The sequence below is a fragment of the Equus quagga genome, chromosome 17 (assembly GCF_021613505.1).
Source record: "Equus quagga isolate Etosha38 chromosome 17, UCLA_HA_Equagga_1.0, whole genome shotgun sequence".
NCBI classification, from domain to species: Eukaryota; Metazoa; Chordata; class Mammalia; order Perissodactyla; family Equidae; genus Equus; species Equus quagga.
Window position 1 is genome coordinate 26,161,315 of NC_060283.1, and position 70,760 is coordinate 26,232,074.

Here is a 70,760-nt window from a genome sequence, read left to right on the forward strand (position 1 = left end):
GGCCTGGCTGGCGGAGGGGGCCGGTCCAGGGGTGCAGCTACAGGATTCGAGATTGCAAGCCACCCCCTTGTAGGATCCGGTCTCCATCCTGACCTGCCTCCTCCCCCACCCCCACCCCCACCCCCACCCCCACCCCCACCCCCAGATCCCGGCCCCACCCTACCCGCCCCTCCATCTCTGCCCACCACCACCTTCCCCGCGCCCTCCTTCCACACTCCGTTCCCAGGCAGCCGTCCTCCCTGGTTCTGACCACAAACTCCCTGGAATTCAGTGACCTCCACCCAGATTCTCCCCAGGGCCACATCCAGGCAGACTTCCCGGAGGACAGCTGCTAATAAATATGTGTGAGATTTGCATGCGATTTGCATACACTTATAAGGACCTGGAAGGCAATTTTCAAGTGAAATATTATCGAGGCTGCTCCCCCTCCTTATCTCTCTACTTCTTCCTTTCCGTTGACCCCACCCCCAGGCACTGGCCTGCTTCCCCATTTCTGAATGTAATGTCTTAAAAAATAACAATTGCCATTTATGGACACCTACCACGTGTCTGCAGGGGCCCCTCACAGTGACCGCCAAAGGGACTAGAACTGGAGGGGATCTGAGGGGACCCAGGAAGAGCACCGCCTTCCCAGCAGGTGGAAACACGGGCTGCGTCTTTGAGACCTGGCTGGGAATTGGCACATTGTCTCTTCGACCCACATTCCATTGACCAGAGCGGGTGGGGTGTCTGAGGCCTTCATCCCCAGTGGAGAGGAAGATGCACCCCCAGCGAGCCCAGCAGGGGACGGAGGGAAGCAAGATTGTCACCAAATAATTTGATTGCAGCATTTCTTGCCTCCAAGAACTTGGCGCTGACTCACCGGCCTGGTTGGCGTCACTGCCCTTCCCTGAAGCGACCACGTGGCTGAGGAGTGGGAGTAGGGGGGCGGCTATGGGTCCCACCCAAACCTCACAGGCTGAGGCAGAGTTTGGGGGAGGGGGATGCTGTTACCACAATAAGGGGCAATGGATCCTATGTAGGTAAAAAAAGGTGCATGCAAACCAGCGCTCCGTGCTCCTCAACCACAACACGCACGCGCATCAGCTGGGGATCCTGTTACAAGGCAGGTTGCGATTCAGTGGGTCCAGGGTGGGGCCTGAGGTTCTAAAGGGTCCAGGTGATGCTGGTGAGGCCCAGCATCAATGATCTAGAATGAAACTGGGGGGCCGGCCCCGTGGCCGAGTGGTCAAGTTCACACGCTCCACTTCGGCGGCCCAGGGTTTCGCCAGTTGGGATCCTGGGCGCGGACATGGCACCACTCATCAAGCCACGCTGAGGCGGCATCCCACATGCCACAACTAGAAGGACCCACAACTAGAATATACAACTATGTACTGGGGGGCTTTGGGGAGAAGGAGGAAAAACAAAATCTTTAAAAAAAAAAAAACAGAATGAAGCTGGGACAGTCTCTCGGCCTTCCTATGCCACATTCTCTTTTATAGGATAACACTTCCACCCCCCGTGCAGACTTCTCTTGGCAAAGACGACGGGCCCTCCAGGAGCGAGGGGACGTGATGTTTGTGCCATGTCTCACCCCCCGCGGCCCCCCAGCCCCCAGGCCCGCCGGAGACAGGACGCAGCCGCCGGTGCAGCGGCCCGTTCCTGCACAACGCGGCGTCACCCCAGACCCAGTTAGGGTCACCAGGCAGTCAGGCGCACCGCAGCGAGCTTACTGCCCAATCAAGGCTCAGGCCCAGCCAGCCGCCTCCGAGAGTGGCGCAGGTACACGACTCGCCCACCCCACCCCCGGGAGGGGACAGGGCGCCCAGGATGGAGCGTCTCAGGGGGGATGTTCTTAGGAGACGAGCCCGAGGCTGGTGAGGGGACAGTGTGCAGCCGAAAGAGCTTGAGCCGGTGACCGCCAGGAGCCCTCAGCCGGGTCACTGCGCTCCAGCAGCTGGGCTTTAACTTCCGGGGCAGAGGTCCACCCCGCCTCTGCTGCTGGACAGCTGCAGGCACCGCCTGGTGTTACAGCCTCAGTTCCCTGTCTGTTACGGAAGGGCATTCTTAACAACCCCTGCGAGGGTGTTGTGCAAACTGGATACGACAGTCTGCACGTGGCTTCGTAGTTCCTGCACGGCGCTTTTTGCCGTCTCCCTGTCTGGGCCGCAGTGGTCCGCCTGTAAAATGGGGATAGTAAGTCCCGCCCTGCAGAAACTAGAAGGATCATCATGTAAGTCAAGCGAGATGCCACGTGTCCGGGGAGACTAGAGCATTTCGTTAAGATGCCCCGTGCCCGGCTTTCTGCTCCTCTCTCCAGGGCACAGCTGTGTTCCGGTCCCCAGGTCTCTGCGGCCCCACAACGGGCCGTGGGTGGTCAGCCCCGCTCAAGAGGTGTCATTCTGATGGTTTGGGTACATAAAATAGAGAAGAGGCATTTCTTGAGCCATGATCTGTGACATTCAAACGAGCCTCGAGTGACGACGCCAAAAGAGAAAAAATAGTCCAAGAAGGTGGTTGAAATAGTGCAGGTGAGACTCGAGAGGGGAGCGCGAGATCCCAGCGCAGGAGAACTCAGGCGGCGGTACCGACGCACGCCGGCGGGGCGGGAGGGGGCTGCACGGAGAGTGGTTAGTGTCTGCGGGAAAGACGGGGGCTTCTCGGATAGTCCTGTGTGCCCCAGCTGCCAAAGCACGCATCCACGTGGATGCACGCACATGCCGAGACACACAGACAGACGCGCAGATACACACGGACGCGCATACGCATGCGCGCCCCCGGAAACGCGCACAAGCAGACACACACCGGCACCTGCAGTTCGCACCCACAAATAAGCACACACACAGGCATGCACAGAGATACGTGCACACACAGACAACACACGCATGCGCACGCAAACAAAGCGCACCCAGACTGACACAGACGCGCGCACGTTCGCTCAGCGATACCTTAGGATCCACCAGGCCCTGGAAGTTGGCGCTGACGATTTTCCCACGATCCTTTCCAGCTGAGCCTGTGATCCCACAACCGTCCACAAGAGGGCGCGCAGGAGCCAGAATTCAGGAGGCCCTGGCGAGCGGGTACTGAGAAGTGATGGTCACAATGCGGAGGCCCAGAGAGGGAGCGGGCGCGCCCCAGCGCGCAGCCAGTGACCCCTGCCTGTCTCCCTGCGAGGATCAGGGTCAGGAATGGGGAGGTGCGGGAACTTGTCTTGTTACCCGCCTGGCTGGAGAGGAAGAGTCAACTAGGGAAGCGGAAGGTAAGTTCTGAGGTTTTGTCACACACTGTCCCTAACCGATTGTGACCCTGAGTAAGTGCCTTGGCTTCTCGGGCCCGCAGTTTTCTATGAGGAAGCTGCTCTCCCTCACCCACGCGTCTCCGGACCCTCGGGAGACCCGTAGCCACGCCTTCCTGCATCCACAGGCATCCAGATCTTTGGGTCTCTGCTGTTCCTCCCCATCCAGGGCGCATGCTGCCACCTCCCCAGACAGGCCTCCTCCGATGGCGCCCCACCCCATTACCATTTTATTTGCATCACCTTATTGCTTCTTGAAACTGCCTTGTCTATTAATGTGCTGCCATGTTCATTTTGTCTCCTCCAGGAGACGGTAAACCTCAGGAGAACAGGGACCTGGGTGTCCTGTTCCCCCAGCCTGGTACCGCTGCACCCAGAACGGTGCCTGGCACCCGCGGGCGACACTCAATGGGCTGAAGCGCCGGTGCGTGCTGCGTGCTGGTGCTGCCCTCTGGTGGCGCCGGGCTCCCATTGCACCTGGCTTTCTCCTGCTCAGCGGGGGGCCTTTTTTCTCCCACCCTCCCGTCGACAGGGCCATCTCTGTGGGACCCTGGGGGTGCAGATAAGCGGATCTTATCTCCAGGGTTCGTCGCAGCCGGATTCAGACGAGTGAGGGACCCTCTCTGGCACCTAGTATTTGAACAGTCAGCCTCAGAATTAATAAAGCTGAGTTTAGCGTATGCTGTGGACTGTGTCGGGAAAAGACACCTTCAGGGCAGAAATACGATGGTGCCTATATCTACAAAGTCTAACCGAGACAGCGAGACAAGCCAGTCCAACTGCCCCATTTTACAGACAAAGTCACTGAGGCCCGAGCCAGGACAGGAAGATAAAATTGCCTGCTTTAGAAAAACCTAGAGCGACTGTCACCCATTCCGCCACCCACCAATAACAGGGCAGTCACATTTGATGCAAAGCGTGTGCTCCTGAAGACCTTGCATAATTCAAAACGTGCATAATTCCAGACTAATTTTGCCACAGAAATGAATGCAAAGTCGAAAGGATGTGTTGCATAAATCCACCCCCATTGTGGGATATTTTGGCTTTAACGCTGCTCTTTATTTTCCCGGCATTCTCTCTAATATTTCACAGCGCCCTCTCTCCTAAATTAACAGTGCAGCGTTTCCTGCCGGGGGTCCGGCCTTCTTCATAACATTTTATTACATCTCTCTTCCTTCCCGACGTTATCGATTTTCAGGTGCGTTTTTCAACACCACCACTTAAAGGACACTTGGATGACATTGTTACCGGATACGGATAAAAGATTTAAAGTTATAATAACTGTGAATGTTGAGAAAGCGGCGCGATCATCTCCAAAATCCCCTGCAGAAATTAGAAATTCGGATGCATGCCAACAACAGTGCGTGCATATACAAGCCAGGTATTCCTAGTTAACGACCAAAGCGACGTGGCCACGTGGCAGGTTTCCAATCCCAGTTAACAACTCACTTAGCTCCTCCTACTAGGGAGCTGCAGTTCTTGACAGCTTTTTTAACTGAGGGGCTTTGCATTATTTTGAAGCTGACTGCATAAACATTTTTATGTGGCATTTTCCCAAAGCCACATAGGTAGTTGAATTTCTCCTAAATGGTGACCTCGCCCCGGATGATCTCCCTTGCTATGTCCTTTACTCCAGAATGGTGGAAATGTGTGACCGCACCCAACAATCACAGCTATGGACTTCGGAAATTCCAGCCACCTGCCCCATATCCACGCAGGGGCCGGTGTGGAGGCAGCCTCGGCAGAGGCCCACCCGCCCCGGAGGGCTGGCCCCACCCCTCCTCCAAGTCGACTCCTCTTGGGGAGTGGAGAAGGGGCTCCCCTCCGAGGAGTCCTCCTGTCTCCTCCTGCTCCCACTTCCCACGAGCACTGGGTGGAAGCTGTCTGCCACTCTGTTCCAGCTACCCCGCTCCTCAACATAGATCCATGCTGGGGGCAGGCGGGAGATGAGAGAAACTGGGTGTCAGTTTCAAGCATTCACAGGACCATCAGACTTTCCACGTTGCCAAGAAGAAGCTGTCAGTACAACTCCTGTGAGGTGTCTCCTTGGCCTTCCTCTGCCTGGAACTGCCTCCTGAAAGCTCCCTCAGAAGAGAAAGGGCCAGGCCCTAGGAAGGAGCACAAGAGGGCCACCAGCACAGGCTCTGACAGCCCCTGCTGGGATTCCGGGCCTGCTTCCACCTCCAGTGACCTCGAGCAAGCCCCTACCCAAGACACCGCCCCTCGCTGGGCCTCCATTTCCACCTCTGTAGGGTGGGGACATTAATAACCACCTGCTTCCCAGGGTCCCTGTGAGAATGAAATGCGCTCCCCCGGGTGACCGCGCCAAGCACCTGGTAATGAATGGGACACATGTTTGCTGACGGCCTGGGGTGTCTGCGGGCCAGGGTCAGCATCTGGGAAGTCCCACCCCTCAGAGAATTTGTGGTCCCACCTTAAAGAGTGACCCGGCCAGGAAGACTCTCCCACTAATTCAGATTCACCCGTGGGGATGCACGGGGAATCGCTCAGCGGAGGAGGGCCAGGGTCCCGGCTCTAGCTTTGCCCGAGTGTCTGTCACTCTCCTTCCACCTCTGGGCCGCCTCTAAGACTTGAGGAGCTTGGACAGGAGCCTGGGGGCCTCTTCGACCCCGGGTTATCCATTCAGACTTGCCCCTCCCAGCGGGCCGCCCCCTCCCTGGGCAGCCAGCGAATCTGCAAGTTTGCCCAGGGAGTACGTCTGGTGGTCTCAGAACCACACTCCTTCCAGCCCTCAGGAGTCAGCCGGGTGGCCAGGCCCAAAGGTGATGGCCGCAGCCCAGCCTTCATCTTCTGGACCCCCACCCACCTCCACCAAGCTCTGTTTTCCCCCTCGGAGCCCAGATTATACTTCGTGGACAATCCCTTGCTCTCTCTGGGCCTCAGCTTCCCCTCGCAAGAATGGGCAGCTGGATGTCTCCAGCGGTCCAGCTAAGCCTTCTCACAATGTAGGAACTCGGCCTCCATCCTCCACTCCCCACCCCCACTGCAGGTGCCTAAGGACCTCGCCCCCCTTGCCCCACCCCTCCCTGTTGCTCCCTCCCCTCTCTCCTCCTCTGCTGCTGCACTGGGGCCACTGCTGGCTGGGGTCCCAGGCACCAGAGGGGGACCCCACAGAACAGTAGAAGGAAGGGCGGTGGTCTTTAGGAGGAGAGAATGGGATGCCCTGGCTCCATCAAGCCAGCCCATTCCTGCCCCTCTCCTGTCATGTTTTAATGTCTCTTCACATTCTTATCTCCCACCAACGAGGAGGCTCCTGAGGGCGGGGCGGGGGCAGGGGAGGGTGGCATCCAGCCTTTCCCCTCTGTATCCCCAGCACCTGGATCCTGGGACCTGTTTCCTGACGGGACAGGGCAAGGTCTGGGGCAGGAGCCAGGACGATAACATGGTCCTGGCCTGTGGCCTGTTCAACATGCTCCAAGTGTCCCCACAGGGCCAAACCATGCCACCAAGACAGGGCTGCCCTGGACCCTCCCTCGGCTGTCTCCTCCCTCCCTTCTCAGCTCCTCTGCCTTTTAATCTCTCACTCCCGCTTCCCTGCCACCCAAGACCTCCTCCGCTTGTGTCCAGCCTTCCCCCTGGAGAGCCAGTCATTTCCAGCTCTTTCTGACTCCAACTGGAAGGGGGCTAGGGATGGGGGAGAAGGGGCTTTGGATCACGAGGGTAGAGGAAGGGAGGCAGGACCCTCACAGTGCTCTGGCTTCAGGACGAAATGTCGAAAAATCATTCAGAACTTCTTCCTACGGGAAATTCGCCTACTTGCGTAATTTTCATATCCAATTCTGCTACAAGAGCATCTGTGTCCTTCCCACCTTCAGTTCCGTTTCTAAACACTCTCTTTTATTACTTGAGTCATGGGAAGTGCCAGGTCCCAATGAGTGTGTGGGGGGGACGAGAGGTGGCAGAGGAGGAGAAATGCCTCAGTGACAGTGAAGAATCGCTAAGTGTGGTTTCGTTGAACCCAGATCCTGGTGTCAGCCCTGAAATTCCTCCTCCTCCAGGAAGCCCTTCTGGGCTGGGGGGAAAGCCCCTGATTTAAGAAACAGTATCAGATGTTTCCTAGATCTAACTGGTTGTTCTCCTGCCTCTGCCCCTCGCCGCCTGAGGAGCCCTTCCTCCATATGTGTCCAAGTGCCCCCATCTGTCACTGCCAGGTGTAAAGGGCACTACTTCCCAGGAGAAGAGCCTAACCCTCCCCAGGCACTTTCTACCCTGGGCTGCCGTGATCACAGGTCTGGGGACCAGCCTGGCTTCGCCCAAGTGTCTTTCAAGTCACTTTCAGCCCCTGGGGCTTCTCTTCAGAAACCTCAGCGGTGGATACAAGCTTACCGGCCAGTTAGGCCACCCTGCCCTGGGTGTCATCTCCTCGCTAGCCTGTGAGCAAGATCCCTGACCCAGATTCAGTGGACACCGAGGAATCCGTCCATTCATTGGGTGACTCAGTGGATGAATTCAGAGCTTGGGGACTCTGAGACCTAGAGCTGTCTCGACATTAAGCCTCTGAGCCACCTCAGCAACTGTCCTTCCTTTTCCGTCCCAGCCCAGTAACAAAATCACCTTCTAGGCCACCAGCCAGCCAGCCACACCCTCAGCATGACCTCAGGGGAAATGATCAAAAAGGGTGACAATGTGTCCTCTCGCTGTTTTTTTCTTCCAACATAATTATACACCATGGAGATAATAATACTAACTGCAAATATTTATTAAACGCCTATTGTATGCCTGGCACTCAGCTCTAGGCTTTCCTGTGCAATATCTCAGTTAATCTTCATGATCCTCCATGAGGTGGGGTCTCTACTAGCCCCCAATTTCCAGACCAGGAAACGAGGCTGGAAGAAATGAAACTTGCCAAGGTCACATAGCAAGCTGGTGACAGAACCTGGAGACTCTGTGAAATCATTTTTGATGCATTTGTGTGGCAATATTTTTGCATTTCTATAGTGCTCTTTCAGACTTCTCATTTTTATTATTTTAATTTAATGTCCTGATCTATTTTCAGTTCATTATGCCTGTTCTGTTCGTTTGGCAACGTTTCTGCGAACTGTCAATTTTGTCCTCCTCTTTAAGAGAGTAGCAATAGTCGGTGGAATTTGTGAGAATATGGGTAAATAGGTAAAGTGGACATGGATGACTGAAAATTAATTGTTAAAATGAAACAACCTAGAAAGCAGACAAAATTGCTTGCAAAAGGCATATGAAAATTGCAGAATCTCCCCAGGGTGCGAGGACCTTGTCACGACGTGAACGAATGGCTGTAAACATTCATTTCCAACCAAATTCCTTTCAGCTGATTCACTTGGAACTTAGGGGAAAAAACTTGAAATTTGTTATAACTTTGTCAGGCAAATGCATAATTGCTGGGAAATTATTTAGAAATTAAAAGCCCAGAAGTCTGGAGATGAAAATGGAGAGTAAAGAGATACCAATAAAAGCTAAAATACACTATTAAGGTTTTCAGGCCAACCCATGGGGCATAAAAATTAATAATACCTGAAAAAACGAGCCAGAAATACTGTTTCAACCAACTTTTTCTGTATCAGATTCACTGAAGTATAATTGTGTGCAATAAAATGCACAGATTTTTAAGTGTAGCGTTTAACTTCTGACAAATATATATACCCAAGTAACAATCATACAGTCAAGATATCCATTGACATTGACATTGATAAGAGACTGAACATTTACATCAGCCCAGAAAGTTCCTCTGTGCCTCTTGGTAATCAGTCCCTTCACCCCTAGTGAACCAATGATCTGCTCCCTATAATCAGAGTTTACGTCTGCCTGTTCTAGAAGTTTATAAAAATGGACTCATACATGCTGTATTTTTTCATGCTTGTCTTCTTGCACTCAGTAAAATGTTTTTGAGAATTATGTATTTTGTTGCTTGAACCAACTCCGGGTCAGTCAGTTCTTTCATTTTGATCCATTGTATGAAAACACCACACTGTGTTTATCCATTTGTCTCTTGATGGGCATTTGGGTCGTCTCCAATCTTTGCGATTATGAATAAAGCTTCTATGAAGATTGTTGCCTAGGTCTCAGTCTGGATATAGTTTTTCATTTCTCTTGGGTCAATACCTAACAATGAGACTGCTGGGTCACGTAGGAGATGGACATTTAACTATATAAGAAACCACGAAACGATTTTCCGAAGTGACGATGCCAGTTTACTTTCCCCCAGCGGTGTATGAGCATTCCAGTTGCTCCCCATTCTGGCAAACATTTTGTAGTTTCAGCTTTTTAACTTTGTACTGTACGAAGCAGGAAGTTGGGTCTCATTGTTCAACCAAATTGCTTTTTATCCAACAGTCTGCTTGCTTCTCAACATCAAATATGTGCGCACACTTGTATATTTGCATGCATGCGTGCACACACACCCACGCCACTCCTGCTGCCTCCTGTGTGGTGAAGAATGCACTGGATGAGGAAACAGGGGTGGAGCTTGGCTCCTGCACAGGCCTGACTGACCCAGAGCAGGTCACTTCAAACTTGTTTTTTCAAAATCTAATGTGGACAGGAATCTCTGCTCACCAAAAGCACAAGCCATGAAAGAAAAATTGATAATTTGGACCCCATTAAAATATCAAACTTCTGCTCTGCAAACGAGATTGTTAAGAGAATAAAAAAGTAAGCCATAGACTGTGAGGAAATATTTGCAAAACACACATCTGATAAAGGACTTGTGTCCAAAATATACAAAGAACTCTTAAAAGTCAACAACAAGAAAGCAAACAACCGAAATTAGAAATGGGTAAAAGATTTGAAAAGGCACGCCTCCAGAGAAGGCACACAGGTGGCAAGTAAGCATAAGAAAAGATACTTAGTATCGTATGTCATTGGAGGATTGCAAATTAAAACAACGAGGGATTGCTGGGAAGATGGCGGCACGACAGATTTACAACTACCCTTGGAACAATTACCCCTGAGAGAGAACCAGAAACTGGATAAAAAGACACAACAGGGGACGGTGCTGACTGAGGTGGAAGAGGCAGAAATCCCTTTCTGGAGAGAAAAAAAACACATTCCAGCCATGGTGCTTCATGGACGGGATTAATCTTAAACCACATAAGGGATTGGCCTCACCTTCCAAAGCCTGAAATAATTGGGTGCTGCCCACCTGAGGCCAGCCCCACCAAGGTGCTCGACTCAGAGAGCTGACAACAGCCTTGCAGGGCGGAGGGCTACAGCAATTGTAAGCCTCTGAGCCTAGCATCCAGCCATGCTGGGTGCCTACTCACTCAGCAGAAAAACTGCAGCAGGAATGTGCTATGAGACCATTAGACCTCGCAGCCAACTGTGCTGGGGCTGCACAGACCCAATAAAGTGACTGAAGGGACCGTAGCAGCCGCACGCAGCTGAGCATTACAACCAGCCGGCCAGGGGGACAGCCGAGGCTCCCTGGGCACCTGCAGCAAGACAACCCTGCTGCAACAGAAGGACACACGTAGCCCACATGGGAGACATTCCTGGAACATTCGGAACTGGTGGAGAGAGAAGAATACTGCTGGGCTTCATAAGGCATCCCTTACATAAGGCCACTTCTCCAAGATCAGGAGACGTAGCTGTCCTACCTAATACATAGATATAAACACAGAGAAAGAGGCAAAATGAGGAGACGAAGGAATATGTTCCAAATAAGGGGATGGGACAAATCCTCAGAAAAAGAACTAAATGAACCAGAGATAAAGTACCTGACAAAGAGCACAAACTAACAGTCATAAGGATGTTCACTGACCTTGGGAGAAGAATGGATGAATTCAGTGAGAGCTTCAACAAAGAATTGGAAGGTATAAAAAAGAACCAATCAGGGGCCAGCTCAGTGGCGCAGCAGTTAAGTTTGCACGTTCCACTTCAGCAGCCCAGGGTTCGCCAGTTTGAATCCTGGGTATGAACTTACACACCCGCTTGTCAGGCCATGCTGTGGCAGGCGTCCCACACATAAAATAGAGGAAGATGAGCACGGATGTGAGCTCAGGGCCAGCCTTCCTCAGCAAAAAGAGGAGGATTTGTGGCAGATGTTACGTCAGGGCTAATCTTCCTCAAAAAAAAAAAAAAGAACCAATCAGAACTGAAGAATACAATAATGGAAATGAAAAATTCACTAGAGGGACTCAAGCAGAGTAGATGATACAGAAGAACGGATCAGCAAGCAGGATGAAAGACTAGAGGAAATCACCCACACTGAACTGAAAAAAGAAAAAAGAATTAAAAAGAACAAGAACAGTCTAAGGGAACTCTGGGACAATATCAAGCACACCAACATTTTTAGTATAGGTGTCCCAAAAGGAGAGAGAGACAAAGGGGCAGAGAATCTATTTGAAGAAACAGTAGCTGAGGGGCTGGCCCCGTGGCCGAGTGGTTAAGTTTGTGCGCTCCGCTGCAGGCGGCCCAGTGTTTCGTCGGTTCGAATCCTGGGTGCGGACATGGCACTGCTCGTCAGACCACGCTGAGGCAGCGTCCCACATGCCACAACTAGAGGAACCCACAACGAAGAATACACAACTATGTACCGGGGGGCTTTGGGGAGAAAAAGGAAAAAATAAAATCTTTAAAAAAAAAAAAAAAAAAAAAAAAAAGAAACAGTAGCTGAAAACTTTCCTACCCTGAGGAAGGAAACAGACATGCAGGTACAGGAAGCACAGAGAGCACCAAACAAGATAAAGCCAAAGAGGCCCACACCAAGACATATTATAATTAAAATGTCAAGAATTAAAGATAAAGAGAGAATCCTAAAAGCAGCAAGAGAAAGGCCACAATTTACATACAAAGGAAACCCCCTAAGGCTACCAGCTGACTTCTCAACCTAAACCGTACGGGCTAGAAGAGTGTGTCACAATTTATTTAAAGTGCTGAAAGGAAAAAACCTACAGTCAAGGATACTCTATACAGCAAGGTTATCATTCAGAATGGAAGGAGAGAGAAAGAGCTTCCAAGACAAGCAAAAATTAAAGGAGTTTATCACCAAGAAACCAGTTCTAGAAGAAATGATGAAGGGACTTCCTTAAGTGGGAAAGAGAAGACCACAAATAGGAGGAATAAGACAATTATTAAAAAAAAAAAAAGGCAATAAAATCAATGGTAAAGGCAAAAATATAGTAAAGGTAGCAGATCAACCACCTATGAAGATAACATGAAGGTTAAAAGACAAAAGTACTAAAATGACCTATTTCAATGGTAAGAGGGTGATGGATAGACACACACAAAATGAGAGATTAGATATGATTTCAAAAACATAAAATGTGGGAGGACGGGAGTAAAAGAATAGAGCTTTTAGCAAGAGGTCAACGTAAGAGACCATCAACTTAATATAGATTTGTGTATACATAGCTTATTATATACAAACCTCATGGTAATCACAAACCAGAAACCTATAATAAATGCACAAAAAATTAACAGAAAGGAACCTAAACATAATACTAAAGAAAACCATCAAACCACACGGGAAGAGAACAAGAGAAAAAGAAAGGAACAAGAAGAAGTACTAAAAGACCCAGAAAAAAAGTAACAAAATGGCAATAAGTACTTACTTATCAATAGCTATTCTAAATGTCAGTGGACTGAATGCTCCAATTAAAAGACATAAGGTGGCTGATTGGGTTAAAAAAAGCAAGACTAATATAAATGCTGCATCAAAGAGACACACTTCAGACCTAAAGACACTCACACACTGAAAGTGAAAAGACAGAAAAAGATATTCCATGCAAATGGCAAAGAAAAGAAAGCAGGGGTAGCAACACTTATATCAGACAAAATAGACTCTAAAACAAAAACTGTAACAAGAGACAAAGAAGGGCACTAAATAATGATAAAGGGAACAAGCCAACAAGAGGACATTACACTTGTAAATATCTATGCACCCAACATAGGAGCACCCAAATATATAAAACAATTATCAACAGACACAAAAGGAGAAATCGACAGTAACAACAATCGTTCGGGACTTTGACACTCCATTTACACCAATCGATAGATCATCCAAAGAGAAGATCAATAAGGAAACATTGGCCTGAAACGACACATTAGACCAGATGGACTTGGTGGATATATACAGAACATTCCATCCAAAAACCACAGATACACATTCTTTTAGAACACACATGGAACATTCACATATTAGGCCACAAAACAAGTCTCAATAAATTTAAGAAGATTGAAAGAATATCAAGCATCTTTTTGGACCACAGTGGTATGAAACTAGAAATCAACTACAGGAAGAAAATCAGAAAAGCCACAAATATGTGGAGATCAAACAAAATGCCACTGAACAATGATTGGGTCATGAATAAATCAAAGGAGAAATTTAAAAATACCTGGAAATGGGGGCTGACCCTGTGGCCGAAGGGTTAAGCTCATGCACTCCACTCTGGTGGCCCAGGGTTTCTCAGGTTCAGATGCCAGGCGCAGACCTAGCACCACTCATCAGGCCACACTGAGGCAGCGTCCCACACAGCACAACCAGAAGGACATACAACTAGAATACACAACTAGGTACTGGGGGACTTTGGGGAGAAGAAGAAGAAAAAGAAAATACCCGGAGACAGGTGAAAATGAAAATAACGAGATGCCAAAATTTATGGGATACAGCAAAAGCAGTTCTAAGAGGGAAGTTTATAGCAAGACAGGCCCACCTTAACAAACAAGAAAAACCTCAAATTAAACAATGTAACAGTGCACCTAAAGGAACCGGAAAAAGAAGAACAAACAAAGCCCAAAATCAACAGAAGGAAGAAAATAATAAAAATCAGAGCAGAAATCAATGAAATAGAGTCTAAAAAAAAATAGTACAAAAAGTCAATGAAATGAAGAGCTGGTTCTCTGAAAAACAAAATTGACAACCTTTAGCTAGACTCACCAAGAAAAAAAGAGAGAAGGCTCAAATAAATAAAATCGGAAATGGAAGAGGAGAAATTACAACAGACACCTCAGAAATACAAGAGATTATAAGAGAATACTATGAAAAGCTATATGCCAACAAGTTGGATAATCTAGAAGAAATGGATAAATTCTTAGAATCATACAACCTTCCAAAACTGAATCAAGAAGAAATAGAGAATCTGAATAGACTGATCATCAGTAAGGAGATGAAAACAGTAATCAAAAACCTCCCAAAAATAAAAGTCCAGGACCAGATGGCTTCCCTGGTGAATTCTACCAAACATGTAAAGACTTAATAGCTATCCTTCTCAAACTCTTCCAAAAAAATTGAACAGGGGCCAGCCTGGTGGCATCGTGGTTAGGTTCGTGCACTCTGCTTCAGTGGCCTGGGGGTTCATGGGTTCAGATCCCGGATGCAAACCGACACACCACTCATCAAACCAAACTGTGGTGGCATCCCACACACAAATTAGAGGAAGATTGGCATGAATGTTAACTCAGCGACAATCTTCCTCAAGCAAAAAGAGGAAGACTGGCAACAGATGTTTGCTCAGGGCCACTCTTCCTCACCAAAAAAAAAAAAAGAAGAAGAAGAAGAAGAAGAGATTAACACATTCCCAGATAAACCAAAACTGAGGGAGTTAGTCACTAGTAGACCTGCCCTACAGGAAATGCTAGAGGGAGTCATTCGGGCTGAAATGGAAGGATACTAGACTCGAAGCCATATGAAGAAATTAAAAAACAACAGTAAAAGTAGCTACACAGGTAATTATAAAAGCTAGTACTTTTGCACATTTTTTGTTTGTAATCTCTCCTTTCCTATAAGATTCAAAAGATGAACGCTAAAACAGAGTAAAAATCTGTGTTGATGGGCACTCAAGGTATAAAGACGTAATTAGTGACAGTAACAACACAGAGGGACGGGGACGGGCCTGTAGCGGAGCACAGTTTTTGTACACTGTTGAAACTAAATTGGTATTCAGCTTAGATGTTTAGATTTTGTTTAGATTTAATAGGATTTGAATTGTAATCCTCAGGGTAAGCAATAAGGGAAAAAACTAAAATATACGTACAGAAAAAGGAAAGAGAAGGGAACCGAAACAGCACACTGGGGAAAAATCAACTAATCACAAAAGAAAGCAGGGGCTGGCCCGGTGGTGCGGTGGTTAAGTGCACACGTTCTGCTTCGAAGGCCCGGGGTTCGCCAGTTCGCATCCCACGTATGGACATGGCACCACTTGGCAAGCCATGCTGTGGTGGCGTCCCACATAGAAAGTAGAGGAAGATGGGCACGGATGTTAGCTCAGGGCTAATCTTCCTCAAAAAAGAAAAAAAAAAAGAAAGCAACAGTAAAAGAATTGAGGGACAAAAAAGATGTAAGACATGTGGAAAACAGCAAGAGGACAGAAGTCTTTTCTTACAGCGGTTACTTTAATGTAAACAGATTAAGCTCTCCAATTAAAAAGCAGAAATTGGCAAAATTTATTTCTAAAAAAAAGGACATCATCCAACTATATGTTGACTGCAAGAGACTCACTTTAGATTCAAAGACACAAGCAGGTTGAAAGTAAAGGAATGGAAAAAGCTATTCCATGCAAATAGTAACTAAAATACGACAGGGCGGCTATATTAATATCATACAAAACAGCCTTTAAGACAAAAACAGTTACAAGAGACAAAGAAGGACATTATATATTGAGAAAAGAGTTAACCCCCCATGAAAACATGACTACTGTAAACATATATGCGGCTAACAACACAGCCCTAAATATATCAAGCAAAACTGACAGAATTCGAGGGAGAAATTAGCTGTTTCAGTCTGCTCAGGTTGCCATGACAAAATACCCCAGACTGGGGCACTTAATCCACAGAAATTTATTTCTCACAGTTCTAGAGGCAGAGGAGTCGAAATCAAGGCAGGTGTCACTCTGAGGCCCCTTCTCCTGGCTTGCAGGCGGCCGCCACCTTGCTGTGTGCTCATGCAACCTTCTTTTGTGCACACAGAGAGAGCTCTTTGATGTCTCTTCTTATAAGGACACTAATCCTATGAGATCAAGGCCTGGCCCTTATGACCTCATTTAACCCTCATCACTTCCTTAGCGACTCCATCTTCAATTACAGCCACACTAGAGGGTTACAGCGTCAACACGTGAATTTGGAGGGGATACAAATAGCCCATAACATCCGCTCTACAGTAACAGCTGAAGACTTCAATATCTCGCTATCAATAACGGACAGAGAGCTAGACGGGAGATCAATAAGGAAACAGAGAACTTAAACAATGCTAGATATCAACTAGACATACCCAACTTATTTAGAGCATTCCACGCGACTGCAGAAATCGGAAACACGCGTCCACCCAAAAACCTGAACACGAGCATTCATAGCTGCATTATTTACGATATTCAAAAATGGCAACTGGTGAGTGGATAAATACAATGTGGTGTAGCCATACACTGAACATTCTTCAGGCTGTGATGGTTAATTTTATGTCAACTTGACTGGCCACAAGTGCTCAAATTAAACATTATTTCTGGGTGCGTCTGTGAGAGTGCGTCTGGATGAGGTCAGCACCTGAATCAGCGGGCTCAGTAAGGTAGATGGTCCCCACAACGTGGGTGGGCAGCGTCCAGTCCACTGAGGGCCCGAGTAGGACAAAAGGTGGAGGGAGAAAGAATTTGCCCTCCTTTTTTCCTGCCTCAGCTGAGACATCGCAGCTTCTCCTGCCCGCAGAGTGGGACCTAGACCATTGGGTTCTCTGAGTCTCAGGCCTTTGGACTCAGACAGACTTACTCCCCAGCCTTCCTGGGCCTCCAGCTTGCAGAGGGCAGATTGCGGAACTTCTCAGCCTCCATAATTGCAGGAGCCAATTCCTCATAACAAATCCTTTTTCCTATTTGTGCATCTCCTATTGATTCTGTTTCTCTGGAGAACTCTGATACACGGTTATAAAAAGGAAGGAAGTACTCATAGACACTACAACATACAGGAACTTTGAAAACATTACGTTCAGTAAAAGAAGCCGATCACAAAAGACCACATATTGCATGAATCCATTTATGTCAAACGTCCAGAAGAGGCAAGTCTACACAGGCAGAAGGCGCACTACTACTCGCCCAGGACTTAGAGGTGAAGGACAATGAGAAGTGACCACTGACAGCCATGAGGGGCTCTTGCTGGGGTGACGAAAATGTTCTAAAATGATAGTGATGATGGTTGCGCGACTCTGTGAATATATTAAAAATCATTGAATTGTGTACTTTAAGCGCGTAAATGGTATGGTGCGTGATTTATATCTCAATAAAGCTGTTTTCAAAAGCTATTAGAGCTTATAAGTGTGTTAATCAAGGGTCGTAGAATACAAATCAATATACAAAAATCAATTGTATTCTATACAGAGAAATAAATAAATGGAAACTGAGATTTTTTTTAAGTACCATTTACAATAGCTACAGAAAGCCTGAAACACTTAGGGATAAATTTAATGAAATACGCACAAGGTTTTAAAACATCGATGAGACAAAGAGCTAATTAAATGGAGAAACATGTGATGTCCATGGACCAAAAGCCTTAAAATGATTAAAATGTCACTTCTCCCCGAATTGGTCCACACAGCGAATATAATCTTGATAAAACCCCCAGCAAGTCTTTTTCTGTAGAAATTGGCAAGCTGATTCTAGAATTTCTATGGAAAAGCAGATGACCTGGGTTAGTCAAAGCATTGTTTGAAAGAAGACAGAGGGCTCACACACCTGACTCCAAGACTTAGCATAAAGACACAGGAATAGGAGAACTCAGTGTTGGCGAAAGGATCAGTATGTACACAATGGGAGAGAGCAGTGTTCAGAAATAAACCCACAGATCCACGGTCGGTTGGTTTTCAACAAAGGGGCCAAGATAATTCAAAGGGGAAGGAATACATTTTCAACAAACGCTGTGGGAACATTTCAACATACCTGTGTTAAAAAAAAAAAAAAAAAAAGGAAACTTGACTCACAGCCCTCGCCATATACAAAACTAACTGAACACGGATCATAGGCCTAAACGGGAAGCCTTGAACCACAAAGCTTCTAGAAGAAAACAGAGGAGAAAGTATGTGTGATCTTGGGTTAGGCAAAAAATAGGATATGAAAGCACAAATCAAAAAGGAAAAAATAATTAATGGGACTATCAGAATTTTAAACTTCTGTGCTTTCACAGATACTGTTAAGAGAATGTAAAGACAAGCCTTTGCCTGGAAGAAAATATTTTTTATGCATATATTGGATAAAGAATTCGTGTGTAGATGGATAAAGAACTCTCAAAACTCAATAATCAAAAGCAAACAAGCCAATTTAAAAATGGGTAAAAAAGGAGGCCAGCCCAGTGGCACAGTGGTTAAGTTCACACACTGCTCTCCGGTGGCCCAGGGTTCACAGGTTTAGCTCCCTGGCTGGACCTAGGACCACTTGTCAAGCCACAATGTGGCAGCATCCCACATAAAGCAGAGGAAGACTGGCACAGATGTTAGCTCAGGGCCAATCTTCCTTACCAAAAAAAAAAAAAGGGGGGGGGTAAAAAAAATGGATCAAGACATAAGAACAGACACTTCCCCAAAGAAGAAACATGAAAGGCTGACAATACCAAGTCCTGGTAAGGATGCAGACAAATGGAACTTTCATGCATTTCTGGTGGGTAAGGTCATTTTGGAAAAGAAATTGGCAATCTCTTAAGAAGTTACACACACACTTGCCCTAAGACCTAACAATCTTGCTCCTGGGTATTTCCTCAAAAGAAATGAAAACAGACATCCAACAAAGACCTATACACAAATGTTACAGCAGCTTTTTCACAGCTCTCCCCGAAACTGGAAAGAACCTAGAAGTCCACCATCTGGTGGTTAGATAACCAAATTGTGGTACACCATGAAAGGAACAGACTGATACCTGCGGCATGGATGAATCTTAAAAGCATTATGCTGGGGCCAGCAGGTGGCACAGCAGTTAAGTGCACACATTCCACTTCTTGGCGGCCCGGGGTTCCCCGATTCGGATCCTGGGTGCGGACATGGCACTGCTTGTCAAGCCATGCTGTGGCAGGCGTCTCACGTATAACGTAGAGGAAGATGGGCATGGATGCTAGCTCAGGGCCAGTCTTCCTCAGCAAAAAAAGCATTATGCTAAGTGAAAGAAGTCAGACACAAAAGGCTACATCCTATCATAGGATTCCCTTTATACAACCTTCCAGAAAAGCCAAAACTACAGGGACAGAAATCCATTCCCCGATGACTGAGGGAACTTTCTGGGATGATAGAACTGTTTTCTATCTTGATCATTGTGGCGGTTGCCCAAGTGTATACAATGGTCAAAATTCACAGCGCTGTATACCTAAAAATGATAAATTTGAGCCAGCCCTGATGGTCTAGTGGTTAAAGTTCAGCTCTCAGCATTTCAGCGGCCCGGGTTCATTTCCTAGTCGCGGAACCGCCCCACCCGGCTGTCTGTTGCCATGCTGTGGCAGCAGCTCAGATAGAAGAACAAGGAGGACTCATGACTAGGATAGACAACCAGGCTCTGGGCTTTGGGAAGGGAAAAAAAGAGGAAGATTGGCAACAGATGTTAGCTCAGGGCGAATCTTTCCCCGCAAAAAAAAAAAAAAAAGAAAAGAAAAGAAATTTTTCTTTATGTAATGTAGACCTCAATAAACCTCACTTGAAAGAAATTTGACATTATGGGCAGAAATTCTGCTTTCTGTGTTTAGCAGTTACATTTCTCTTCCAATTATACATGGCACATGTACCACATTAGTCTCTCATTTTCAACTGAGGTTAGTGGAAGAGCAGGATATTTGTTTTTGTAAAAGAGGAGGTTACTTCTGACTTTTAAAAACATTCTTTTTCCCTTCATCCTTTTTATATTCTTTCTTTATATTCGTGTGTGAATAGAAGTTAATTTGTCATGAATTTTGCTGTACTTGAGATCAGAATTTTTCTTCCTTGGAAAGTTTTGTGGTAAAAGACATTTTGCTTTTAATTGATCACACAAGATATGAATAATTTCCAAATAGACATCTTCTTGAAAGATTAATGATCTAAATGGAATTAAATAACTCCAAGTCAAATACAGTTCTTAAAAGTTATTTTGTTTAATGTTAAAAATACTATTCTGCCAAACAGCTCCATAAACATTGGAATTATAAAAGATAATTGAATCTCTATCAGTCTGCTGAGCCCTCTTACTTAAATCTGTATAAACATTTATTGGTTCCAAAAGAATAAAGTGTTCTTCCTAAAATTATCTGGCCAACACGCTGTCTCTTAATATTCGTATAAACTATTAGTCTATTTTCTTATTTATTTAAATATTTGAAACTTAGCAATTATTTTGCACATAAAATTAACAGCTTTCAATTATCATTAGTTTGTATACCATTTTACCCTGGAATAATAAATATATGTGTATTCACCAACTGATTGAAATAATTTCAATATATAAAGCACAAAACAAGATTTTTCAGTTTGGGTTACTTCTAAAATGCTTACCTATGTTTGCAAATGTTCAGATATGAATAATCAATCCGAGTGACCTGCCTCGTTTGTCTTCCTGATGTAATGACACTGGTTAAATGTGGCGTCCCTCCCCGGATCACAGAGATGTCAGGAATGACACCAAAATAGGCATGACCATTTGACCTTCCAAAGTCTGATGCTCAGCTCAAATAGAAGCGTCCGGCTGAGTTGGAAGTCTAAAGCCACACTTCAGTGCCCGCTGCCTTATGATGGCTCTCCTCCAGATTAGGATGTCTCTGACAGGACGTCCGCAGGCCAGGTGGCTCCCCAGCACACCAGGGACAGCTCCTCAGCCCAGCTCTTCATTCACTCAGTCAGCAAACCTTTATTGACACCTCCTATGTGCCAAGCTCTGTGCTGGGCACCAGGGACACAGAGGTGGGCAAGACAGAGTCTGGTTGGAGAGAGCGAAGGAATCAGTTACACTATAGTGTGCAGGACAGACCTGATGGCATTCCTGGCCGCCATTATTAGCCCTACCTGTGTCCACACCCTTGGCCTATAACTCTGCAGCCTCCTCTGGACTAGCCTGGGCACTTGCTTTGGCCAACAGAAGAAATAAGACAGAAGTGATATTGTGCCATGTCTGAGCTTAGGCCCCCAGAGGCCTTGCCAGTCTTGCTCTCTTTCAGACTTCTGACCACCATAAGAACAAGCCCAGGCTAGACCGCTGAAGGATGAGATGCCCCATGGAGGAGAGCCCAGTTATCCCAGCTGAGACCATCCTAAACCAACCTACAGCTGGCCACAAACATGTGAGAAAGCCCAGCCAAGATCAGCTGAACTGTCTAGCTGATGCACAGACTCAGGAGCTAAAATTTGAAGCATTTTGTTACGCAGCAATAGCTAACTGATACAGAGTGGTAGTCCAATGATGAAGAACGCGCCAGTGCCAAGAGGATACACAAGAACCGCTGAAAGAGCAGCACAGGGAAAAAAAACCCCACAAGGAATACTAATAATGGGTAAACACGTGACAGACACTATGCTGAGTCATATATTATTACCATTCTCTTTACAAATAACGCTTCTGTGTCCCAGAGAGGTTACGACACTTACCACGGCCACACGGCCTGTAAAGGGGAGAAGCCAGGACTTCACCTAGGTCTCGCTGACTCTAGAGGGCAAGGTTCTAATTGCTATGCTATACCACAGGGAGAGAAAAAAGCAAAAAGGTAGCGAGAGGGTTCTTACTATGGATTCTGTGGCTCTAGAATGGGAACTAACTCAGTTCACTTACGTATTCAGTCATTCATTCATATAATCTGTATGTGAAAGTTGGGTTATGTTCATTTCAGACCGTTCAAAACCCACTAAAGGGCAAAAGGGCCATCAGCAGTGTAAGCGTCAGGTGTCCTGTAAGTCATCTGAACTGAACAGTGAGCCCAGCAGAGGCGAGGACGAAGAGAGTGGGGATCAAGCAGAAGGAGCATTCTGAACACGTTGGTTAAATTAAACCAATTTCAAATTCCCAGGTATCCACACCAGCCCACCTCACCCACAGCCCACCTGCCAGGTTTACAGCAAAGACCCAGGAAAAGAAGTCAACCTTGACTTACATCCACCAGCTGGCAGCCTTCTGCAAACACACCAGTGTTTGCACATCCTGGCCTACACTTCCTGCTACCCCGTCCTTTTTCTTTCTCCTACTCGGCTCCTGGAACCTCAGCACTTGGGGAGGGCTGGGGCTGTGGGGGCTGGACTCACTCCCTGGAGCTGGCCAGTTCCTGCTCTCACCCCTTTTGTCGCACAGAGGGAAATGCCCACAGTAGCACCTAGGGTTCTGAGACTGCAGGGGAAAAATACAGACTCCAGCCAACTTATGCATAAAGGAGGTCACTGGAGGAGCCCAGGGTTGCTCAGAGAACTGGGAGAAAAGCTGCAGAGCACGGCTGGGAAGGAAGAGCAAGCGGGGCAGCTCTGGGGTCTCAGGGGCAAGAAACAGTGAACGGGCTTTCTGGGTGTGGCTGGCGCTGTGACTCAGCTGTAACCAACTTTAGGTTTGGTGGTTGTTTCTGCTCCAGGCTTCATTTCAGAGGCAGAAAAAGTAAGCAGTGGCCTCACTGGCCCGGCCTGGGTCACGCACTCACCCCTTTGGCTGGAGGAGAGCAAACTCCTGGATTGACGGCCCCCTGAAGACCGCAGTGACCAAGGAGGTGCACTCCAAAAGGAGATGGGGGCGTTCTCAGCCAAAACGGGGCGAGAGGCCTCCTGTGCGCACTCTCTTCACGTCCCATCGACCAAGGGAAGGAGCGGGAGCGCGCATCCCAGAGACCTTATCTAATTGGAGGGTCTCCCTAAGGAAGTGACGTCTGCCCTGATCTGAAGGACAAGAAGTCAGCCAGGTATAGCGGTGACAGTGGGAGCGCAGGACCTAAGTGGGACCACGTGAGCAAGGAGGAGGGAAGAGCCGCGTGCAGCCCTCCAGATGCCTCTCCCCCACCCGACAGGCCCCTCACGGTGCACACTGGAGTCTGCCGGTCCAGCATCCATCCCCTTCTTCCGGCAACACCGCCTAAATTTCAGGCCCGGAGCCGCCCCTTCCCTCCTCTCCGACCAGCGGGTCTGGGTCCAGGTGCCCAGCTTGCCGTGCAGGGCTGAAGCCACAGGCGGCCTTTATCCACCTGGCCACATGATTGGTCGAGGGTGGTCATATGACCGGAGCTGGACCAATCAGCGTGAACCTGCGTGAAACAGCGATTTGCCCCACCAGACTTGAAGGGGAGCGGTGTTTTAGGGCAGTGAAATGACTCTGTGTGATCCTATAATGGTGGATACGTGTCTGTACATTTGTTCAAACCCATAGAATGTACAACACCAAGAGTGAACCGTGTAAACCATGGACTCTGGGTGCTTGTGATGTGTTAATGTGGGCTTGTCAATTCTAGCAAATGTACCGCTCTGGTGGGGGAGCTGATGATGAGGGCAGCTATGCACTGTAGGGGCAGGGGTTGATGGGAAATCTCTGTACCTTTTGCTCAGTTTTGCTGTGAATCTAACACTGCCCTGAAAAATAAAGTCTATTAAAAAAAAAACAAAAAAACAAAAAACCCTGAGTAGTGTAATGTCGGGAAGGCTTGAAGCCATTTTGTCATCACATGGAGTCTGAGAACAGAGCCAACACTTGGAGAAGAGCCCAGACCAGGATTTGACGACATTGTTTGAGCTACTGGATCAAGCTGCACCTAAAGCCAGAACCCCTGGACTTTCCAGGACATGAGTCAATAAATTCCATTTTGCTTTGTGGGGAATCAGAATTAGCCATCCGAAAATAAAACAGAATTTTACCGTTTGCAAGAGACATTTAAAAAAAAAAAGAAGATGGGGTCACCTTGTGGCCCAGTGGTTAAGTTTGCACGCTCTGCTTCAGCAGCCTGGGGTTTCACTGGTTTGGATCTTGGGCGTGGACATGGCACTGTTCATCAGGCCATGCTGAGGCGGTGTCCCACATAGCACAACCAGAGGTGCTCACGACTAGAATATACAACTATGTAGTGGGAGGCTTTGGGGAGAAGAAAAAAAAAAGAGAGAGAGAGATTTATGTTTGTAAGGGAAATCTCCATCTGTAAAGGTGTCTCCTTCTCTGTACCAGGAAGAAGGGGGCATGACCTTATCTCTAGATGCTCTCATCAATGCAGAAGGCAGGAACTTAAATCTGCATATAATCTTACTCTTGTTTACTGTCCTTTTCTGGTAATCTCCCATAACTGACTCCCCCCACCCCCAACATCCTCCTTTGTAGCTGAAGGTGGTATTTAAGATGAGAACCTCTGCCATTTTGGAGAGTTGCTTAGTTTTCCTGAGCCTCTCCCATGTATACATGTTATGAAGCTTTGTTTGATTTTCTCCTGTTATTCTATCTCACATCAACTTAATTTTTAGCCTGGCCAGAAGGACCTAGAGCGGGTAGAGGAAATGTCTTCCTCCCCAACAGCTTCAAAAAGCTTTCCCCTTCCACTGCACATACCATCTGGGACAAGAATCAGAGTCTTTTACCTTAGAGACCGTCAAGCCCGATTCCCCTCCCATTTTACTGATGGGAAAACTGAGGTCCAGAGAGATGGAGAGATCATCCAAGGTCTTAAGATCATCTTCACCAGGCCAAGAATTAGAAGTCTGAGGATGGCTCACGTCTCCCCAGGAGAATCAGAACCATTGGCTGGTGGGGATTAAGCATTAAATAAGCTGCCGGAATCTTCCCTCCCCTCACCCCCAGGCAGGACTGAGACAAAGCTGTTGCTATCATGGTCCCCCTGGGATTTATCAGTCAAGCAACAGTTTTTGGTTTCACTTTCCACAAACCTAATCTATTAATTTCCTAGAGCTGTCGTGACAAATTACCACAAACTTGATAACTCAAAACAACAAAAATTTACTGTCTCACAGTTCAGGGGGCCCGAAGTCCAAAATCAAGGTGTCACGGGTTGATTCCTCCTGGAGGCTCTGACAGAGAGTCTGTCCCATGCTGCCCTCCTAGCTTCTGGTGCTTTCCAGCAATCCTTGGAGTTTCTTGACTTGTAGCTGCATCTTTCCCATCTCCGCCACCACTTCACACGGCCTTCTTCCCTGTGTGTCACCTTTGTCACCAAATCTCTCTCCTTATAAGGACACCAGTCATAGGGTTTAGGGTCCCCTTTAATCCAGTATAAACTCATTTTAACTTAACTATTACACTTGCAAATACCGTATTTCCAAAAAGGACACATTCCAAGGTTCTGAGGATGAATTTGGGGGAGGACATTATTCAACGCTGTATACCTAGTATGCGCCAAGCATCGTGCGCCATGCCCTAAGGGGTATGAAAGTCATGCTGGAATGAATTGGTTTGTCTAATAATAACACCAGCACCAGACTCACGTTCATTTAATGCCCATTCCCTGAGCACCTACTGTGTGCAAGGCGCCACACTAGGTGGTGAAGGCCCAAAGATGCCTATGGCACAGCCCCTGTGCTCGCGGAGTTCACGGTTCAGGGAGGGCACTTGGAGTCCAGAGAGCGGACTTCTGGTCCTGTCTCTCCCTTTCATAAACTATGTGACCCTGAACACGTCACTCCCCATCTCTGAACCTGTTTCCTTCTCTGTCATGTGAGGGGTTTGGGTAGACAACCTCTAAGGTACTTTGAAGCTGTGAGGTTCTGAGAACTTTTCTTTTTAATGCTTTGTAAGCTGCGAAGTGCCATACACACAAGGAGAGGCAGCATAATATTAATAATTAAGTGAGTAAGTCAGCCTACCCGGGCTCAAATCCAGCTCTCATCTCTCCATTGGACAGCCTTGGGCTCGTGACACAACATCTCTGGGGTCTCAGTTTCCTCATCTGTAAAATAGGGATTATGATGAGAGACTGCCCCTCACAGCGTCATTAAAAGGACCGCCATGCTGTGTATGAAACACGTGGCATGCAGCCCCCCTTCAACAAGTGTCGGCTGTTAGTAAAACACCCTCCACCAAGAGGGGCTGACACTGTTACTCATTGTGCACGGGTCAGCTGCCAATCTGGGGGAGACACCATTCCCGCTCGGAGATGACTCAGTGCATATTACAGGAGCTGTAGGGTTATGCATTCCCTTTCCTAGATTTCCTATTTATAAAGTTTTATTGAAACACAGCTGCCCTCCTCTGCTTACAACACTACAAGAGAAGCATTGAGTAATTGCAACAGAGATCGTATGGCCCATGGTCTAAAATACCAACTCTGATCCTTTACAGAGAAGGTTTGCCAACCCCTGTGGTAGACAACTAGTGGTGTCTCTCACAAGTACCAGCCAAGGAAAGACGTCAATTTTTTCTTCTGGAAAGAATATATTATTCTCAAATGAACATTGCAATCCTCACAAGAAAAATCAGAACATTCTTCGCTCTGCTTACATTTATTTTACAGTTCAGTATAAATTTTTATTTTGAATTACATATGGGGTGAATGAGGAGCCTTATAAAGTTTTCAGGACTTAGGGCCAAAAAAGTTCATAAATTAGTCTTGATTTTCAGGTACTGCTTCCTTCAGGAACTGACTTCTGTTCATTCCACAAATAGGTACTGAGCATCTACTGTGCCAGGATTTGTGCTAGGTCCTGGATAAGGATGGTTGGATGGATAGATGGATGGATGGATGGATGGATGGATGGATGGATGGATGGTTGGATGGATAGATAGATGGATGGATGGATGGATGGTTGGATGGATGGATAGATGGATAGACAGATAGATACATAGATAGATAGATAGATAGATAGATGATAAACTGAGAAAGAAAAAGCAAGAGAGACGGAGGGATCAGACTAACAATGCGATGCTTTCTCCACTTTGCCTAGAGAATGTGTATATGAGGAGAAGGGAATGTAGCCTACAGTGGGTATGTGGGTACAGCCTCACTGCTGTAACAAAGAGACCCCTTTACAACTGCACAGATCCATAAAGAGCATAAGTTGATTCCCCTCTCACATACAGTCTCAAGGTAGGCAGTCCACATGGGCAAGTGCCTCTGCTCCACATGATCAGAGACCCTGCTTCTTTCCATCATGTTGTTCCCACAACCCCTAAGACACGGACCTCATCTGCATGGTCACCGTTGGGGTACAGATGCATTTGGGTCCCAGCTTGCGGGAAGAGGAGGAGAGAGCATGCAGGAGCACCCACCTCAAGTTGAAGGCCTGGACATATCAAGTCCCTTCTCCATCCACTGTGTCACATAGTTCACCTCCCCACAGGGAGACTGGGAAATGTGGTCTCTGGCTGGGCATCCAATTATTTTGGACTTTGGGTAGATAATTAGTAATGTCCGGCACATAGAGTAAGCTTATGAGTCCCTCTTGAGCTCAGGAGTGAGATAGTCGACATCTGTGTGCTCCCAGGAGCTCTGAGGCCCGACTGGTACAGATCCACTGTCCCCTGCACCTGGGAGCTTGTTCTGTCCACCCCGCCTGGCAGAAACGGTCTTCTTCTGACATCATTAGTGGCTCCTGCTCAAGGCAAGAAATTAGAATCACACCCATGAAGGGCCCTACTCCCTGGCTTACTACAGCCTTCCAGCTATAACAGCGATGACTTTATGTTCTGCCTCACACCGAGTTCACACGCTGGGTAATGACTCCCGACAAGACCTAAAACTCCACCCTTTACAGATGGCTTTAACAATTCACATTCCTTAAGAAAAATTCCAAAGCAAACAGTTTGTGCCAATTGCATAACTCCTGAGGCCTTTGACCCATAAAAGACATCCCCACCTCCCGTTTCCTTCATAAGGAACAAAAACGATTAGAATCCAGAAAACCTGCTAAACTGGCCTATTACAACCGTAATGCAAGGGAGTGACGCTCCTGGTGGAATTTCAGGGAGCTTGTAAGGGGAGAGACCGGAGACAGGGATACTTGGGTCCCCCGGCCCATAGACAGCCCAGACTGTGGCCCACACTTCCAGCTCAGCGTGCCCCCAGGCCTCTCCCAGGGAAGTGCGCCCGGCCTATAGACAGTGTATATCACTTCCCTCGGGGCTCAAGGTGGCAGCACATTCATCAGATCAATCAACTTTTGCTAAGGTGCCAAGAGGAAGGGTGCTTCCAGGAAACCAGGGCCTCTCAGAGACAAGTTTGCCCTGTTTGTCATCAAATATTGGTCATGGTGAAATACCAGCCTTAAGAGAGAAGAGACTCTGGTGGGCTGGCATTGCTCTTAATAAACTGAAACCCACAACCTTTGACGTTTGGCCCTGGAAGGGGATTCTCCAAGTAGGATCCAGGTGACCAGCTCAGTCCCTTGAAGTCTTTGCTTCCCCAAAGGGATAATTTGATCCCAAAGGTGACAAGGTGACCAGATAGCATCTTCCACCTGAAGACCAGCCCATAACTAGGAAGCAGGAAGTCCCATCCCTGGAGTAAGAGGGGTGTAGGTATCACAGAGCAAGGACCAGAGGGCCGATGGAAGGGGACAGGACCTGGGGCAGAGCTCACGGGGGAGTTGGTGCCTTCGGGGGGCTGCCGGACAGTGTGTATCTATCTTCCTGTTACTCGTCCATTTCCGGGTAACCCACCAAGGGCTGTGTGACGCTGGGGCAGGGTCTTCGCACTTAGAGTGACACTTTAAGTAGACTCCATAGGTTTTCTCTTTTTATTATGGGAATTTTCAAACGTACACAAAAGTAAGAGGACCCCTAACACCCCACGTACCTATGCCCAGCTTCAGTGATTATCAACATTTTGCCTTTCTTGTTTTATCTATCTATCGACCTTTTCTTTTCTTTTTGGTGAATGTTCTGAGCATTTTAAAGCAAATCTCAGACATCTGGGGCTGGCTGGTGACGCAGCGGTTAAGTGCACACGTCCACTTCAGAGGCCTGGGGTTCACAGGTTGGCATCCTGGGGGCAGACATGGCACCGCTGGGCAAGCCATGCTGTGGCAGGCATCCCACGTATAAAGTAGAGGAAGATGGGCACGGATGTTAGCTCAGGGCCAGTCTTCCTCAGCAAAAAAGCGGAGGATTGCCAGCAGATGTTAGCTCAGGGCTGATCTTCCTCAAAAAACAAAACAAAACAAAACTCAGCCATCTTACACATAAATTAAATGGTACCAATTAAATGGTGTCCGAAATCTTACAAACAGACGGTCGTCCCTACTTTCGACCATACCAGCTAGAGTTTTGTGCAAGGAAGTTAAGACCCACCGGTCTAGTCCAGCCCCCCAGTTTTACAGTGAAGAGAACTCAGGAGACGTGAGCCGCCCAACGTTGGCGCCAGAGCGGGAACCAGGGAGAAGTCGACCCTCCTGGGGGCCTGGTGAGTGACCGGCCACGGCTGGTGACCGACTTCCCAGGCCCGCTCCCTGGGAGGGGCGGGGGACCCTCCACTCTGGCGGCAGGAAGAATCCGGGCTGTTGCCCGCACGCGCTCCGGGAAGCGCAGGCCGGGGCGCTACCGGCCAGGGATGCAGCCGGGCCCCGGGACGTGCAAGCGGCGGTAACCGGAGCGGAGCGGAGCGGGGGAGGGGGCGGGGGTTATGGGCGGACGGGGCGGGGTACCGGGGGCTGGGGCGGCTTGGAAAGAGGAGGGGGCCTGCTCCCCCGGCCGGCAGGGTAACCCGGGGCTGAGGTCAGCCTGGGACCCGGTCGCCCCGCCGCCGCCCCGGGCCCCACATGGGGCGCGGGCGGCGAGGCTGGCACGGGGCCGGCGCCCGGGGCCGGGAGCAGGAAGTCGTGTCCCGCGGGCGCGGTCCTGGGCGCGGCGCTGCAGGTGCGGCGCTCGGTGGCGCGGGCGGGCGGCCAGTGCGGAGCAGGAGGTGAGCGTGGGGTCGCCTTCGCAGCCCGGGAACGCCAGCCCCGAGGCCGGAGCTCGCGGCTAGCCTGACTTGGGTAGGGAGTTTTCTAGAAGCGGGAGGGGGTGCTGCATTGAGCCTCGGATCCGGCCGCGGGGAGGGTCTCAAATGGGGGGACCCGGCTGACAGACGGAGGTCTGGAAGAGGCGGTATGGCCTCCGGCCTCTGGGAGCGCTGCTGGGGGTCTCAGGCTTGGGAGAGGGCTGGGGGCGGTAGGAAAACGGCAGCAAGGCTTTGGGAGTGAGCTGAAGCTAGGGAGAGGGACGCAGGGCTGGCGGGAGGGGTCTCTAGACGCCGAGGGACGCGGGGCGGTGCCAAGATCCTGGGGGCGCGGTCCGGCCGGAGGATGGGGGAGCAGAGGGGACCTGCAGATGCGCGGAGTCCGAGGGACGGAGCTGGCGGGGCGGGGCGGGGGGGGAGGCCGAGGCTCAAGCACCCACAGGACCCTTCCGCGGCGGCCGAGAGCGCCCCACCATCCGCGCGCGGGGAGCGCGCCTCCGAGGGCCGTTTCTGGCGGGCTGTGGCTTTAAGGATGAGGCCGGGCGAGCGGGCTCTTTAAGGAGGGGGCCGGGGCGTGTCAGGAAATGAGCCCTGGGCCCGCCTCGCCCGGGGGAGCGGCCTCGGATGTCCGGAGGCGCTGGGCTGAGCCGCAGCCGCCGCTCCGGAGGGCGGCTCGCCGAGGGCCTGTGCCCGCCCGGCCTCCGCCCGCGTCCTTCGGACCCCGATCCCAAGCACCTCTGATCTCCCCTGCACCCCTCTGCAAACCCCCCGCACGCCCTCCCTCCGTTCAGCTCCCTGCACGCCTCCCCCCTCTCCGTGCAAACCGCTCCCTCCGGAGCCGCCGCGCCGCACTCTGCACACCGTCCCCGCGCTCTCCTCCGCCCCCTCCTAGCCCCGTCGTCCTGCACGCCTCCGCTCCCCGCTTCCCCTTCCATTCCTCTCCCCTCCCTTCGCCCTGAGACCCTTCCCGACTAGGCCCCAGCCCCAGCCCCTGCTCCATGACAGGTCGTCCCTGTGCACCCTTAGCCTGTCCGTCTCCCCTTCCTTGTGTCTTGTCTCATGAGCCCCCTCAGGCTGGGCGCAGGTGCTGGGGCTCACCCCAAAGCAGAACGTCTCCGTCCCAGAGGGCGGTGGGGAGGCCCCTAGGCCACCCCCCGCGTGACAGTTGAGGGCTGTGGCTTGCACAAAGGAGACGTGGTTCTGGGCTCCAGGAAATCGGTGGTGGCTGTGGAGTGACCCAGCTCCTCTGCTACCATGAACAGGGCCCCTCTGAAGCGGTCCAGGATCCTGCACATGGCACTGATGGGGGCTTCCGACCCCACCGGGGAGGCGGAGGCCAGCGAGGAGAAGCCCTTTCTGCTGCGGGCGGTCCAGATAGCGCTGGTGGTCTCTCTCTACTGGGTCACGTCCATCTCCATGGTGTTCCTCAACAAGTACCTGCTGAACAGCCCCTCCCTGCGCCTGGACACCCCCATCTTTGTCACCTTCTACCAGTGCCTGGTGACCACGCTGCTGTGCAAGGGCCTCAGCGCCCTGGCTGCCTGCTGCCCTGGCGCCGTGGACTTCCCCAGCCTGCGCCTGGACCTCAGGGTGGCCCGCAGCATCCTGCCCCTGTCGGTGGTGTTCATCGGCATGATCACCTTCAACAACCTCTGCCTCAAGTACGTCGGCGTCGCCTTCTACAACGTGGGCCGCTCCCTCACCACCGTCTTCAACGTCCTGCTCTCCTACCTGCTTCTCAAGCAGACCACGTCCTTCTACGCTCTGCTCGCCTGCGGCATCATCATCGGTGAGTGGCCAGCCGGGGCCACGGGGAATGGGGGGCACAGGGGGCCCGAAACCCTAAAGATCAACCCTGCCAAGCATCTTTGGACTTAATCTGTCCCTCTTCCCTTGTTGCCACACTCATATGAGGAAGAGCCTGGGGCCCAGAGAGAGCAAGTAACTTTCTTGAGGTCACCCGGCAAGTTAAAGGCCCAGCCAGGGCCTTTCATAACAAGAGGGGATTATAATCTACATTTCACAGAGGGAAAGGCAAGGCACAGAGAGGTTAAGTAATTTGTCAAAGATCACACAGCTAATAAGTAGCAGAGCTGGGATGTGATCTCAAGCAATCTGGCCCCAGACACTTGACCACCAGCTCTCTTATTTCTCAAGAGCTCAAACGTCCTAACTCCTCATCCAGTGCTCTTTGTAGCACACACATCATCTTTTAATATATACCATCACCGTCTGACCCAGCAGGCTCAGGATAATGCCTGAGACAGTGCAAGAGATCAGCTTTGAGAGCTCTTAGCTGTCTTTCCAGACTTGCCTCTCAGAAAATAAGAATTGTTGATGGGGACATTGTGCCAATCATTCACATAAAGAAAGCATAAAGCATCTCCTTTGTTCCCTAGAGGTCCCGTGGGTGGTAGCATCACCTGTAATCGATGCCGTACAAACAAGCAAACTGAGGCTCAGAGACGTTAAGTTACTTTCCCAAGGCCACACAGCTAGGAAGTAGCCAGCCTGGGTTGCAAACCCAGATTGGCCAGACTCCCCGGACTATGCTTCTAACCTAGTTTAAATTCATTCACATTCAATGAAATTTTTTAAATTCAGCTCCTCAGTTGCAGGTGTTGTAAGCTGGTTCTGTAGCCACATTCGAAGTGCTTGGGAGGCACACGTGGCCAGAGCTGCTGTACTAGGCAACACAGATTAGAGAACATTCCCCTCATGGCAAACTGTTTCAGCTGGGTGACAGCGCCCCCAGCATCCTGCTCTCTCAGAGTCCCCTGGGGCTCTGGGTCATCCGGGAGGTGACATGCCTTTGAACCTGTTCGGGTTTTTCCTCGCTCTGTGAGTTCACCGCGGTTGACCCACATAGCCTTCGCTGGTGTCTCAGAGTCCCAGACCGAGCGGTACCGGTTGCTGGGGAGGGGCGCCGCCCGTGCCACCTGTCCTAGAAAATGTTCCTCTCATTGAGCATCTCCTGGATCTTGGGCTGCTCAATCTGGGTCCTCCTGGGCGAGGGGAGGAGGGTGGAGGTCAGAGCTGGAGGAGCTAAGACCCTGGCACATCCCTCTCAGCTGCTCCCCTGGCCCCCCAAGGGGAGCTGGTTCGGAGTCCTGCTGGCCCTGCCAGGAGGGGGGGCTTCTGGGTAGGAGAATTTGCATGCAGGAGGGTGAAGCCCCTGGGGAAACTAGGCCGAGTCCTGACTAAGTAATCGCAGTAGCTGATGCGGAGATAGCTTCCGAGAAGGCGCCTTCACCGGCCGGCCTGATGGAACAGGGCCCCGAGGCTGGTGCGCTGTGCCAGCCCGGACCGGCCCCTCTCTGCGGGGTTTCCCCTTCCTTCCTTCTTGGGGGAAAGATGGGTCTCAGCTGCTCCTGCTCCCTGCCCCAGAGGTCACCCAGTACCTTTCAACGCTCCTTCTGGCTGAGAGTCCCTCTGGGGTCTGGGACCTTGAGGTGGCCGTCCCTTCTGGACTTGGAAGGCCACCAGTAGGAGGGCCTGTCCCCTTTGATCTCACAGCCACCTCCAGAGCAACCTCCATGCATTCATTCACTTGCCCCACAAATAGGAATTGATGACCAAGCACGTGCCAGAGACCATGCCAAGCTTGGGGTTACAAATTTGGGAAAGATAGACTCCCCCCCTAGGATCCTGGAGGGCGTGGTGATGACAATGACAGTAACTAAGTTCTGCTTGAGAGGTAAGAGCTGTGATTGGGACGTGGAAGGTGCAGGGGAAGCCAGGCCAGGGCAGGGATGAGGGGTGGAGAGTCATCTAAGCAGGTCATCTGTAGGAAGTGCTAGACGGGTGTAAGGAAGGAGTGAGGAGAGAACATTCTAGACAGAATAAACTACATGTGCCTTTCTTCACCGCTGGGCCTGAGTGGGACGCACCAGATGCGAGGCTGCCCAAGTTGAGTCTGGAATATTTCCTGAGGGCAGAGAGGAGGCATGGAGGACCTTGAAGCCAGGACTGGACCTGAGCAGATGTGTACTTTAGAAAGAATATTCTGGTTGCAAGGTGGAGAATAGATTGGTTGGAGTTCTGACAGATGGGAGCTCAGAGAAGTTAGGTAAACTTTCACAGGCCACACAGCCTCTAAATGGCAGAGCCTGATGAATTCCTAATCTCTCTGGCGCCTGAACTTGTCCTACCCCCTCAAATTGCCGGATACGGTGGCTGGCATCCAACGTGCGTAAGCTTCAGCCCCTGCCTTCTGGAAGGTGGGGTCACTAAAGGGACTGACTGTGGCCATGGGCAGGCAGAGGTCTTGAAGGAAAGTACAGGCAGGAAGAGGTCCGAGTGCTGAGGGTGTCAAGAAGGACTCCCTCCCTGGAGAGGCCGGCTGGACCATGCAGAAGCAGTGGATTCTCCCAGGAGGGAGGACGGTGTTTCTGGTGCAGGAAACAAACAGGACACTGAGCCCCGGCATGAGCAGTGGGGACATGAGCGACTCCTCAGGGCGATCGTGGGACAGGGACGGAGCTGACGAGGGTATGGGAAGCCCAGATGACAGGCCGAGGAGCGTAGACTTAATGGTGGGCACTGGGAAGCCATGGAGGCTGTGTGAGCAGGAGGTGACACAAGATGAGAGTGACTGTCCCAAAAGTCAGGCCACAGGGATTCTAAGTCATCGTAGGTTCCCATTTGACAGACGAGGGAGCCAGGGCTCCCAGACCTTAGGTCACCGCTAAGGACTCATCCTTCACAACTCATTTCCAATGTTCCTTTCCAGAGGCCCCAGGCCAGCAAGTCACCCAGTTGTGGGTTTCCATGGCACCCTGTCATTACAACTGTCATTAAAGCAGTAATTGGGAACTGAGTCGCTTTAATGTCTTTCTCCTCTGGGAGAAGTCAGCTCCAGGAGGAAGGGTTCATGTCCTGGGCCACTTCCGCAACCCTTGTCAGTGCCTTGCGTGTGTTAGGGACTTTGGACATCTTTATTGCAGGGAGGGTGGGGAAGATGGGATGCTGAGGGCGGCAGAACACCATCTGTGGACGTTGGTGGCAAAATTCTGTCTTTCTTCCTTCCCGTCCTCATCCCCCGCCTCTCCCCGCTGCAGGCGGCTTCTGGCTCGGTGTGGACCAGGAGGGGGCCGAGGGCACCCTGTCCTGGACGGGCACCGTCTTCGGCGTGCTGGCCAGCCTCTGCGTCTCACTCAACGCCATCTACACCAAGAAGGTGCTCCCAGCCGTGGATGGCAGCATCTGGCGCCTGACCTTCTATAACAACGTCAACGCCTGCGTCCTCTTCCTGCCCCTGCTCCTGCTGCTGGGGGAGCTGCAGACCCTCCGCAACTTCTCCCAGCTGGGCAGCGCCCACTTCTGGGGCATGATGACACTGGGCGGCCTGTTTGGCTTCGCCATCGGCTACGTGACGGGACTGCAGATCAAGTTCACCAGCCCCCTGACCCACAACGTGTCCGGCACGGCCAAAGCCTGTGCCCAGACGGTGCTGGCCGTCCTCTACTACGAGGACACCAAGAGCTTCCTCTGGTGGACGAGCAACATGATGGTGCTGGGGGGCTCCTCCGCCTACACGTGGGTCCGGGGCTGGGAGATGAAGAAGGTGCAGGAGGAGCCCAGCCCCAAGGAGGAGGAGAAGAGCGGCGTGGGGGTGTGAGTTCCTCCGGGGACCCTGGGGTGGCCCAGCGGGGAGAATGCCCAGGGTGGGGCGGAATAGCCATGACGGCATCTGTCCAGACCCAGACAGGGTGGCCTGGACGGGGAACGGCTTACGGACTTGAGCGGAATCTGGTGGTTGAAATGGAACCAGTGTTTTCAAGTGATGTCAGTAAGTTGCCCAAGCTGTGTCGACCCCCTTTCCTATTTCTAAGTTTGTGTCCTCCCCTAGGGAGGAGGGAGCCCCCTGGGAATAGCCAGTGAGGTTCTCTGGAAGAGCACTAGCTCTCAGGGAGCTGGGGAGGGGTTGCACCCCTCCTGCCCCCCTCCCAGGGCCTTCTACCTCCATGTGACCTTTGGGGTTGGGGACGGGCCACCACCTTTAAGGGACAGTATTGGGGAAGCCAGTACATCTGCACTTATACTCAGGGGAGATGGGGGTGTGACCCACCGCAGGCCAACTGAAGGGGTTTGGGGAACCTCTCGGCTCTGGCAGCCTAGCTTTGGCCCCCAAAACCAGCCTTCCTTTGGGGGAGAGCGTGGGCTGGGCTGAGGCAGGAAATGGACGAGGGTTCCGTCTTCCCCGTGCCCAGACCAGCAGGCCCCGTGAGAGAGGACGAAAGATCACTATGCCTGAGCCTGGCGCTGGCACCCCTGGGGGGCTGCTGGGAAGTGCCCCACGAATGGGATACCTCGTGGGAAAGAGCCCTTTTCCTGCTATCTGCACCCCATATTTCCAGCTTTTGAATATGGGGACCACACGTCTTTTACAGGTTAAGCAAGGTCATGAGCCCCCCTCCCAATCACTGGCATCCCTTTTACCTGCCTCACTCCTCAGCCTTTGAGGGCCACGTGTCCCTTGGTCCCTGCACCTGGCACAGCTGCCTGGCCAGGTAACGACCTCTTGAAAGTGCCGCCGGGGCTACCTCTGCCCTCCCAAATCTGCCTCCCCCGGAGCTTCACCCCCAGGGGGTTGATGGAGTGAGGGACCTGCCACAGAGCCTTCCGCCTCAGCTGTCCTCGCAGATCCTGACCCCTGCGGGGCAGAGGTTGTCACCCAATCCTGATGGAGGAGATAAACTACCAATTACGTTCTTCTCTGAAGGCTCGGGGTGGCTCCACAGCCCTGTCCCTTCTGCTGGGCATTCTGTTCCACGCATCTCCTTGGGGTCATTCCTGATGTTTTTAGTCCTATAGGGAAAGGCCGGGAGCGTGTCTTCTCATTGCCACCCCCTTCCAGTCCCCCCCACACCCAATCCCAAGTGGTTTCTAATGAAAATGAATGAAGTTGGTGGGGCCTGATGCCCTCAATTGTGTGTGATTTAATTAAAAATCAGAGTGAGACATCCTGTGTGTGTGGACTGAGTGAAGGAAGGACAGGAAGGGTCTAGACCGGGCGTATGAACGAGGCCCCGTGGAGAGGCGACCTCGAGGGGAGAGGTCGCTCTGGGGACCACACTTCTTCCTGGGAGGTGGGTGACCGGACCTCAGGCTCGTGTAGTAATAGCTGCCTTTGCCTGGACACTCGCAGGAGGCTGGACATGGTGCTGAGTGCTCCACACGCATGATTCACCCTGCCCACTCCCCACACCCTGCGAGGTGGACGCCATCGCTGATCCGCCATTTTGCAGATGAAGACACCAAGGTTCCGAGAGGAGCATGGGGAGGAAGAGGCCGCAGTGGGATTCAGGCCAGGGTCTCTGCCTTCAGAGCATAGGTACTTAACCACGGTACCCTTAACCATCCCCAACACTCAGCACCTACTGTGTGCCAGGCACTGTGGGAGGTTGTATTAATATGAAGAGCCACATCTGCTTGGAGGGGCGTCCGTGTAGACATGTGTCAAGGCCCGGTGACAGGTACAATAATGGGAAGAGTGACATACTGCCCTGAGGTCTCAGAAGATGGAGAGACCAAGTGTGGGGGATCAATTACATCTTCACAAGGGCCAGGATGTTTGAACTGAGTCTTACTGGGCAAGTAGGGGGTTCTAGGAGGAAGGACAGACCGACTGAGGGAACAAAGTTAAGCCCATGGAAAGAACCTATTTGGGGAGTGGTGAGAGGTTTGGGGGAGACTAGAAAAGGAGGGAGAGCCGTGGTGTGAAGGGCCTTGAATGCTGTGGTCAATCTTGACTTGATCCTATAGATTTTTAAGTCGTTGCCAGATCCTTTAAACAGAAGGGCCATGATCATTTCTGCATCCTTCGTATGATCAGAAAATCGAGACAACATTCTTAATGTTATTTCTACTTTCCTGGACACGATTGAAAAGAAACCTAAATTTTAACTTTCTCCCCCAAAGTTTTAAAGGACTACGAAAAGATGCATGGCTTCTGGCTTCATCTCAAATACTTAATTCATAAGTGAAAAAAACATTCAGGGGGCCTCCAACTCCCAGAACACAATTGACCAGGCCACTTCACTGTGCAACACCCCACACACATACACAGAGATGTGCAGTGTGTAGATGGGTTTAGATCCACACACTGCCCAAGACCCCAGCTCTGACACATAAAGCTCAGGGAACAGCCCAGAGCCAGCTGTCCAGCGTCCCAGCCATCCCGCATCCCAGCATCCAGTGTCCCAGCCCGCTCCCGCTGTCAGCACCACCGCCCCCAGCTCCTCTCTATGGTATTTAAAGGGGCCAAGACGGCCTCCAGGAGTGTTTCCCCTGCAAGAAAGCAGAAGTGATGCTCCTTCCCCTGAGAACCCAGACTGCCCCCTCTTCTCTCTTGTCCCTTTCTGAAGGCAGGGATGTGGAAGTGGGCTTCCCAGTAAAAAACTGGTGGGCAAAGATGGAGAATTTAGGAGCAGTGACCGGCCCGATGCTGCCGCACACCCCACCTCCAGGATGCATCAGTCTTCTGCTTTGAAAGAGCGCTGGACCAGTTCCGCTTCTTAGAGTCTGATGGCCTTGGGCAAGTCCCAACCTTTTGGGGCCTCACTTTCCCTGTCTGAGATACGGGGATAATCCTTGTCCCTCCTGCCACACAACACGGTTGTGAATTAACGCTCAGTGTAGTTCCGGCATGCCGTGTGCTGTTGCTCTTGTGAACGTCAGCGCAGCAGACTTTACTGAGCGCTAACTCTGCGCCAAGCACCAGGGAGACAAACAGCGGACAAGACTCTAAAAGACGTCCAATCAGGGCAGCGTGGTAAGGACCATGAAGGAAACACGCAAAAGGCCAAAAGGGGGAATATTGGAAGGGAAGCTTCTGTGTGAACCTGCAAAAATAGAAACCAGTTTAAGAGGCAAAGCGTTTATTTGGGATCAAAGAATTGCAAGTTGGGAGCACAGATTCAGGTAGAAACCTAAAGAGTGTCCGGATTACAGGAGAGGGGCTCAGGGTTTTCATGGGAAGAGGGAGGATGAGGTGAGATGTATTAAGGCCGAGTTCATCGGTGCTAGAGGACGGAAGGCTAGTTTGTGCTTCATAGACTGGCCTGAGGTTCAATCATCAGGCAAAAGGCTAGACTTGGTCGCCTTCATTGATTGGTTGGCAATCGGTCATCAGCAAAGTTGAATTTCATCGTCCTTACAAACAAGATATTCTTGTCCTTACTGATTTCTTGGAATGTTGGTGGTTTGGTCCAGTTTGGAAGATAAAGAAAGCGAGACAGGCAAGGCAAGTCCTCTGAAATGGCCGCTCTGGCCCTACTTTAATATGGCTTTGTTCACGCCATCTTTCACCGCAGCCAGAGAAGACCTCTCTATGAGCACAACATTCACCTCAGACCCAAATTGTGGGAAGGAGCCAGCCACAGGAAGAGCTAGAGAGAGGGCATTCCAGGTAGAGGTTACAGCCCGTGCAAAGGCCCTGAGGAGCGAAAAGAGTTGGGTGTGGTCGAGGACCAGAGAGAAGGCCGGAGTGGCAGGAGCAGAGTTGCGGAACCTAACGAGCTCTTCCTATGGGGGTCCCTCCTGCCAGGTAGAAGAAAATCCCAGAAACAGGAGAGAGGGCAGAGACAGATTTGGCAACTTTCTGACATTACATGGAAACACCAGTTCCTCTTGGCTCCACTCACCACCGGGAAGAGTGGGAACAGAGGAGGTCAGAGGGCCACGTCGCAGCCAGGGGGCAACACGTTGACCACCGCCAGGGTCAGATTTATTCCCAGAGCCTTGGGCAGTCACTGGGGGCACCATGACTTGATTTACATCTTAAGAAAATCCCTCTGGCTGCTGGGAGAAGAACAAATTAGCTAAATCTCTTAACCTCTCTGATCCTTTTCCTCATCTGAAAGAAAAGAAAGTTGTTCTGAGTTAAGAGATGGTATGATGATTGAAGGAGTCAACACACGAGAAATTCAGTTACTTGATGAGAAAATTGAGCCCCAAAGGGGAGAATGACTTGCCCAGTGCGCCAATGACAAAATAGAGGGTGGTGCTGAGCTCTCCTGTCTGATTTGCCTCCCACGGTGCCGTTCTGGGGGACAGGGGGAAGCTGCCTTGCCAGAGAGAGCCCTCACCCAGCCCTGCCCCCACCAGAAACTGGGCTCTGTGAAAGGGCTAAATTTAGGACCTAAAACCGGCTGAAATGAGAGCAGAGAGCCCGCTCGCTGGAGCACCTGGTGCAGGTGTGCTGGGAGCTTAGAGGGAGGAAGGCTGTGTGTGGGCATGGGGGAGGGGACAGAGAGGGTGCTGTTGCGGGGGCGACCGCAGGCTGTCACTGAGCACCAGTGGAGAATTTAGAACATTAGAGCTGGAGTGAGTTTGGAAGTGAGGGTCCAGCCGCATATTCCACAGACAGGCCTGAGGCTCGGAGAGCGCGATTGACTTGCCCAAGGTCACAGCGCGATGGGTCAGAACCCAGACCCCTCCTCCCAGCTAGGACCCTCTCCACTGAGCATCATCCTCATAATTTTTTTTAATAATAATTACTGTGGTTATTATCATTACTAACACATTGGGTACTCGTGGCATGCCAGGTGCTGTTCTAAGTTCTTCACATGTATTAACATCTGAGACAGGTACGATGAACGCCCTCATTTCATAGATGAGGAAACCGAGGCACAGAGAAGTTAGCGATGTACCCCGAATCACATAGCTGGGTTCCCTCTCTGCACGCTGAGAGGCTGAATGTGCAGACGGACATTGGCCAAACCAGATATGGCAATGGAACTCTCACCCACAACCTCCACGGCAATCCGCCCTGGATGCCAGGCCACAACCTCCGCAGCAATGGGCCCAGGAGAGTCAGGATTTGGTCAAACAACTGACTAGAAGTTTCCCTACTTTTTGCCCCCACCCCGACTTCCAGCTAAGGACCGACCAATCGCATAAGACTCCCGTCCCCTTCTAGTTAGCGCATTCCGGCTCCCCATCCTCACCACCTCCATCCGGGGACCGTCTCGCCACCATCTTCCCACTCCTCTGCCTTTGAGTCTCTGCCAAATTACAGGTGACTGTGGCTGACTCCCTTGCTGTAGCAAGCTCCGAATAAGCAGGCTGTTTGTTCTCCTTTGGGTGGTCTTTATTTCTACAAGCCCCACCCCCATCAGCTCTCTGCACGGACGCAGGCTGGCTTGGGAAGAGGGAATGTTCTCGAAGGAGCCCCAGCCCGGTGGAGGGAGTCTGTGGGGTGAGGATGGGCCTGGGTGGGGGCAGCTGCCTTTCCACCAGGCCGGTGGTCTGGCTCCCAGGTTGTTCTGGAGCCAGAGAAGGATTATATGATTTCCCGTCCAGCTAGCGAGCCCCTCCCTGCTCCCTCCCCAGGTCCCTGTGCACCCGGTCTCGACCTCACCTCAATTTTCATTCCCCTGTGCCAGAGGGAAGGAGGGAAGTGCCCTTACTGAGTGCCTACTATGTGCTGGGTGTGACTAGTGTCTTCACATCCTTTATCTCAGTTAGTCCTGACAACCCTGGGAGGCAAGGCCATCTTTCCACTGCCTTTGAGATATACAGGTCCTCAGCTGTGTGCCCAAAGTCACTGAAGCCCCCCTGCCTCAGTTTCCTCATCTGTAAAATAGGGGGAAGGAGGCCAGATGAGCTCAGTGCCGCTGAGAAGCTAGGGGAGCCCCCTCGGAGCAGGAGGGGGAGCCAAGGCTCCCTCCTGGCCCCCACTCCTGTGTCAACCAGAGCATCCTCGGGTCGACCCAGTTATGTACTGAGGGTGCACTTTAGACTGTGTTATGCTAACAAGGGTGGGGAACCTTGCACACATCACCCTATTATCAGGGCCCATAGGATTTCAGGGAGGAAGGTGAGATGGCCCTGTGGCACATACTGTGTTTTTAGACGTTGTACCAATCCCTGGTCCTTTGTCTTTGCTGCCATAGCCATAGTTTTATTACTTTCTCTTCTGAGAAGACTTGTGGAAGGGAGAGGGGGCACTAAATCTTAATTAGTAAAATGAATCACGGTAATCCCCATTTCCTTATCAGTTATTAGTTTAAGCAGGATTGACCAATGAGCCTACTAATGGCTCCTCGGAAGGTTTCCTAACTCTTCCAAAGAGACGCAAAACAGAAATATTCCCTTGCTGGCCTCTTAAAGGATCCTCAGCATGATGGCTGGAGCTGTGGCAGCCATTTGGGACCGTGAGAGGTGTCATTTTAGGAAATCAAGTCTACATACCAGCAGAGCAGAAAGACAGAGAAAACTTGGGTCCTTGGTGACATCGCTGAGCTTTCGGATTAACCGATTTGGACACCAGTTAAGCCTCTTTTAGTAGATTTTTCTATCCCTTGCAGCTGAAAGCATCTCAGCTGGCTTAGCTCTCCATTTCTGTTTTGTGCTTAACACAGTCCTGTCTTAAGCCTTAAGAGCACAGGACTAGAACACTGGGATGCTGTAGCATGGCTGGGGCTTGAATTCAACCTGTCACCCAACAGTATCCGTCAGAGCAAGCTCCTGGGCACCTGCCTGGTTCCCAACCTCCAACCAAACCCCTTCTCTTCCTTCCACCCTTCAGTGTGCTTCCTGACTGCTCTCACCCTTCACCTCTCCTCTGGCCTCCCTCCTTCCCCATGTGTCACCCTGGGCTCCTCTCCTGGGCTTCCATCCACTTGCCTTCAGGACTTGCCTCCTGAACTTTCTGGTTACTCTGGGTAACAACAAGCCCCATCCAGACTGATCCCAAATTCCTGCCCGAATGCCCCCTTGTGTAGCCCCGCGTCCACTGGGTCGTCCTGACCCCCACCCCGGACAAGGAAATGAGACACTGAGAACCCACACCTGACATTAACGACCTTTATTTGCTAAACCCTGATTTAAAGCATGAACACTTTGGATTGAAGCTCACATGGAAAGAAATGATTTAAAACAATAAAATCAGTTCAACTGTCACCCCAGGGAACCAGCGGATCCTGGAACCAACCCAATCCAGCCTCTAAAACGTGGGCTCTGGAATAGCGTCATGGCTGTGGAGCTGAACCTGAACCCAAACCATCTTCCATTGATCTCTGCTCTCAACTCCCGTAAAACCTGATGGGGTGGGCTCAGGGAGACAAATACAGACCCCCAGCTCTGTCCCGGAACCAGGAGCTCAAACTCATCTGGGTTGGACTCTGTGGGAAGGCAAGAGGACATAAAAAGGACACAAAGGTTGTCACCTTCTCCAGAGGCCAGGCAAGGAACATGCATGACGGGAGAGACCAGGGTGTGAGCCAACGGGTCTTGGTGGAGCCTGTGGTGAAACTGGGGCCAGTGAACTTGGCCAAAGGCCAAAATTCCTAATGTTCAAAAATTACTGCCAGCCAAAGCTTGCCTCTCTGGCCACTGGTTTTCAACTTCTAGGCTCTGGAGTCAATTGGACCGGGATTGGAATCCCAGCTCTGCCATCTGTTGGCTGGGTGTCTTTGCCTGAGCAAGATAACTTCTCTGCAACCTCAGTTTCCTGCCCACTTCCTAGCTGTGTGACCCTAGGCCCATGGCTTGATGTCTCTGAGCCTGGATTGCCTAATATGTAGAGCAAGGATGATAATAGTTCATACTTCAGAGGGCGGTGCCATGACTGGGTGAGAAAATGCATATTAGATGCTTAGCACACTGTCTGGTACATACACAGCGATGTGACTATTAGGGGCCGGCCCGGTGGCGCAGCGGTTAAGTGCGCACATTCAGCTTCGGTGGCCCGGGGTTCACCGGTTCGGATCCTGGGTGTGGACATGGCACCGCTCATCAAGCCATGCTGTGGTAGGCGTCCCACATATAAAGTAGAGGAAGATGGGCACGGATGTTAGCTCAGGGCCAATCTTCTTCAGCAAAAAGAGGAGGATTGGCAGCAGCTGTTAGCTCAGGGCTAATCTTCCTCAAAAAAACAAACAAACAAACAAACAAAAGATATGATTATTAGATGGAAGCTCACAGCAGAAAGACCAGCGGCACTTTGTCCCCTCTGCCACATGGGCCTGTGGATTCAACTCTGAGGCCTGCCTTCCAGCCTGCCAGGTAGGAGAGAGGTGCCCTGGCAGGAGCTGGAGGTACCAGGGCTCAGTGGCTGGGTCCATCCCTGCTGTCCTTGTCTGCGACAGGGGTCTCTGCTCCCTCCCTCCCGCTGCAATCCCAGGGAAGATGAACACTTATTGACACAGGAGGGAGCTCCTAGTGAACAGACCAGTGGGGCCAACCAGCGACACAAGTGAGGAAGGGCGCAGGACCGTGGTGAATTGGGACAGTTTTAAACTAAGTCGTATATCCATCACTTTTTGCCATTTGGGAGTGTTCGCCGATTTTGCTAGAACTTATAATTTTGCAAGAGAAGGTGGAATTCTGAATCGTTATGTGCAGTCTCTTGATTTTTAAACAATGGCTCAAATTTGTAAAATACCGTGTGGGCTGTATGGCACGTCCATAGCCCAGATTCAGCCTCGGGCCACCATTTCACGACCTCCTTCTTAGGTTATAACTTCTTGGCTGCCTGATCACATCTATGAGAGGTCGTGCAGGACACAGAACCCACGGGACAAAGATGGCAGCATCTCTAGGACCCAGAGCTAACGGGATCGTCCCTGCTGCCCACCCCGGGAAAGCGCCCTTCTTTTTCCACGTCCGTCCGCAGAAGAGAGCCTTCCTGAAGGGGATCTTTCTGGCTGTTTGCACGTTTCCCAGCAGCCGTGAGTGGAATACACATTAACAGGCCCTTAGAGTGTCTGAAAGGTCCTCCTGCTCGTCTTTACTGTGTCCTTGCCAATGGGCAGGGAAGCCGGAGTCGACCTAGAAGCCCTCTGTGGTCACTTTGGCGACTGTGGCTCATAAGATTAGTTAACATAACAGTGATCATCATAACAGAGCCTTCGGTTGCTGTCAGGAATATTGCGTAGGGCTTCACAGTTTATTTAGAGACAGTGGAAGAGTGAATTCTCTCCCGTCAACTTCCTCCACAAATTCCTTGGAGCTTCCGGCTATCATCTTCGTGTTAATAGCAGGTACACAAGACACAACCAATGGAACAGTCACTGTGGCAGCCACTGCTGGTTGTTTACCAACAGCCCCGTGGTCCTGGCCAAACAGCCCGCACTTTGTTCACACATCAGGCGACCTCTTGCCTCTCTGAGGCCAGCTCCACCCAAGCCCCAGGGGTAAAGTGTGATTGGTCTAAATCAAGTCAGCAATGGAATGGTCTGGGCAAGGGCATGTGTGCACTTACAGCCAATGAGACCTAAGGGGAGGACTGAGGGGTGCTTCCCTGACTTTCATCTTTCTTACAAAGGAGCAGAAGGATGGATTCCATGGGGTGCATGGAGCTACTGCAGCCATTTTGCCACCATGAAGGAAGCAGCCAACACCTAAAGACAGATGAACAGAAAAATAGAGAGAACCTGGGTGCTTCACTTGGGGCTTATTTCACTTAGCCTCGAATCTTCTTTTAGTTCCTCAAGTGCTCAACAGTCCCACCCACCTCAGGGCCTTTGCACATACTGTTCCCTCTACCTGCAACGCTCTTATTCCCTTCTTCATTTAGTTGCACCTGCTGCCTCTTCAGATCTCAGCTCGAACATCGCCCAGTAAAAACAAATCTGGACATCGATAGGGAGAGACTTTTGTTAGAAAGAAAGACTATTGCAATAGGGAGAACATTCAGGTCTCAGAAACCTGTGAGCCTGTCAAAATCAAGCAGAGAAAGGCTTCTCTTTTAGAGGATAAAGAGGAGGCAAGTGGAATCTTAGGAGAGGACGCTGGACAAGCAATGAGAAATGCCAGTGGGGTCTGATAGGAAAAGGGTCTCCCTGTGTCAGCGAGTCCTCAGGAGAAGCTGATAAGGGGAAGTGTGTTCTATTTTTTTTGCGCTTGCTCAGGCCTGGGGCAAAAGGAAGAGGGCCTGTGGGAAAGAGGAGCCCGACTAAAGTTTGGTCAAGACAAAGCAGAGGGTAAGACGTGAGCAACTGTGAACACTTGGTCAGTATCAGTTCCTCGGAGAGGCCCTCTTTGAGTCACCCAACTTGGACATGGGAGCCAGCCTCCCAGATTCAAATCCTAGGTCTGCCACTGACTAGCTGTGCAACCCTGCACGGCTTCCTTAACTTTTCTGTGCCTTGGTTCCCTCATCTGTAAAGTGGGGATAATAAAATGATCTATCTCATAAATTGTCACGGGGATCAGATGAGTTGAAGAGGTGCCCGGCATACAGTAGGTGCTTAATAAACATCAGCTATGGCGATGTGGTCTCAGCCCCTGTGCATTTCCTCCACAGAACTGTCTTCCCCACTGCCCTGGGAGGTCCCTGACAGCAGGAACGGGGCCTCTCCTGCTCACGACCGAATCCTCAGTGCTGGTAAAGTGCCTATTGATTAGAAGGTTCTTAATAAATATTTCCTAATGAACGCCGGCATGCGGGCAGCTGCCAGCACTGGAGGAAGGAGAGGAGAGGGCATCCAGAAGTTCAGCGAGAGCCTTGGAGAATCCTCTGCTCTCTCAGATCTTCCACGCTTTGCCCCAATGGTGAGCCAGTTCTCCTGAGAGCCCTGTATCTGGCTCCAGCATCAGGGTCCTGCAGACCGCCCTGCGCCTGACAGAGCTTCTATTTATTCTTCTCCAGAGAAGGCCAGTGCAGTTTCTGTAAGATGCTCCCCTGCAGTAGTTTTCGTTATGTTGTCCGGGGCCCCGGGTGATCAGCGCCCGGTAGAAAATGTTTTCTCCTGGTGCACAGGCCCGCCACCCGCTCCCGGCCAGTGAGGGCTCTCCCTGCGCTGTTTGCTTTTATTGACCTGAGGATCTTGGCCTCCATTTCTCCCCTTTTTCTTTTCTCTCTTTCGGTGCTTTTATCAGCTCAGATGCCTGAAAACCTAGCTCAAAGGGCGTAAATCAAGAGTGGTCAACTTTTTCTGTAAAAGGCAGGGGGTAACTTTTCAGGCCATAATTTCTGCGGCAATTCTGCCTTTGCAGCTCAAAGCAGACATGGAACATATTTAAACAAATGAGTGGGGCTGTATGCTAATAAAATTATACTTACAAAACAGGAGGGGATGGAGGAAGCTTGAAAACATTATGCTAAATGAGAGAAGCCAGGTACAAGAGACCACGTAATGGATGATTCCATTGATATGAAATGTTCAGAACATGCAAATCGCGAGAGACAGAAAATATGTTAGTGGCTGCCTTGGAGTGAGGAATGAGGAGGACTGCTATTGGGTATGGGTGTTTCTTTTTGGAGTCAGGAAAATGTTTTAAAATTAGATTGTGGTGGTAGTCGCACAACTCTGTGAGTATAACAAAAAGCATTGAATTGCACACTTAAGTGAGTGCATTTAGGGTATGTAAATTATATCTCAATAAAGCTGTTTAAAGAGAAGGGTACATCAATGTTCATAGCAGCATTATTCATAATACTCAAAAGGTGGAGGAGCCCAAGTGTCCGTGGATAGATGAATGGATAAACACAGTGTGGTATAAACATACAAGGAATGTCATTCAGCCATAAAGAGGAGTAAGATTGTGATATACGCTACAACATGGATAAACCTGAAGACACGTGCTAAGTGACAGAAGCCAGGCACAAAAGGATAAATATTGTATGATTCCACTTATACGAGTTTCCTAGAATAGGCAGATTTATAGACAGAAAATACAACACCAGTAACTGGGGGTTGGAAGGAGGAAGCAGTGGGGCATTACTAATGGCTACAGAGTTTCTGTTTTCGATGACAAAAAACGTTCTGGAGGGGGCCTGCCTGGTGGTGCGGTGGTTAAGTTCACACTCTCTGCTTCGATGGCCAGGGGTTCACAGGTTTGGATCCCGGGCACACACATAGCACCGCTCATCAAGCCACGCTGTGGCGGCATCCCACGTAAAATAGAGGAAGATGGGCACAGATGTTAGCTCAGCGACAATCTTCCTTAAGCAAAAAGAGGAAGATTGGCAATGGATGTTAGCTCAGGGCCAATCCTCCTCACAAAAAAAGAAGAGAAAAAGTTCTGGAAATGGATAGTGGCGATGGTCGCAACAGTGTAAATGAACTTAATGGCTCTGAATTGGACACTTAAAAATGGATAAAATGGTAAATTTTATGTTATGTATATTTTGCCATAATAAAAAAAGAAAGGAAAATGAAACAGGAAAAAAACCCACTGGAATGGCTGGTGCACAGAAAGCAAGGAAGAGCTGATGAGAGGAAGACTGAAGAGGCGGGCCAGGACAGCTCAAACAGGGCCTCATGGATGGAGAGAAACGGGCGGATTCCAGAAAGATCCAGATCGGGGGCAGGGCCAGGACGCTGCACAGCTCCTCAAAGGCTGGGACAGTGGAAGAGGACAACAGTCCTCAGCAACCCAGAGGCACCCCGTGGGAGCCCCCAGCGCCCGCACACAGTGAGCGCTCAATAAATACTCGTTGAATGAAAAGAGCGAATGAGCATGTGCTGTATATTTCAAAGATGCTAAGAGAGTACATCTTACAAGTTCCCATCACAAGAAGAAAACTTTTGTAACTATGTGTGGGGATGGATATTAACTAGACTTCTTGTGGTGATCCTTTCAAAATGTGTACAAATATCCAGTCACGGGGTGTGCGCCTGAAACTAACATCATGTTATTTGTCAAGTATATCTCAGTTTAAAAAAGAAAGAATGAATGAGCACATCAAACTCCATTGTGGAATGCTGGGATTTTTACTTTCTGATTTGCGGACTTTCTACATTGCCTAGAATGAACTTTTACTACTTTTACAATTGGAAAAAAAAACATGCCAGTAAGCAAAGAAACAAAAGCCCGGGTGTGGCTGTCGGTGCTGCCACCTGCAGGGTTTCCCAGCCCACATCTGTTCAGAGCCCGCCCCTTCTCTGCTCTTCTGTGATCTCCCACCTTAACCCTGAGCACAAATCATCTTCTGCCTGCCCTTCCTCCTGCCACTGCCTCAGGCCCCCAGTTTGGGCCAGAGTTTTTCGATCTTCTCCATAACTGCTCCCTCTGTGTCTCAGGCCTTTACCTCGTGGCTTAGTGCTCTCAACTGGGGACATTTGCCTGGCACCGACTGGTGGGTTCCTGTAGCATCTAGTTGGGCAGGGGCCAGGAATGCTGCTAAACATCCTGCAATGTTCAGGACAGCTGCCCACAACAAACAATTATCCAGTCCGGAACACTGAGGTTGAGAAACCACGTCCCTGAGGCAACAAATACAACATCAATAGTCTTAACGCCATTCTCTGAGAGCCATCCACATGCGGGGCACTGTGCAAGGTGCGTTCACCATCTAGCAAACACAATCCTTGCAACAGACCTAAGAGGGAGGTAAGATTACTGTGTCTGTTTCATAGACAAGGAAACTATAGCCCAGAGAATTTAAGTAACTTGCCCCAGCCCACACAGCAGGGGTCAGAGCTGGGATTTGCATCCAGTTTTGTCTGACTCCAAACTCCGTAAAAGGTCCTGAGGGCCCCAGGCCCACCCCAGAGAGACTTCCCTGCCAGAGAATAGTCAGACCAGGCTGAGGCTGGGCTGCGAGCTCTCTTGCACTTACAGAAGCCGTGTCATTCTAATGATCACTCATGTGCGTGAAGACTGGAATCCTGCTCTCACGAATGGACCACCGCCTGGAACCCCAGCTGCGGGGGGACCCTGGGCAGCCCCTGTGGCCTGGACTCCTGTGGTGTTCAGCCTCTAACCTAGCTTCTCCTCTTCCCTTGCCCTCATGCCTGGCAGGCCTTTTTGCAAACCACGTTGACCCCGGGAGGGCCAGTCTGAGCACCAGACTGCTTTCCAGAGTGTGGTCCACACAGGACCACCAGCATCTTAGTTGCCACATGCGTCTTCAAAAGGCAGGTTCCCAGGCCTCGCCCCAGACCTCCTGAGTCACACTCTGCAGGAACCTGTGTGTTTTGAACACCCAAGAACACTTAGGTTTGAGAACCGCCCCCAGAGAGGCCGGCATCGTGTTCCCCACCCTGCCCAATTGCCAGCGGGTACAGGAAGGGCCATATCACCCCTATCCTCTCTCCCTAAAAAAAAGGCCAGGCTGCCGGGCTTCTGGAAGTAAAGTGGTCGGTAACAGAGGAAGCCGAAGTCTCATCCCTGGATATGAAGTCACTCACCACGGAGGGGAGCACGTTAACTTTCAATGAGGGCTAAGCAAGGTCATGGTCTTTGGCATTTTCTTTTTTTTTTTCCTTAGTTTGGTTTTTTTTTTGTTCTTTTTTTTTTTTTTTGAGGAAGATTAGCCCTGAGCTAACATCCGCTGCCAATCCTCCTCTTTTTGCTGAGGAAGACTGGCCCTGAGCTAACATCCGTGCCCATCGTCCTCTACTTTATATGTGGGATGCCTACCACAGCATGGTGTGCCAAGCGGTGCCATGTCCACACCCCGGATCCAAACTGGCAAACCCCGGGCCACCGAGAAGCAGCAAATGCACACTTAACCACTGCGCCACGTGGCTGGCCCCAACTGGCCTTTTTTATAATTTAAATTTAAATTAGTTTTATCCTCTTTTTTTTCAATTGAGATATAATTGACATATAAGTCCATGGCATTGTCTAAAATCTCTGTTGATGGAGTGGGAAAACCTGAGATTTTGGACTCAGATAGACGTGCTTTGGAATCCTGCTTCCCGCTTCCTGTCAGGTCACTGAGCCCCTCGGAGCCTCAGTTTCCTCATCTGTAAATGGAGATACGTGCCTAAAGAAGGATGGCAATAGTAGTCCCAACTTCACAGGGTCACGTCAGGGGTTAAGCGAACAGTAGTTGGCACACAGCGAGACTCAACAAATGTCGCTCTTCTTAACATTCCTCTGTGATCTTATGACCTCAGTCTGCACAAAACTCTATTATTGTACTTGTCATGAAGCATGCAACAAGAAAAAAATGTGAAGATGCTTTTTTCCTTCACTTTATTATATGTTTCTGCAAGGACGAGAATCATGGCTAAGTCAACCCCCCAGACCCAGCCTGGCCCAGCCGTCGCTCGGTCACGTTTGCCCCGTGAGGGATCAATACCCGCGTAAGCAAGTGCAGTGTTGACAGATCGTCATAATGTCTGCTCAGCACACAAACCTCCATGTCCAAGACCCTCTCTCTCGTGGGGGTGTGCCCTGGCTCCACCCTGGAACCTGGCTCCTGCCCTTGTCCCTGCTGACTGGACCAGGGTCCAAAGCCAATCGTGGTTCCCAAATCAGGATTCGAAAGACACTGCTCAGTCCTCTTAGAAGCAGCCAGAAGTTATGGGATAGCCACGTGTGGCCTTATACACCAAGCAGGCAGAGAAAACTGGTCTGCGGAGAAAGAAAATGGAGAGAAATGCAAAGAGAAGCAAACGAGACCGTGTGACCCCAAAGAAAGAGGGGAAAAGAGAGAGGATGGTTGTCCTGTGTCCAGTGGCTTTCTGATTCGTGCTTTCAGTTCCGGTGAAGCAGGATCCATGCTATGCCCTTGGGTCCCATGAGATGCTACTGTGTCTTCCCAATGCATGTTTCCTTTGCTTAAGCTGGCTGCAAGGTTTTGGTTACTTGACACCAGAAGGACCTTGAGCAAGGTCATGGTCACACACAGTTTCCCGGCTTGCCTCGTGGGCATGCCCGAGAGGTCGAGGGCACAAAGAAGGGGAGCTATTTGCACCCCCCTGCACCCCACTCGCTGTGGAAAGCATATTCTATCCCACACCTGGCAAGCCTTCACTGGATGCTTCCTTCCTGGAGGGGAGCCAACCTCCAAAGCCCTTAGGAAGGAAGGTTCTATTTATAGCATTTTCTCCTTCCAAAATAAAAAATGTATTTACCAGAAAGGAGGGGAGAATGAAAAGAGTGCTAATATTTCAGAGAAGACTATGTTTCTACATTAGTGGCCAGAAGCCCACCCCGGGGGTGGCAGTGGTGGGCACTGCACTCCTCCAACAGAGACTTGTAATTGAGGGCAGGTCGCGACAACTCCCTTCACAAGCTGTTGCCTCGAATATAGCATCTCTCCCAGTGCCCTGGATTAGCAGAGAAAGGCACAGCAGTGAGGCCCTTTCCTGGTGGCTGGGAGGCATATGTCATGTGTTCTCTTTGTCCCTCTCCCCAGCCAGCACCCTGGCACACACAGACCTGCACACACGCCACCACACCGCCCTCCCTCCTTGAGCTTGAAGAGTAGTTGCCGTTTTCTTGAGCAAGGACCTATGAAATTTCAATTTTGAAATTAAACAAGTTTACGTGCCCTCGTTCTCTTGGTTGGAGCCCTTCCTCCTGGTTTTTCTTTCTTGCCTTTGATGAGGATCCAGGCTGCCCCAAGGAGAGAAGCCCAAGGCATCCTGCCCTACACAGCGATCTATATTATCCTCCGGGAAGCATAGGATGTCCTGACCTGATTCGACCAGATTCTCATGCAAAGTTATCGGACCACCCGAGAACCAGACCCCACCTGCACTGATACCATTTTAATGACTTCTTTACATGATCTTTCCTTTGTCTTGTAAAGAAATAACTCACATACCTATGCCTTATAAATTTAGTCCTACCCTCAACCCATGCTTGCAGCTCTCACTACCCATGGGTCCTGTCTCAAGGCTGCAGCTCTTCACTGCCCATGAGTCCTGTCCCGGTGCTATTCCATGCTATTCTCTGAACAAAGGGTACTACCAGACCTTGAGAGTCCAAGAAATCTTTCTTCCGACTCCTCGGCTCGCCGAGCCCGCATTACCTTTGCTCTTTATTGCAGCAGAGTCTGCCATCTTGGCTGGGACTCTGCCGATCAGAGGAGAACTGAGTGTGGCTTTCCTGTGCGTGGAAGTGACGGAGCTCTCAGTCCCAGGGGCTCTGAGCACAGCTGCCCATCAACCCCCCACCAGCCAGTGGGCCCATGGTCTGATGGCCACACCTCGTCTGGAGAGGAGCATCCTGTATGCTCTTAGTTGGCTGTTGCAAAGATAAGAAAAGTACTCACTTGACCATTTCTTGGGCCTTTGCTCAAGGTTGCCAGAGTCTCAGGGGTTGCCCAGCGGTGGCAAGGCCCAACCCCACCCAATGTTGCCTCCTCTCTTGGTGTTTGACAAGTGGGACAAGCCCCATTAGGACTTAACCAAAAGATGATGCTGGTTACTTCCTGCCTTGGGTGAAAACTTGGGTGTGTCCGTAAGACCTCAGGTCCTCCAGGTCAAGCTTCTTCAACTGCTTTGACCAGCAGAACAATCTGGAAAGGCTGATACGGCAACTCTCAGAGACCCACCATTCTTTAGAGGAGCTGGGTGGCCAGGGGATGTCTCAAATCCACAGAATCTTAGGCTGGCAGGGCGCCCCCTTAAGAGCAAACTTTCTGGGGACAACAAAGAGAGGACAGGACAGATGGGTGGCATTCTGGGTTCGCCACACCAGACTCAATCGGGGCCACGCCTTTATTTTCCTAAATTTCTAAATTGAAGTGTAACATACGTACAAACAAGGAGATGAATCACGAAAGTGTACAGATCAGTGCATTACCACAAAATGAACACATCTGTGTAAGCATTGTCCAGGTCAAGAAATAGAACATTACCGGCACCCCAGAAATTCCCCTAGGCACCCCTCCTGGTCAATGGCCCCTGCTATCCTGACATCTGATGACATCATGGGTTAGTTTTGGTTTTTTTTTTTTTAATTTATGCACTTAAGATCTTTTTAATACAAACAGCAATAGATTCATCTATTTAAAACATTGTACATGATATTCCAATGCACATATTCAAGTAGATAAAGGACCCTGTAACATCAATGAAAAACTAATACAATATATGCAAATTCGATATAAACAATGCTTTTTGACTTTGGAACTTTTTAGTGGAATACCTGTCTTTTAAAAGAACTATTCTGGGCTGGCTCAGTGGCATAGTGGTTAAGTTCGTTCACTCCACTTTGGCAGCCTGTGGTTTGTAGGCTCAGATCCTTGGTGCAGACCTACACACCACTCATCAAGCCATGCTGTGGCAGCATCCCACATACAAAATAGAGGAAGACCAGCAGATGTTAGTTCAGGGCCAACCTTCTTGAACAAAACAAATACCAAAAAAGGACCTATTCTACTGCTGAGGCTTATTTTCCTTTTTATTTATAATGCTTTATAATTTTGTTTTATTTTGTTTTTTGTCTTTTGGGTTTTTTTGAGGAAGATTAGCCCTGAGCTAACTATTGCCAATCCTCCTCTTTTTGCTGAGGAAGATTGGCCCTGAGCTAACATCCATGCCCATCTTCCTCTATTTTATATGTGGGATGCCTACCACAGCATGGCTTGCCAAGCAGTGCCATGTCCACACCTGGGATCCGAACCAGTGAACCCCGGGCCACTGAGAAGTGGAACATGCACACTTAACTGCTGCGCCACCGGGCCGGCCCCTATAACTTTTTTTAACAATAGCTTTATTGAGATGTAATTCATATGCCATACAATTCACCCATTAAAATTTACAGCTCAGTGGTTTGTAGTATATATACAGTTGTGCAACCATCATCACTAGCAATTTAGAACATTGTCATCACCCCGGCAAGAAACCCCACATTCATTACCTGTTACTAATTATTCATTAGTTACTCCCTTTGCCCTCCAGCCCTCCCAGCCCTGGAAAACCATTTTCTGTGTCTAGAGATTTGCCTCTTCTGGACATTTCCCGCAAATGGAACCCTACAATATGCAGTATCTCGTCACTTAGCATAAGGTTTTCAAAGTTCATCAACGTTGGAGCCTCATCAACACTCCTTTCATTTTTATTGCCAAATGGCCTCCCTTGTGTGGAAATGCCACATTTTATTTATCCATTCATCAAATGACAGACGTATGGGTTGTTTCTACTTGTGGGGGCTCAGAATCGGCCACCCCAAAATGTGTCTCTTTGCCCTGATTATTTTTAAGAACGAATGCCTCTGAAAGAAAATTTGACCTTCCCTCTAACTGCCTAAAAGAATTTAAGAGATTGGGGCCGGCCTCGGGGCATGGCAGTTAAGTGCACACGTTCCACCTCAGTGGCCCAGGGTTCACTGGTTTGGATCCCCGGTGAGGACATGGCACCACTTGGCAAGCCATGCTGTGGCAGGCGTCCCACATATAAAGTAAAGGAAGATGGGCACAGCTATTAGCTCAGGGCTAATCTTCCTCAGCAAAAAGAGGAGGATTGGCGGCAGATGTTAGCTTAGGGCTAATCTTCTTCCAAAAAAGAAAAAAAGAATTTAAGAGAGAAGGCCTGTACCAGGAAGGAGCTAATACCGTAAGATAACTGTAGTGTGATATCAAACACCTGTTTAACAAACATTTGCATTTCCATCTCCCTGTAAATTGCTTTTCTTCTCTTTGAAATTCCAAACCACTACCCCCAACATCCTCCTTTGTCTTATCTGAAGATGGTATTTAAGGCGGCGGTTTTGGCCATGCTGGTGAGTTACTCAGTTTTCCTAGGTTTCTCCCATGTATACATGTGGTTAAACTTAGCTTGATTTTCTCTGTTATTCTGTCTCATGTCAATTTAATTCTTAGACCAGACAAAAGGACCTAGAAGGTAGAGGGATTGTCTTTCTCCCCTACATACTTTTTGGGCCATTAATGCCACACGTTAGTTTTGCCTGGTTGTGAACTCTATGTAGTGGACATATACATCTATAAATGTTTTCCTTTTGGGTCTGGCTTCTTTTGTTCAATATTAAATTTGTGAGATTCATCCAAGTAGTTGAATGTGGCTATCGTTTGCTCATTTTTATTGTTGTATAGTATTCCTTTGTTTGAATACACTGCAATTTACTTATCCATTCTACTGTTTATGGGCGTTTGCATTGTTTCTGGCCTAGGATTCTTAAGAATAACACTAATGAATATTTCTGTACATGTCTTTAGGTGTCCACGTGCACAGATTTCTGTTAGGGATGTGGTAGGAATGAAATGCTGTGTCAGAGGGTATATCACTCATGATCTGTAGGGTGTGTAGTTTTTCAAATTTAATATACTATAATGCCAGTTTTCTAGAATGGTTGTTATCAATTTACACTCCCAACAGCTGGTATGCTTGTTTTATTTCCTCACTTCTTCCCCAGCACTTGGTTTTATCAGTGCCTTTAACTTTATCCATTCTGGTGGGTCTGTAGTGGTATCTCATTGTGGTCTTTATTTGTATTTCCCTAATGAACTAACAAAGGTGTGCCCCTTTTCCTGTATTCCTTGGCCATTTGCATATCTTTGTTGGGGAGGGGTGGAAAGTGCCTTTTCAAGTCTCTGGCCTAGTTTCTTTTTTTAAAAAAGATTTTATTTTTTCTTTTCTCCTCAAAGCCCCCTGGTACATAGTTGTGTATTTTTTGTTTTAGTTGTGGGTCCTTCCAGTTGTGGCATGTGGGATGCCGCCTTAGCGTGGCTTGATGAGCAGTGTCATGTCCGTGTCCAGGATTTGAACTGGTGAAACCCTGGGCCACCAAAGCAGAGCACAAGAACTTAACCACTTGGCCACGGGGCCAGCCCCCAGCCTAGTGTCATGTTGGGTTGTCTATCTTCTTTTTTTTTTTCTTCGTAAGGGTTCTTTAAATATTCTGGATCTGAGCTTTTTAAGAATTATAAGTGTTACGATTATCTTCTCTCATTCTGTGGTTTGCCTTTTCACTCTCTAAATAATGTTTTTTGAGAAACAGAAGTTCATAATTATAATGTAGTTCAACTTGTCAATCTTTTCCTTTATGTTTAGCACTTTCTATGCCTTATTTAAGAATTGTTTGTCTGCCCTCGAGGTCTTCAGGATATTCTCCTATATAATCTTCTCAAAGCTTTACTGTTTTTTGCTGTTGTTACTGCCTTCAAGTCGATCCCGACTCCTAGTGATCCTGTGTACAGCAGAGCAGAACCCTGCCCGGTCCTTTTGCGCATTCCTCTCACCTTCCCATGCCATAGCAGACAAGGCTCCCTGCTATTCACAGGATTTCCATGGCCGATTGTTTTGGAAGTGTGTGGCCCGGTCCTTCTTCCTGGTCTGTCTTAGTCTGGAAGCTCCACTGAAACCTGTCCACCGTGGGTGAACTTGCTAGTATTTGAAATACCCGTGGCAGAGTTTTCAGCATCACAGCCACACGCAGCCACCACAGTACAACAACTGACAGAGGGTGTGGTTCCCTGACTGGAAAGTGAGTCCCACCGGAGAGGTGAGAGCGCTGAGTCTTAACCGCCAGACCACCCTTACTGTTTTACCTTTGACATTGAGCATAAAATCCACCTGAAATTGATTTGTGTGTATGTTCTGAAACAGTGGTCAAGTTTCATTTTTTTTACGTCGGGATATCTGATTGACCCATTTCCATGATAGGAAAAACCACCTTTAACCCACTTCTTCACAAAGACGTCTTTATCATGAATAAATATTAGATCCATGAGGGTCTGTTTCTCGATGCCCCATTCTGAGACTTTTGTCTATCTTGCTCCAATTCCATGCTGCACCTGTATTACCATCGTCATCATCATCATCATCTCTATTTTACAAATGAGGAAACTGAGGCACAGAGAGACTCAGTACTTACCCAAGTCATTTGCTAGTTAACGACAGAGTGGGAATTGGAACCCAAGGAGTGTGGCTTCTGGGTCTATGCCCTCAACTAGTTTTACGGTTTCTCAAGCTGAACAGTTCAAAGGACAAATATGCAAGCGGGCTTTGCACGAAGTCTTGCAAATAGAGCCGGAGCCGCACACCGCGTAGGTCCCATACCTAAAAGCAGAAGGCTGGGGCCCTGGCGCTCCCGGCTCAGCCCCAAACGGAGCCGGCTTCTTCCCCAGTCCCGCCACGAGAGGGCGCGGCAACTTAGACTCGCCGGGCCGTCCCGCCCGCCCGCCCTGGTTGCCTGGCAACCAGTCATCAACTATTTACCCAAAGCGCAGTTCAAGGGGGGCGTGGAGAGCTGCCTCCTCCCGCCTCCACGCGGGACTGTGACAAAAAGACAAACCAGGACTGACCTCAGTCTTCCTAAATATCTTCAGCGAAGAAAGATACCTGCCACCACCTGGCTAATTTGTCTCCTTCCTAAACCACTGGGTACAAGCCCCTCCTTAAACCTCTCGCTGTTTTCTGTTTTCTGCTAGATTCTGTTGTTCTACCGGAAGTGGAAACGGGGAACAGCTGTTGGCATCCTCACGGCCGCCACTCTTCAGAGACGCTTGTACGTAATGAGGTCTAGAGCCATGAGGTCAAATCTCAGTTCCCATGTCTCTCAAAGATGTAACAGTACACGATTACATGTCACCTCTTAGCAATTTACAGGTTTCTTTGGTCTCTCTCCGATATCCCTACGTCCCTTTTAAAATGTAAAGTCCCAAAGTGGACTTTGCACTCCAGTATTCTATCCAGTGCCAGATTCACTTCGTGATTCTGGAATGTTCCCTGTTAATATACCCAAGCAATATGCAATCATTCGATAAAATAAATCTGACAAAGGATTATAAAGTCATTAAAATAACAAACACAAAGACAGTGACATAGAAGAAAGAATATGCTTAATATTTTGTTAAAAAACCAGTCCAACCCTGTGCCTCTGCTTTGATTAAAGCTGTAAAAAGATGCTATGGACAAAGTCAGGAGAGCAACATGAAGGTAAAAAATAATGGATTTGTGGGGCTGGCCCAGTGGCGCAGTGGATAAGTTCACACGTTCTGCTTTGGCGGCCTGGGGTTCACCAGTTCAGATCCCGGATGCGGACATGGCCTCGCTTGGCAAGCCATGCTGTGGTAGGCATCCCACATATAAAGTAGAGGAAGATGGACATGGATGTTAGCTCAGGGCCAATCTTCCTCAAAAAAAAAAAAATAAATAATGGATTTGTTTGGTTTGGAGGATTGATGGTGATTACTTCTCTTTGTTTTTAATTATTGGTATAATTTTGAAGATTTTTTTAAAACTGATTAAAATCTTCTATTCACTTAGCAACTTATGGAGCATTTATTATGTGTAAGACCGAGGGCGAGATGTTGCAAGGAAGACAAAGCAGACACAGATCCTGCTATTTAGAATAATAGTAGCTGATGCTTATTAAATGCTTACTATATCCTAGCTACTATTATCATCCCTCTTGCGTAGGTTAAGAAAGTGGGGAACAGAGAGGTCAACTAACTTACCCAGGGTCACACAGAGTAAAAGCAGAACTAGAATTTGAACACAGCCACTCCAAATGTGCAAGAACCTTGGGCTTAACCACTATACCACACTGCCTGTCGTGATAGCGTAAGACAGAAAGAGATAAATAACATTCAATTATTCAGCAAATATTTATCGAGCATCTACTACATGTCAGGTACCAAACTAGATGCTAGGAATACACTGATGAGCTAGATAACATTGGGAGCACACTGATGAGCACAATTCCTGCCTTCCAGGAGCTCACAGTCCATAAAGAAAGCATCACAGGAGTTCAGAGGAAAAAAGGAGACTACCCATCTTTGAGGCTACAGAGGAGAACCGTTGCTTACATTCTCTGCTCCATCCCTAGTGGAGCATCCACCTTGTGGAGAGAAGATGCGATAAGAAAGGGAGGAACACAAAGTCCCAAAAGAAAAGTAATGGGAGGTGGCATCTATTCATTCAGCAAGCATTTGGAGAGGAGATTCAAAAAGGAGGACAGGATCAGGACTGGTGTCGATGCAAATAATAATTACCGATCCATCAGTAAGAAAGATATTTATTTAATGAGCTAATGTGAGGACTGGCCCTGAAGGTCTCACTTCCCCAGGGAAGAAAGCCCTCTGGGGAAGCGTGGTTTATAGTGTGGTTATATACCGTTTCAGAACAAAGAACACACATCAGGCATGTCAGAAATACAGTTTTTTTTGCCAAAGTCACAAGGAGATGTTTTGCCAGTTTAGCACATACACAGCAGATCAACTTGACCTTGGTTCTATGGGAAAAAGAGCTTATCTTCAAAGAAGTGCTGGTACTGGCATCAGGAAAGGGAGACATTCATCCCCATCTTTAAAGAGTGCCTTCTTTGCTTTGGGACAATGTTTGAAGCAGATGTACGATACCTGTTTGGTGGCCACAAGTCAGGCTGCTCCGGGAAAAACAAGTTTCAGGTTCAATCACATTTAACCCAGAATGCCTTCCCCATATACCTCAATACGTAAAAACTTACTATTCTTATTATTTTCATTGCTGGGATAGACTCGAGTGGTTCCTTCTAACCTAAGACTCTAGTTCCTGTCCAACTTTTACTCGAATATCCTCCAGCACCAAGTGCACGCACTGAGCTAGATCCTGAAAATACAACTATAAATAAGCCATGGCCCCTGCCCTCCAGGAGTTTATAGTCTAACGGCAGACAGACAAGTAAGAAATTCTAGTACCATGTACAAACGACAGTGACAAGAAGCACAGAACGAGATGAGGCAGTATGCAGGCTGGGACCAGACAGCCGGAAAGCGACATCTATACTGAGCAGTGACACAGGACAAACTGGAGTTACAAAGGGGGTGAGGTAGGGAGTGTGATCCAGGCTTGAGGGGACAGCTTGTGCAAAGCTCTGGAAATGGGAGAGCCTAGGATTGCGATGACGCTCTGATTTATAGCGTGGTGCCAATTAATGCCACTAAAGTGCTAAATTCCTTCATTGCTCATTCCCAAGTTCAGGAAGGGTTCCGAGCATGGGCCCAGCCTAGGGCCAAAGTGAAACAGACTCTTCCTTTGATAACTGCAGAGCCCCACCCCACTAGGCCATCCTAACCCGCCGTCAACACCTTGTTATGGGTGTTCATACGGTTCTCTTGCCATTCAGTCAACCGGTCAATCAGCAAGACCTGTGCTAGGCTCTAGAATAAGAGAATAAGGAGAATAAGAGGGCTCCACCTGCTTCCCCGGGGAAGGAGTGGGGACAGTGTCCTCCACATCTCTGAGTCCCACACCAAATCCACTACAGTGCTTTGTGCACAAGAGCACCACTGAGTCTACTAAACATGGAACTAAAAGGAAATAAGTTCATCTCGTGGCATACTTACTATCTCAACCCACGTCCTCCACAGTCCCAGTACCTACTCCCAACCCCTCTACGGCTGCTCATCAGGGCCCCTCTCCCCCCAGACTCTGCCGCTTGAAAATGTCAAGTTGCGCAGCTCAAAGAGAAGTATAGCTTTGTGGATAAAAGCAGAAGATTCGGAATCAGAATAATCTGAGTGGAATCCTCTTATTAGCTTATTAGCTTATTGAGCAAGTCACTCAACCTGCGGCAGCCTCAGAGTTTTCTTCCTCTGTAAAATGAGAATAAACAGCTCTTTCACTGGGGTTTTTGAAGGAACCCAACTGGGCTGAGTTGAGAACGGTAAGTGAGACAGTCTGTGTAAGGAGATTATCACTTTGCTTGGCATATAAAATGCACTCAATAAATGGTAGCTGTAGTAGAATGTTGTAGATGATGTCATAGGCTGAGGCAGAGGAGGAGGAGGAGAATGGAGATGTGCAAAGGCCGGTTGTCAGTCCTGTAAGTCACTGGCTGGAGTCACAGCAGCTCCACTAGCTCAGGCAGTCGCTTCCAGCGGCAGGCCTTGAACAGGACGCGTGTAAGAGATCCGGTGTCCCCCGAGACTCGGTCCACGCCCAGCCCTCCTCGGGACGGCCAGCCTGCGTCACCCGCCCCGCCCGCGGGCTCCTCCTGGTCGCCCGACACATGGTGGGAACGTGAGGGGGCGGGGTCGGACTCGGCGCCCCTAGGCCAATCGCCAGGCGGGAGGTGCCCAGCCAATGGCAGAAGCGCTCCGGGGGCTGGGGGGCGGGGCCAGCGGGAGGAGCGGCGGCGTCATAGGTCACTGGGCGGGCTGGGGGCGGGGCCCGCAGCGCAGACGGGGGCGGAGCCGCCGCGGCCCAGCAGTCCGGGCGGTGATGGCGGCGGCGGCGGCGGCGGCGGTGACGGTGGCAGCGGCGGCCCCTGCGGCGGCGGCCGGCGCGGAGGGCGCCTCCTCGGTGCACTGGTTCCGGAAGGGGCTGCGGCTGCACGACAACCCGGCGCTGCTGGCGGCCGTGCGCGGGGCGCGCTGCGTGCGCTGCGTTTACATCCTCGACCCCTGGTTCGCGGCCTCCTCCTCGGTCGGGATCAACCGGTGGAGGTGAGCGCTCCGGGCCGGGGGCGCGGGCCCGGGGAGGCAGGCGGGCCTCGGGGCGCCCGGCGGACAGCCCGGTTCCCCGGACCCAGAGGGGGCGCTCTGCCCCCCGTCCCTACGGCCGGAAGACCCGGGCCTGGGGTGGCCGAGCAGGGAGACCCAGCAGGGTCCCCAGAGGGGAGAAGCCGGACGCGGAAGCAGTTAGTCATCGTGCCAATGGCCTGGGGACCCGGGGCCCGGCCTCTGACCACGCGCTTCCGCCCCGTTCTGTCCCCTCTGGGCCTCACAACATTCCGGGGACAAAGATCATGATCCCCACTGTACAGATGACTCTTGAGCCCTGGAGACACCGCGTTGAGCTGTCCCAGGGCCTGCGGCCAGTGGGTGGCAGACCAGGGACTCCTGGTCCAGGGTTAGGGGTGCGCTCAGGGCGCGGAGGAAAGGCGATTTGGCGGGGTGAGGGCAGGGACGGGTTTCTGAATCCATGGCACAGCGGATGCTTGCAGTCTTCGAGGAAACAGCGCATTGCTGGCTCCTGAAGGTCATGTCTAAGCCTCTGGTTTGTTTGAATCCATCTCTTCACCCATCCCGACTTCCCCTCCACCGGGACTGTCCTGCCTCTGGAGGTGTCCAGAGACTGTGGCTTAGCTTTGCTAAGATGGCAAGTGCCGTCTTCCGTGTATTCCAGATAAAGACCCCAAGGCCGTGTTCGGCTCCAGGCACCTTGTGTCCTGAGCTCCGGAGCAGGACTGACCCATTTTGGAGAATTCCCTCAGCAGCAGTGAGCTTGCTAGGAAAAAAAAAGGAACCAAAGTGTCACTTCCTTCCTCCCCTGCTCATGAGAGTGACTTTAAAGGACAGTTGAGCCATCATAGATTAGACTTTTGTCAACTGATGTGCAAAGGTCTGGGAGCAGGAAAGCTGTGATATCAAGGACCCCTCGTTGATGACTCCTGGGAGGTGGGGTCGACAGGATCGTGGGAAAGGATTCACAGATACGGAGTTGATGTATTTTCTCTGTACTCAGTGTTTAAAACCAAGGCGTTCTGAGACGTCGTGTACCCATCTCTGGTTAAAACACCCCACAGTCGTCTTTCGGTTTGTTTGCATTGTTCTCCGGGTTGTTTGCTGGGGCCTTGCTGCGTGGGTCTGGGTTATTCCCAGGATACAGTGGCTGTCCGCACACCGATCTTGCCTCTCCGAGGTGTGTGCCCTGCTGGGAGAGCGAGTGCTCCAGCAGTGGGTCTGTGAAATGCCCCCTCCTGCCCCATTTATGTAGAGGGAACAACTAAAGATAGCCCTGTGGAGAGCCTGCCCACACAGCAGGTGGCTTGAGTGCTCTGTCTCTGCTCTAGTTTCTATAGATAGGAGGTTGGGTTTGACAAACATCCTTAAATGACCATCTCTAGCAGAAACATTAAACCGAGCCTCAGACTTTGCCCCTCTCTTTATGTCAGCGGGCCAATCAGAGAAGAGTAAATAGATCAGACTATCGGCTTATTAGATTGTCACCAAGGAGTTTCTTCTCTTAGTGGGTTTTGGGGAACATCTCATGGGACTGCCCACTCCTTTGTGGTAGCAGAGATTAAAAATCAACAACAAAAACTCTATTGCTGATTAAACTCCGATTTGCTAGGGAGAGGTGTTTATGGATTTTTATGGGTCACGCTTTTGTGACTGTGCTTTTGTGACTGTGCTTTCGAGCGAGGGAAGGAGAAAAGGAATGTGGCGGCTTAGATGCCTGAGTCAAATCCTGAGGTCAGAGGCTGGTAGGAATGCACATTTTAATTGAGCACTTATTTAATGAGTGCTTAATATCTGCCAGATGTTGCTGGAGGGGCCGCTTGGCAGGGTCCAGAACTCCCAGAGCCTGCATTTTAGTGGAGGAAGACAAGTAAACAACCATAATTTAGCACAAGGGCCAGGAAATAAATAAAATAGGGGGAAGGGCTAGAGCAGCGGTTCTCACTCTTGCTGCCTAGGAGTCACTTAAGGATCTTTAAAAGATGTCTGGGTCCCCACCTCCCCCAGTTCTGATTTAATGGTTCTGGGTTAAGGCCTGGGCATGAGGGTTTTGAAAAGCTCTTGGGTCCAGCAAAGCCTGAGGAGCGCAGGAGCAGACAACCGCAGACCTGAGCGCGACAGCTTGGAAAATGTGTTGCTGTGCATTGGCGGGAAGTCTAATGAGTTTTGGCATTCAGAAGAAAGAAGCGAAATAACACAAAACAGATCGAATACAATAACCGCTCGGGGCCTGGAAATAGACACGCTCCTACCACCCCCACCATCCTCCTTGCTGCTTTGATTGGACGGAGGGCAGAGCGGCAGACTGTTGTACGCGCTCGGCTGGGGGCAGTGATGGAGCCAGCCACACCGCTGCGTAACTGTACTATGTGTAATCTTCCGGTGGCTGTTTCTGGATCTGGAGGTGATCTGGGACAACTGTGCTGCTGTATAACGTCCTAGCTTCTGCCGCTGAGAAGCCTCCCCAGGAAGGGTGGGCCCAGGCCATCTGCAGGAGGTGGGAGGAATCAAAATCTGTCATCTCTGTTAGCCTCCTGCGCTTCCTACACTGACTCCCGCACAGCGTTTTTTGGCAGATGAATCAGATTAAAATAACCATGAATGGCACTTTCTAAGAGTAAAAGAGGACAGAGAAAGGCAACTAAGAAAGATGGATATTTATTAACACAGGAGAGGGGCTGGCATTCTCCTTGCCTGGGCGGTGGTGGGCAGTCTGTGGGCTGGGTGTAGCTGTAGGAACCTCAGGATTTTTTTGTCAAGCACTTGTCAGCTCCACCCTTCGCCATTTTCCCCAGCCCCACCTTCTCAAATTTGGTGCATCCAGAAAGAGGTACTTCAGTTAGAAGCAAAGAAATTTTAAAAGAGGGGATATGAGCGACTTCTAGATTTAAGAATGGGTACTCGAAATAGACCCTTGCGGTTTGTCGTTACCTTTCTTTCTCTGCCGCAACGTACGTGGGGATTGGCGACAATTCCCCTCACCTTTTTTTTTACATCATTTTCTCCCTGGCTGCATGCTGCACCTGCATTCAGGAGCTTCCAGGACAGAGGGAGTTGGTAGAAATAAAATATCAGCCTGAATGGCTCAGAATTAATGAATGAGGTGAACCGGGAACCCCCAGGATGCCTGGAGAGAAGAAGTGTGTCTCTTCCCAATGCAGGGAGCTAAACACTTTTGGACTCTGGATGTGGGTGGTTCTTCTCTAGAACTTGGTCAGCAAGAAGGGGATTGAGAACTATCGAGAATTTCTCTGAGCTGTTCACGCTGGTCCCCTCGCGAATCACTTTACTATTAGGCTGCAAAGGAAATGTTTCCATTTGCCCCAAAGGGACGAAAGCTTCATTTTCATCTTTCTCTTTGAAATCAGGAAAGAACAAATATATTTTTATCTGAGTGATGCTTCGAGGACAATCCTCGTATGGGTTGTGGGTTTGGGTAACCCTTTTTCATGGGACTTTAACTCTCTTAATTACTTAGGAGAAATTAAGTTCTATTAATGTCCTACGTAGCCAGTCTGGGCTGGCCTATGATATCATCATTATAGTTAGATGACCTTGGCTCGAAGCAGAGAAACTTGGTCAAGGGCAGTCTGGACCCAAAGAAAGAGTTCCCTATCCTCTTCCCTCCTCCTATTAACAACAAATGAACAAAATATTCCTGAAGACAGGGTCTGCCGTCTCTAGAGAAGAGCTCCCTGAAGATCTGCTTGTCTTCTTAAGCAGAGGCTCTTATTCTAAAGGGCTAGCCCCGTGGAGTCCCTGAACTACAGAGTCCTTTCTGTATTTTTGGAAACCCCAATTTGGTTTTCTCCAGTGCTGTCTGCCTCTGGCTCCAGAGCACTTACGTAATGTAATTCAGTTGCTCATGTCGTCTCATCCAAGGGGGGAGCTTTAAGTGCTCCCCTAGGACCGTGTGCTCTGGATTTCGGCCATGTGAGCACAGCTCGGAGCTGCCCAGGGGGACCACGGGCCCCAAATGCTGCCGCCTCTGGTGCTTTTAGAGTCCCCCTCATTGGAGTAAAGAGAAGCTGGCCACGTGGAGAGGAGGCCTGTGAGGGAGCAGCAGGCCCAGGGTGCTGTCTGTGACAGAGTGCACACACCTGCTCAGGTGAGCGTTTGCCCAGGAGCAGCTCTACGCCCGTTCCTCTGGTGTTATGCAAAGCTGTCACCTTGGCTGGAGCCTGGGACTCTGCATTCCAGCGAGCTTCTGGGTGACTCAGCTGTTGAGCCTCAGAGGAGCAGGGATCTGGTGGCAGAGGTGTTGGCCTTTGGTTTGGGCTGTGGTCTCCCTGATGGCCGAGTCCCCAGCAGTATAGCCTCAGGGAGTCCTGATGGAGAGGCAGGGGGGCCTGGTGGTTAAGGATGCAGTCGCTGAGGGGGCCAGCCCTGTGGCTGAGTGTTAAGTTCGTGCACTCCACTTCAGCAGCCTGGGGTTCACCACTTCAGATCCTGGGCGCAGACCCTTACACCGCCCATCAAGCCGTGCTGTGGCAGCGTCCCACATAGAAGAACTAGATGACTTGCAACTAAGATATACAACTATGTACTGGGGCTTTAGGGAGGGGGAAAAAAAAGATTGGCAAGAGGTGTTAGCTCAGGGCCAATCTTTCTCACCAAAAAAAAAAAAAGCAGCAGTCACTGAGCCACACTGCCTGGGGTTGAATTCTGGCCACTTATTAGGTGTATGATGTTGGGCAAATCACTTAATCCCTCTGTGCCTCAGTTTTCTCATCTGTAAAATGGGAATAATAACAATATTTACTTCCTAGGGCTGTTTGAGAATTAAATGAAGTAATGTATGTAAAACGAGTAGAACAGGGCCTGGTTCCTTGCAAGTATTCATTAAATGATAGTTGTTGCTATTCTTGTCCTTATTTGGTTGCTGAGGTCCAAGTTGGGCCTTCCACTCGCTTCCTCAACTGTAGACATCTGTTGTCAGAGAAATAAAGGGCTCTCATGGAGTTAGCTGTCCTCCAGGAATGCTGCAAGAAATCTCTCCTGTTAGTACGTGAGGTCTAGAAGTCAGGTTCTGTGGAAGGCAGCTGGAACCTAGCTTTCGTGTGCGTGTATATATGGGGGTATATATAGCTTCAAACTGAAGTCCTGCGCAGCCTGGGGGCCTGTGAAAAAGGAGGCCCCCCAAATGCGTGGCACAGACATTCCTGCGAGCCGCAGAGCGGGCCCTCTGTCCTGGGCTTGTGGATTTAGGTCGCCAGTTATCTCTAGGCACTCTAGCTGGCAGGGCCCAGGTTTCAGGTGGCATGAGGCTATTTATTCAGGCGGCATGGGCGTCTCTTCTTTTCCTCCGGAGAGGAGTGGTGAGGTCTGGGAGGAGGCCAGCGCAAGTGCGTCACTCACGTCTCAGCTTTCCTTTAACGAGGTGTTGGTTTTTCAAAAACAGAAATGCACAGAGGCAGAGCCTTTGGCTTGAGCAAAGCGGCGCTCAGCCTGTCAGAGCAGAGCCTGTCGCCACAGCCTCTTGGAGGGGTCCTGTGTGCTCTGAGCTCTCACACTGCTTGGGCTTCAGGCTGGAATGTGGCTGCGGCGGCCGCCGCGTGGGAGTGGCCTGTTGTGCACGTCAGAGCAGTGGCGGGGGCTGGTTCCAGTTGGCAGCCTGGGAACAGCTGTGAGCCTCCAGTGGTCAGAGAAGTGATGGGCTGCAGAGGAGGCGCAGGGGTTCACTGTGCTCCAGATAAAATCTGGCGATTCCCGTTGTGGACAGAGACGGGTGGGAGACGCCAAAGCGTGGGTAGCAGAACGGATCTGAAGGAGGCTGGCCTATCTGGGCTTAGTTCCTGAGGAAGGAGATCAGAATGTCACTGGATTGCCAGTAGTGTGGGCTGTGTTTGTCAGAAAGGGATTCCAGACACATGAGGTCCTGCAGAATCTCAGCCCCAGAGCAGTGTGTGACGTGCCACTAAACGGCTTTAGAAATGGGGCACAGAGCAAAGAACATGGTTTCAGAGTCTGATCGACCTCGATTCCTATCCCAGCTTTGTCGCTTCCTGGCTATGATCTTAGGCATATTAATTATCCTCTCTGTGTCTCATTTTCCTCATCTATCAAATGAGGGTAATATTTCCTTCCACTGTGTTGAGAGAATTCAAAAGAAGACGCACTTAAGAAGCAGATAACATTGGTGCCTCTGGGGAGGGGAGTTCATTCCTGGGGACCCACAGGAAGGAGACTTCTTACCGTGGACACTTTTGTAACTTGAATTTTGAACCACATGAGTAGTTATCTGTTTAAAATGTTAATTTCACTGAATTTAAAAGTAAAACACATGTCGTAAAACGTATGGATGGAATTTCTCGGAAAGGCCATTATGCCTAACTGAGCAGTTAGTCAATTTTTGTGCTCATATAAAAACCAAAACAACACACGAAACACACTCAGCACGTGCTAGTTTCCTTTCCCTTTCCCATGCTGATCCAGCTCTCAGGTGAGGCCTCTTGGGTGTCTGGAGTCCCCCCAGCCCCAAAAGCATGTGAGGATATCCTCTAGGAAAGAACCTTCTAAGGCCTTCTTTCTCTTGGGATGAGAACCTGGTAGCCCGAGGCCTGGAGTATGAGCCACCTGCCAAAGGAAACCCCGGGAACTGGGGACCCAGGCCACGCTGTGGCCGTGGACACACGTGCAGCGCAGAGCGTGAGTGCGGAAGGGACCAGCGCAGGGAGGGTCTCCCAGGAGGTGGCAGTCTTGCTCCTCTGCTGATAGGCCCCAGGCCTCCCTACCACACTGTTGCACTTGGTGTTCCGGTGGCTTCCTCGTCTGACCTGCTTTTTGATTCTCGCAACAACCTTGTGTTGGGCGGATATTTACATGCAGGGCCTGAGGCTGAGAGCGAGTAAGTGACATGGCGTCTGATCACAGAGGGACAAGAGGAGGAGGCGCGGCTCGCATTTACCCCAGGTGTTCTCTGCCAGGCCCTGTCCTGAGTGTTTCGTGCCATGTTTGATTCCCTTTTCTTGGCAATTCCGTGAGATAGGTACTAACATCAGCTCCACATTATAGGTTAGAAAAAAAAAGCTAAAGCAGTTAAGTAGCTGCCTGAAGTCATGTGGCAAGACCAGGATTTCAGCAGAGGCATCGCTGATCCCATACCGTGTCACGCCTGGACTAGAACCCAGGCCCCTCCAGTCTGGGACTAATGATGCGACTTGTTTGGCATAAAGAATGTGCCAGCTTCTCCCTGCTTTGTTAGGAAAGAGAGCGACTCTTGATGACGTTACCCCTCACCAGGCCTGCGTGGGCTTTGCAGGTTCCTGCTTCAGTCTCTGGAAGATCTGGACACCAGCTTACGGAAGCTGAACTCCCGCCTGTTTGTGGTCCGGGGCCAGCCGGCTGACGTGTTTCCGAGGCTCTTCAAGGTAAGCATGCGGAGTCTGAGCGCAGACTGCCTGAGGTGGTATTCTGCCTGAGGACATAGGGACGGTCAGGTGGGCTGACTCCTGCTGCCAGAGAAGTGGGGGCAACGGCCGCCAGTCAGGTTGCTGACCAAATGGCAACTGTGTTGAGGGAAACATTCTCTGAAACCGGTGTCATGTTGGAAAGTTCCCAGCTCCGTCCAGACGTGGGATGTGGCAACTTATTCCACCCCGGCTGCCACTGGCTTCCTTAGATGTTTTCTTGGCTCAAGCCAGCCAAGTTTATTAGGGTTCTCCCGTGCCAGGAGTTAGAGGGCGAGGTTTCCTGTTTAGCAGGGGGCGTTTCTGTCTTGCTTTGCTCTACTTATTGGGGAGAAGTCAGCCTTTCTGTGGGAGCTTCCCTGCTTCCCCAGGGGTCGATGACTGATAAAATCTTCCTTTGGGTGCCACATCGGCCTCTCTGCTGTATCGGGTAGCCAGCCCACTTTCCCCCAAGCCCCTTTATAAAGCACCCGTCAAGGCCCACACAGAGGCACAGGTCCTCGTGGACAGAGGCTCAGGGACAGTGTGTCCTCCTCCTCAGCTGCGCACGGTGGCTCTCCTGCCCGTCTCCACCCCGACTGCCTGCCCTGCGCTTCCTGGGGGCACAGACAGCAGGAGAGCTCTCACGTCAAGGCCAGTGGCTCAGTAAACCCTTCCTCCTTCACGTCCCCTGCCCATAGACGTGCGCACGCGTATGGCTCTCACGTGCTGAGCACAGCCGGGCTTGTGGAGGCTGCCTGTGTTGGAGCACTGCGTGACTCACAGAGGGAGAGCTGCTGTCGCTGTTCTGCAGATGGGGGACCTCGACTTGCCCGGGGTCGCGACGCTCAGTGGTGGCCTAAGATCCGAGCGCAGGCTCTCTGCCTCCAGAGTTGTGTCCCTCGGCACCGCACCGTTAAACGCCGTCGCTCTCTTCTCCTGCCTCATCCCCTCTCCCAGCACCTCGGAGGCCAACCCGGTCGTAGCCCAGAGATGCGGATAGTCACGCAGGGCGTGTTTATTGAGATTCTGCAGGGCACCAGGCCCCATGCTGGCTACTAGGGTAAATGGAGGAAATACGGCATAGTTTCTGCTCTGAGAGTTCACACTAATGTGGGAAGCAGGCGAGTCCTGGCAACTTCACTGCCATGTGATAAATGCTGTGCCGGAAAAAGGGCGAGGCACAGGAGAATCATTTTGAAGGAGCGGTCAAGGAAGGCTTCTTGGAGATGGTGTCATCTAATAGCACGCTTATCATTATTCACAGAGTTAGGAGTGTTTAACGGTGTGGTCTCTCCGAACCACT

General features: G+C 50.1%; 2 protein-coding genes across 5 annotated transcripts in view; both read left to right on the forward strand.

Annotated features, from left to right (window-relative positions):
• Positions 1-29,720: 29,720 nt before the first annotated feature.
• On the forward strand, positions 29,721-58,178 carry SLC35C1 (solute carrier family 35 member C1). Of its 3 annotated transcripts, none has more exons than XM_046642831.1 (4): positions 29,721-29,983; positions 31,282-31,808; positions 35,080-35,635; positions 58,050-58,178. In XM_046642831.1, exons 1-4 carry the CDS (start codon positions 29,841-29,843, stop codon positions 58,132-58,134), a joined length of 1,311 nt encoding a protein of 436 aa, XP_046498787.1. In that variant the 5' UTR covers positions 29,721-29,840; the 3' UTR covers positions 58,135-58,178. The 3 variants fall into 3 exon arrangements, with proteins under 3 accessions (XP_046498787.1, XP_046498788.1, XP_046498789.1); XM_046642833.1 differs by having other exon boundaries at positions 29,941-30,056; XM_046642832.1 differs by lacking the exon at positions 58,050-58,178 and having other exon boundaries at positions 29,722-29,983; positions 35,080-36,984.
• A 3,530-nt stretch (positions 58,179-61,708) lies between these two features.
• The window catches only part of CRY2 (cryptochrome circadian regulator 2), a 31,556-nt gene continuing 22,504 nt past the window's right edge, over positions 61,709-70,760 (forward strand). Inside the window, exons 1-2 of one of the 2 annotated variants that reach the window (XR_006885801.1) lie at positions 61,709-62,048; positions 69,328-69,436. Coding sequence is in view for 1 of the 2 variants with exons in the window: in XM_046643805.1 (XP_046499761.1) it covers positions 61,825-62,048; positions 69,328-69,436 (333 nt within the window). In the remaining variant the exon portion in view is untranslated. The remainder of the gene's footprint in view (positions 62,049-69,327; positions 69,437-70,760) is intronic. The other variant, XM_046643805.1, reaches the window with a different exon arrangement.

Excerpts from the sequence above, each read along its gene's own strand:
- SLC35C1 (XM_046642831.1), top strand. The coding sequence starts at position 29,841 with ATGGGGCGCGGGCGGCGAGGCTGGCACGGGGCCGGCGCCCGGGGCCGG. Across the intron at positions 29,984-31,281 it reads CGGCCAGTGCGGAGCAGGAG|GGCCCCTCTGAAGCGGTCCA; the intron begins GTGAGCGTGGGG and ends TACCATGAACAG. Across the intron at positions 31,809-35,079 it reads CGCCTGCGGCATCATCATCG|GCGGCTTCTGGCTCGGTGTG; the intron begins GTGAGTGGCCAG and ends TCCCCGCTGCAG.